The 60,948-nt window shown below is 44.5% G+C and overlaps 1 protein-coding gene across 1 annotated transcript; it reads left to right on the forward strand.

The window, feature by feature from the left end:
- The first annotated feature begins 8,627 nt into the window (after positions 1 to 8,627).
- On the forward strand, positions 8,628 to 58,881 carry LOC135908462 (probable peptidyl-tRNA hydrolase 2). The gene is made up of 6 exons (XM_065440230.2): positions 8,628 to 8,730; positions 9,184 to 9,337; positions 15,468 to 15,557; positions 23,006 to 23,208; positions 43,812 to 43,926; positions 57,769 to 58,881. Exons 2-6 carry the CDS (start codon positions 9,206 to 9,208, stop codon positions 57,853 to 57,855), a joined length of 627 nt encoding a protein of 208 aa, XP_065296302.2. The 5' UTR covers positions 8,628 to 8,730; positions 9,184 to 9,205; the 3' UTR covers positions 57,856 to 58,881.
- Positions 58,882 to 60,948: the final 2,067 nt, after the last annotated feature.

Genomic DNA, 60,948 nt, shown 5'->3' on the forward strand with positions numbered 1-60,948 from the left:
ACGTTGGGCGCCAAATATAGGGGTATTACTCAGGCTCGCGCGTGCGCACCTGACCCTTCTCTGGATCGCACAGCGCCGGCGGAGCGGCAGTCGCTCCCTAGCACTTTCGCAGCAGCCCTAGCAGTCAGAGCTGTGACCCCTAACCCGCGGTTCGCAGTGAGTTGCGACCACGGCGGGTTCAGGCCAGTGGGGACAGGGTGAGTCTCGACCTAAGGTGTTTATTCACCTTAGAGTACAATGATTCCAACAGACAACAACAGCCACAACACACACAAATACAACACAAAACACAACCACAGCGGCGGAGCATTCCGCACGTCTGGGGTGAAACAAACCGCACAATGTGGGAACCACAAAAGAGGCTGATAAGGGTTCAGCTCACCCAAAATGGATCCGCGCTCTGGCCCTGGGGCGGTGAGTCGCACACAAAGGCCGGGCGCAACAGGGGGGACGGCGTGCGGCGGTCTCAGCGGCGGATTTGAGATGCGGCCTTTCGCAAGCTCTTCCACTGTGAGACCAAGATGCGTCGGGGGAATTGCGCTTCTCACCGAGCGGCGGAGAGGAGTCTCCCCGGTTCCAAGAAAGGGAAAGGAGGGAACGGGGTGCCTTGGCTGCAGCGTCGCGGCAGGGTTGCCAGGTCCAAAATGTTCAAAGTAGCCAAAAAATTTCGAAAAGTAGCCAGAAAAGTAGCCAACTTTGGCCACATAAAGAAATGTAGCCAAAAAAGTAGCCACGCTATGAAAAACGTTGCATTTTCATTTATTATGCAGCTCTGAAGACATTATCACAGCCAACACTTAAAGTTGCTTTTAGTAAATGTAGGAACATACAAAAATTATTATGAAACGTGTATAAATGACTACAGCTAAGAGCGCTTTGATCAGCATGTAATATGACTAGAATATTATCACAAATCAGAATCACAGTGTAAATGAATCAATCTTGGCGCACATTTCTCGAAGAAGGTCAAAGCTCAAGGCATCCTCGAGCGATCGCTTTCGCGATTATTTACGTGCGATTTTGCATCTTGGCATCGGACGCGTTGCAGGCCGTTTGTTACGCTCTGCAAAGTGAGATGCCGAGTCGCGCGAAATCTCGCAAAAGTGATCGTATTCCAGAATACAGCTGTATAATTTCAAGCTGGGAACACATAAATGGACCGACTACGCCAAGAGCGCGCCGGCCAGACCGACCGCTGACATGATGGTAGCATGTTTACGTTTATCCCGTGACCAGCTGTCCAAGTGTTCGATTTTGCAAACTTCGGGCAGCTTCGGATTGTCTTAGGTTCCCACCTCACGTTGCCTTCCCATCAGGACCGGCACTAGCTGGCTGCCGTCCGGCTGCCAGCGGGCTGCCAGAACTCCGAAAATCGAAGAAGCCCTATGTGTGGAAGGTGGAAGGCCGGACGCAGAACGTCAATGCGAAGATGGAACACGCTGTGACGTCACCAGTGCGAAACCCTTTGCATGAAATGAAAGCGCCAGAGTCAGATTGACAATGATGATGGACCAGCTTCAAAGTATTTGAAGTGTCGTTGTTGCGGGTAGGCCTAAATATTTGCTAATGTTGTTGCATAATATGAGCTACACAAGTTTCTATCTAATTTTTACAATAATCAAGCTATTTCAAAAGTAGCCAAAAAAGTAGCCAAGTAGCCAATGCATTTTTTTTCCCCGCCAACAGCCTCAAAAAGTAGCCAATTTGGCGCAATGTAGCCAAATCTGGCAACCCTGCGTCGCGTTGAGGAGGCCTTGGGGCGCTAGTGAAGGGACAGGACTGGGAAAGGGTAAGAGAGAGCTGCAGTGAGCACATGTGGCTCAAGGGCACCGTAGGGAATGTTGAGACAATCCTGGGAGTTGTGTATCTGAAAACGGGGAATGGGTCGAAAGAGGAGAATGCAGAACATTTCAAATGTATGGCCAAGGACATCAGGGAGGTAGCTATGAAACGGGAGATAATCATCCTAGGGGACATGAATGCACATTTGGAATACTTTGACGGGGCGACAGATGCAACAGGGCAGATGTTAGTAGATTTTTGTGAGGCTCATGATTTTGTGATAGTTAATACTGAAATTAAATGTGATGGGAAAATAACATGGGAAAGAAATAACACCCACTCGACAATCGACTACTGCCTAATGTCCCACAAGCTGTATGAACGGTTGGGATGTATGGAAATTGATGAGGAAGGTACAAAAAGCCTGGGGAGTGATCACAAACGAATCAAAATCAGTTTTGGAAGGACAGTACCACTGGTAGAAACTAAAGAAAGGAAAGGTATGAGCAAATTGAATGACAGGCAGCTACAAGAAGTGGCGAAAAACATTGAAAGCATGGTATCCAAGCAACCACAAAGGGCATGGACATACGACGAGTTAATAGGTATTTTTAAACGAGAGCTAGAGAAGGGACAGATTAGGAAACTAGGAAGTAAGCAGGGTAAATATAAACCGAAAAGCTGGTGGGACCGAGAAGTTAAGGAAGCCGTAGAGCAACGCAAAGAAGCGTGCAGAAAACACAGAGCAGCGAAGAAAAGGGGAGCCACACCAGAAGAGGTGGAGACTAAATGGGAGGAATACCTTACAATGAAAAGAGAAGCAATGGCATTAATTCAAGCCAAGATAGCAAAAGTTGGGGTACAGTGGATGTTAGAGATACGAAAAAAAGACAGGAATGCCTCTAAGAAATTTTGGGAACACATTAGGCAACAGAATAAGAAGACAGAGGTGGTTCAGCACTCACTGACCACGCCAGATGGAACAAAGGTAGAGGGAGAGGAAGCTCAGGAATATATTAGGTTAACAATAGAGGCAGCATTTGCAGAGCCAGTGGGTAACGAAATGGAGAATAATGACAACAGCAGGACAGAATTAGAGGAGGAGTACAGAAGGATGACAAGTAAGGAATGGGACAGAATTGAACACAAGGTCCCAGTGGGAACAGCGACAGGACCTGACGGCATACCTATGAAATTGATAAGCATATTAGGCCAGAAAAGTAAACTAAAATTACGACAACTTATTGAACAAATAGTAGTAGGGGGAGATGTTCCACAGGACTGGAAAACAAGCAGAATGTTATTAGTTTACAAAGGTAAGGGAAGCAAGGACAACATTAAATCCTACAGGCCAATAACTATCACATCAGTCATATACAGAGTAGCAATGCAGATGGCGAAGGAGAGAATGGAGGAATGGGCAGAACGAGAAGAGATCTTGGGAGAACTGCAGAATGGATTTAGAAGGAACAGAAGGCTAGATGATAATTTATTTGTTATAACACAGTGCATAGAGATAGCGACAGCCAGGCAGAAACCACTATGGATAGCCTTTTTAGACATTAGAGGAGCTTATGATAATGTAAACCGAGAAAAGTTATGGAGCCAGTTGAGGGAATATGGTCTAGAGAGAAAGATGATAGAGTTCCTACAACAAGTTTATACAGATAATGAGGTAGAGATAACATGGGAGGAGGAAACTACAAAGCCAGCTAAAATAAGAAGTGGTCTCAGACAGGGCTGTCCATTGTCACCTCTGCTTTTTATGATCTACATGAGCCAAATGGAAAAGAGACTAGAACAGAGCACAATAGGAACCGACATAAGCTATATGCTGGAAGGGCAGAAGGTAGTTCAAGTACTAGCCGGACTGATGTATGCAGATGATATAGTACTGCTTGCTGACACCCGAGAAGGACTACAGGAACTAATGAGCATATGTGGAGAGGAGGGAGAAAAATTGGGACTCCAATTCAGTAGAGAGAAGTCTGGGGTAATAGTATACAATGCAGAAAGGGGGGAGCCATTGGAAATACAAAGCACTAAGATTGATCATGTTCAAAAATACAAGTATTTGGGCATATGGCTAAACGAGGGCAAAAAGTACTTGGAAGAACAGGAAAAAATCATGATTGAAAAAGTGAAAAGGAACTCGGCTGTAATGAAACACAAGGCACTTTGGAACTATAATAGGTACGAGGTGGTTAGGGGCGTATGGAAAGGGGTTATGGTACCTGGCCTCACATTCGGAAATTCAGTACTGTGCATGAAATCGGAAGTTCAGGCATGCATGGAAACGAGACAGAGAAGTGTAGGCAGGTTGGCCTTAGGAGCACACGGGAACACCCCTAATGAGGGAGTGCAGGGGGACATGGGATGGACGTCATTTGAAGGTAGAGAGGCAATAAGTAAAATAAAATTTGAACAGAGACTCTCAGCACTGGAGGAAAAAAGGTGGGCAGGAAAAGTGTACAAATATCTGTACATGAAAAGTTTGAACACAAAGTGGACACTCCGAACGAGGAAGCTGAGGAATAGATACCTACAGCCGAGGGAGGGGATCCAAAGTGGTTCTAGTGTGGGAAAGGAGGTGAAGGAGACGGAAAGAAAAATGTGGGAAGAAAGAATGCTCGGAAAGCCATCGCTATCAATGTATAGGTCACAAAAACAGGAGATTAAGAGAGAGCTCTTATTTGATAACTCGCGGGGCAGCTCACTATTATTCGAGGCTAGGACGGGGGTTTTGAGGACGAAAACATACAGGGATAAATTTGAAGACGTGGACCTTCGGTGCGCAGCTTGCGGAGCAGAAATGGAGACCACTGAACATATAGTGCTGAGATGCACAGCCCTTCGCCCGACCCAGGCAGAGGGAACAGAGGCAGATATGGAAGGGGCATTAGGTTTTCCCGGGGAACGAGGGCAAATAGATGAGAAAAGAGTGGCAGTAACGAAGGGGAGGCTAGAGGATTGGTGGAGGAAGTCAAGGGATAGATAATAACATAAATCGGGGACAAAATGTTTCCTCTACTGTTTTAGATAGTTATCTTGGGGGGGGGAGGGGAGTAAAAACTAGGTTGGGAAAAAAAGAATAATAATAAAATAGGAGGGGGGGGGACAAAAGGCTAGGTGGCGCCAGCCGCCGCCCGTTACAAAGGGTATAGCCGCCATCCATCCATCCATCCATCCAGCGAAGAGCAGCGGGAGCGGCGAAGGTGCCCTCTCCCCGCTACCCTCCGCGAGCGAGCACGTGATTATCGCATGATAACCGCGTGGCCGCTCCGGAGATATCGGGATGCGCGTGCGATACCCACAGTAGTATATGTAAGTGACTGTTGTATTACGTTTGCCGCTCTCTAGTTAGACTGCGTCATCAGATGTCACTAGTTTGCTCTTGAGTCCAGAGGAACGAGACGGTCAGTATGACGGTGCCTTCCACGGCATGCCGCAAGCGAAAGCACGCGAATGCCAACCCATCAGTGCTTTTACACTGCTACTGTGCGATCAGCTGTTGGAAATACAACTGGGTGAATGCTAACGCACTGATTCATTCATGCTGCAAAATGTGGAACGTTAGAGGGAAGTCGTGTGCTGGCTGTAAAAATAGGGACTGAAATATTAAGGAGTGGAATGGAATACGTGTGGCCAAGCTAACGGACCGCAGTTACACAAGGGCAGACTGTGTTATCGGCCAGTCGCGATGCAAAACCTTTGTCTGGGATAAAAAAAAAAATCACTCATCCACCAGCTTTGTATCGCTAAGCTCCAAAGAGGGGACTTCAACCCCGTAACGTCATCAAGAGTTAGATTTCCACTCGCTAGACAGTGACAACGGGAGTAGCGCCGCTTAAGTTTCTCGCACGTTATGTACACACATCCACCCCAACTCACACTCAAATTTAAGCCCACTCTATAGGCCACGTCTCAAGAATAAGTGAATGGGGGCATTCTTGAATCAATGTGCACAAACATGGGTAACACCTTCATTACACGTCTAATTCGAAGCTGCACGTTTCGTGACGGTTCACAGAGTGAGTGACTAGCGATATAGTACGTCTTAATTTGCTACAGGCTACTTCAAAGTGCAGAACATCTGCGAACGTTCCAAGCCTTGTGCGCAGCAAGAACAAATCTACCGCAACACTGAGCACACCCACGAGCGATTATAGACAGAAAATAAACGATCAGATAGTGGCCGCACCGCGAAGAGCGCTTACTGAGTCAAAAACATGAGAAGACGCTGCTTCAGAATTATTCCAGCAAAACGTTTTGTTGGGCTAGTTGGTGCATTACTGAAGTACTATAGCGCCAAACAGACGACACGGGAAGAAGAGACACAGACGAGCGCTTACTAACAACTGATGCTTTAATGACGGAAGCACACAATATATATACACAAATCTGGCGGCGCAACTCGCGCATTGTCAAAACATCACATGGTAAAAGGGCAAAAGGCGATAGAACGATTGTGAATGTGACGTTCGTGAAGATGACACGTGGTGTACAGGGCCAAATGACTATAAGTGATAATGGTTACATGATACACAAACACTGGCGTAAGGGAGTACCCCCTAAAAACTGTGAATGTGACGTTCGTGTCATCTTCACGAACGTCACATTCACAATCGTTCTATCGCCTTTTGCCCTTTTACCATGTGATGTTTTGACAATGCGCCAGATTTGTGTATATATATTGTGTGCTTCCGTCATTAAAGCATCAGTTGTTAGTAAGCGCTCGTCTGTGTCTCTTCTTCCCGTGTCGTCTGTTTGGCGCTATAGTACTTCAGAATGATTGGCAAGTAACGAACGAATAGCAAAAGACATTGATCCTGATTTAATTCAGAATCAGAAAGTTTGGCGAGCTTGGAATGCATTTCTGGCCCCAATTGTTATGCAAACACCTTTTTACACATTGCTCGCACCCTTTGGACAAGCTGTAATGTGCTCCGAAAACGTGTACATGTTCTCTGAAGATCTGGCCAAAGCTCCGCGTCGTCCACTGTTAGGAATGGCCGTACGGGGTGACAACGTGCCAGCTATTTCAGCCCGCTGCACGTGTTCCAATCTAACCGGACGGGGCGCACTTCAGAGAACTGCGAATAACCGGCAGCCACGTGGTGCGGGGTCAGCTCAGGGGAGTTCTCGAGGGGAGGTGATTGGCGGAACCTCCCGATGCGCTTTTCGAGACAACAGACAATGTGCTACCCGGCGTGCCACCCGGGATTGAGTAGAGTTCTACGAAGCCTCTCTGACGTCGGCTCCGGACCTTTACACCAGTGTGTGTGTGCGGCACATGTATGTGAGCCCTCCTCCACCTCCAAAAGGGCGGGTCATCTTCGGTGACGTCGAACGGTGACGTCGAACGATGACTGGACGAACGTTTCCGTCCGCTTGAAATCAAGGGGTGACCAAGTGCTTATAAGCAGCGATTGTCGGCTGTAAGTGCGTGCTCGTTGTGTGCTCGTTGTCGTGCTCGAGATGTACTAGTGAGCTAAGTGTTTGTTGTCGTGCTCGAAATGTACTCGTGAGCTGTGTGCTCGTAAGCTGTTTGCTGTATGTTAGTCTTGCGGGCTCCATATGGGAGTCGCGCTAGACTGTCGATGTATGTCTTGTCTAAGATGTAAATAATGTAAATAAATCCTGCTCTCCTAAGTCCCGACGAAGAGTCAAGCTCCTTCCTACAGCTACGACTGCCAAATCTTACATCTGAATGGCAGCGGTGAGATCAGCCTACAGCTCGCAGATCGTCCGAAAACTCTAACAAATGGTAGCAGCGGTGAGATCGACCGCTCCAATCCCAATACCACCTATAGACCTGCGGTATCCGCCGAAACAGACGTTTGCTCAGCTGTACCAGGGAGTATGCACATCCAATTGTTTACGGACGCACTAAGATTCTCTGCTAACACCCACACGCACAAAAAGATCGTTAGAACACAGCTTTCCGAATTTCAAAAGCATATACAGGGTGCCCCACGTAACTTGAGCCAAACATTAAAAATATGCAAATGCCACGTATCTTGACAGAACTAAGGTAATGTTGCTTGTCGTTGCTTGGAGATACTCAGATTATGTTTCTTTTCCATTCGGCCTAATTATTAGTGATAAGTCTTAATAATTCATCATAATTAATTAATCAATATATTAAATATAATTAGATGAAAAGTGCCAATGAGAAAATTGTAGAGCAACATGAAAAACTCCCGATACAGCTTTCTGTTGCCCGATACGTGCTACGCAAAAGTATTTTTCCGAGCGTGAAAGAAACCGGCGAATACGCACAAAGTGCCTCGAGCGCCCAGTCGCGCGGCAATTTTGCATATATTCTTGTAACGCTCTCAAACGCTTGCAAAACATTTTTTTTAAATAAAGACTGCCAGTCACCTACACAATTTAAGCAATAATCGTACATCGTGCATAACAAAATTGCCCCCTCCTCCCCATGCAAATTGAATCTGGGTGCATCACGCCGGTAGTTCACGCTTGAGTCTGGACACCGGTAATGTATGCGTATAACGTTTCTCCAGTGCTTCTAGTCGCTCTAACAGCTTCGCTGTAATAAAAGCTACTACGTGCATTAAATTGGCGAAATTGCACTGCACCAATGTTACCGATGCAGACCACAGACAGGCGTGGTCAGGTTGTCGTCTGCTTTGCATTATAAGCAGAGATCTAAACGCGAAGCCGCAGTTTCTTATTTTGCTCTCAAATGAACTTCCGCTTGATTTAACTACATAATAATTAAAACAAAACGTAATTTTAGTTTTAAAAGATTATGTTTCAATTTTGTGGAAAATAACATTTTTGCAAACCTAAGTTTGTGACTGCATTTCACTTAGTTTGGCAGATGCACCAAGAGAACACTTCACTAATCTGCTAACACTGGAAATGCGCTGTCGCAGCGGACTTGTGCGCTTCGGGCGGGAACCGTTGCGCTAAACCGGCTAGGTATGTAATCGGTGTGGTTTTTCTGCAGCTGTGTCTAGTATTTCATAAATTTATAGCAAATTTGCCTAGTGCATTTGAATCAGGTTTCCCACGTAAGTGTGGCTGGCAGTCGTACTCTCTCGCTCATTCACGGATGTCAGTCGTGCGCGAGTTGAGGCGTGCAGTGCGATGACGGGTAGTTGAACTTGGATGAACCGGTCGGGGCACGTCGAACCAGAGATGCGTTATTTCGCGCTTTGCTCTCCAAAATTATGCGCTGTAATGCTAAAATTTCAGCCGAGAAACTGGAGCGCATTTTACTTTAAATGATGTTGAACGTTCAACGAGAATTGCTTGGTTAATTAATAAATAATCACTTCTTGAATTCATGAAAGCATCGATGCACGTTTTCCATCTTGGTGACACATCTTCATCTTGTTTAACTGGAGCGCGCGCGTATCTGTTTATTTGTAGTTCTAGATAACTAGCGCGCACGATGGAGGATGAGAGGCAAGCCGGTGACGGGGAAGAAAACCCCATGTCTCCCAAGCCTACGAAGTGGACGCCCAACCAGCACCACTTGAAAATCCTCCTCGGGATGGGAATTAACCGCAACGCTGCCATAAAGGTGAGCTGACGTGAGACTCAATCTGTGCAACAGACATATATTCTTCCAGTGGTGTGTTTTATTAAATTAGGCTCCGCCCCTTTATCAATGTGAAACCGCCCAAATTAATTTAGCATAGAAGCCCCACATGTGTCGTTAAGTGTTCAAAAATGACAGCGAGACAGGAGGGTACTAGCCCATGTGCTCGACCTTTCACACTCCTTAGGAGAGCGCCCGCTGTTACCCGAATTATTATTACAGCGAAGCTGTAGGCTCCTAGTTGGTCGCAGTGGCGTAGCCAGAAATTTCGTTCAGGGGGGCTCACTTTGCAGCTCGGCCTCCTCCTTATAGAAATTGTCGAGGGATCAAATACATTAAACATTAATAATAACTGCGTTGCCATTGCCAGAGATGCTGCGAACGAATTCTTGAACGCTACGCACTGTCAAGGCAAATAAAATATGTAATTTTCATAAAACAATATGCTTGTATGTCTCAAACATTGTGCCTGAAATAACTGAAATCAATGCTTCCATGTTTTCTGCATATTTAATAAGTAAAGCAAATATCACACGAACTTTAGAACTATATAAGTTTGAAACCCGCAAAGCAGTGCATGCCACTGATATGAAAAATGTAAAGGCCACGAAATGAACAAGTTGAGCAGAAGTATTCTAATAAAACTTTGTTAGCCTCCCTGCCTATCTCTCATTCGCATCACTCTGTCATTCAAGAACCTTGTTTGCATTTTTGTACATATGCAGCAACCAGGGAAATATGTCCTTTGTTAGAATGTATTGCGTAGAAGCAGCTGTCACCGGTCGTGTATTTTGAATAATGGCTCCGAAATTCTGAAAAGTCGCTAGAGAGAGCAACATATAAAAAGCCGGAGTTCTGCAAAATATATGAGGGCGAGTCAAATGAAAGTGAGGCAATGCGAATATATGCACTTTATAATAAAATTAATATAATATAGTACTTCATTTAAAAGTAGTCTCCATGAACATTTAGGCATTTGTCCCACTGACTAACGAGTCGCGTGATTCCCGTCTCATAAAACTCCTTGGGTTGCTGCTTCAAAAAGTCCGTAACTGACTCTTTCACGTCACCGTCTGACACAAACCTGGTTCCCTTGAGCTGTTTCTTCAAATGCTTCAAAATGTGGAAGTCACAAGGTGACAGATCTGGGTGGTGGTGGTGGTGGTATGGTGGATGTTGCAGTGTTTTCCACTTGAACTTTGCCAGTTTTGTATTAACCATATCAGCGACGCGGGGACGGGCATTGTCGTGGAGCAAGATGACCCCATTCCTCAGTTTTCCTACATTGTTTGTTCTTGATTGTGACACGCAGCTGATCTGACGTTTCACAATATTGGAAACGATTGGTAGTTTCTCCAGGTTTAGCAAATTTGGTCAATAATGACCCCTGATGTTCGAAGAAGAAAGTCAGCAGCTTCCCGGCAGGAATGACGGCGTTTGCTTTTCTTGGCAATCTTTCCTCTGTAAGCTTTGCCATTATGTTTCAGGCTCATAGTAGTGGCACTACGATTCGTCCCCGGTCACAGTTGCAGACAAAAAGTCGTCCCCCTCATCATGATACCGGACTAGATGAGTCAAGGCAGCGCCAAACATCTGTCTTCTGGCGGTGGTTCAAAATCTTGGGCATTTATTGCACACACAAGAGCCGATAACTGAGATGTTCATGAAATATGGTGTGACCCGAACCGTGACTGATGTTCACACGCCCTGCCAATTCATCTATGCTTATCCTCCGTTCTTGTCTAATCAACCTTTGCAGTTGTGTTGAGGGTGATTGCACGGTGGCTTTGGCCCGGTCTGGGATCATCCTTGCAAGTTTCACGTCCTTCTTTGAACCGTTTGCTCCAACGCTACAGTATCCAATGAAATGCAGTGTTCAACGTAAACGGCAGCCATACAGCAACTAAATTCTTTTTAGGAAACACCTTCAGCTGTCAAAGATCTCATGACACCACACTGTTGAACTTTTGGAATGTGCATTATGTCACGCAACCATGTTCAACCCAGTGTATGAGAGCATTAAAGAACATTTATCCTCACACCTGCCTGTCACTTTTGTATATGAGAGATGCCTGTGTGCTATGTGCATGCCTCGCAGACAATGAACCGAACCATTATTGCACGGGGTGGGTTGGCTCACTTTCATTTGACTCGCCCTCGTGCATTAGAAATGCGAAGATACAGCTTGATAAAGGGCAAAAAAGTGTCACTGGAAACAAAGTTCAGTGCACATAAACACAAAACCTCGCAACAAGATATTTAAATATACATATAAGTCTCCAATAAACCTACGTATCTAAAAAAGTCGCTATATATGATGCGTCAAACAATGCAAATAAACATGTTGCGCAACCACAGATAAACAGATCACAGCCCCACCTCCCTCCACTCCATCCGATGTATCGCGTGCGACGGAAGGCGGTGCGCTTCCTCTCTACTTTTCTTCCTTGCGCACAAAAGACAGCCACCATCGCCGACTCACCCATGCCACCCCCACCCACCCCCTTTCACTCGCACATACAGCATGCTGCGAGCGGTCATGATGTTACCACCCTTGGACTTTATATGAAACATGACGGCGACGGCAGGAATCTGCCTGGGGGGTTCGTATAATTGCTATCGCAATAATATAATAAGAATATCCGGCAACTGAAGCATCCCGTGGCCCATTACTTCATGCAAAATAAGAAGTAACAAAATCGAACTTTCACCGTGCGACAATTTGCTGCGCCACAACAATGTCTTTTTCTTTTCTTTTTTTTGTGCTGCGGGGGGCACCAAAATGAAATAATGGAAGGGAAAGCATGTTGGCTGCACTCGAATGCCTACTTTGGGCACCTAGTGGGTCTACCGAAGGAATATCAAAGAAAACGTGAGACCCTTGGTCCACAAAGAACCATACTCATTCTGCTCGGTATCCTACACCGACGAGACAAGGCTTCCCAAAGAAGTTGTGCTCAAGCGAATGCGTTGCAATCTGTCGAGTCTCCACAGTGATGACGGCGAGCAACCATTGTTTCTTTTTCTGCTCTGCTAGCTAGAAAGTGTCCAAAACTCTGATTGGCGAAAATCCACTCGGCCAGAGAAAAACGAACGCGCACCGAAGTGCACCGCGCATTGGTCGGGGCAACAAAAGAAAAACGCATGTGCTCTGGCTGGCTCTGGCAGCCTGTGCGTAGGAGAACAACAAATTTGAAGAAGCTCAATGTGTGCTCGCGACTAAAAGTCAATAAAAAAATAAAGAACATAGTTGCTTTTGCTGGCATCAGTGTCTTGACATGGTTGCTTTGGCGAAGTTGAAAAAAAAAAACAGCACAAATGAACCACCACAACGCTTTGTCTCATTGGACCACACTGCTTGCTTTGTCAACTTGTCTGATAGTGTGTTGATTTGGATTGTCTCGTTGTATAGTTCGATGTAGGAATTTAGAAAAGTCAATGCACCTTTAGCGTCAGATGTTTATAACAGCAATAAACCCGCAAAATTCTGCGATTCAAAATCTAAAGCACGACTTTTGAAATGTCAGTGCACTTTCCGCATCAAAAGTTTGCAAGAACTTTATACACGTAAATTTTCAGAATTGAAATCCAAGCGCTCCCTAGATTCCGCCGCCTCCGCGAGATGCCGCGACCAGCCCGCTCGCCATCAAAATGCCTTTAAGACTTTGTGCTCGGATGGAGCTCCTTGCGTTAGGATATGTGACTCCCGGTGCATGGGCGTTGCCGCAAAATCCAGTGCGATTTCGCAATGTTCGTGCTAAGATGTATTTTCGAGCGTGAAAAGGACATTCTAGACAAAATCGAGCATGATTTTCAGTGCCAGGGTTTGTTTTGGTCGGCGGCGCATGACAGCACGAAAAAATTTCGGGGGTGGCTGAAGCCCCGTAAGCTGGGAATGCAAGTCAATATATTATTATTATTATTATTATTATCAATTTTGTAGTGTTTGTTATTCAAAAAGGCGTGCATACTTTGCTTACCCAATACATTTAATTTCCCTGTATGCAACAAGTTGGTGTGCTCACTTCCGTGTACTGTGAGATTGAAAAAAATATCATAACGCTAAATTTCTCTTACTGCTCACACTCACAATCAAAAAGTAGAACACCACACGTGAAAGAAGTATATAAATATTGGTCATATAATTAATGTAATAGTATATGTACATTCGATTGGTCACTTGCGAACGCTCTAGAGTGCTCTTGCTGTGCGGTTTACATTTGCCTGGTCGAAGTCAAGCGCTCGGGACTCATTCATCTGGTCCATACAGAGCACGATGCTCCAGCTTGGAGCACTCGGAGGCACTCCCACTTTCAATCCAGGAGTGTGACAGAGACCTAGCAGAAACTCAATTACGTGGCTGCTCCAATTGCTCTGGGAACAGTTAGCGCATTCCGCTGGTGCAGGCTTCCTCTGGCTCCAATATCGAGAGGTCTCCACAACGCTGCAAACTAAGTTCAAGCATAGTAGGAACCAATCGAATGTGCCATAAGTCTCGCATAAATGTATCAGCAAAATATTACATTTTCATTACATGGAAGGCATCACAGGTCTCAACTTTTCAACTGCAAAATGAGCAGAGCAAGACGTTATTTAATCTATTGGCCACAGCCACTGCTTGCGCTCCCAACCAAAACATAGTTACGTCGTGTGCTGGAAAGCACAATGGTGCACAAATAATACGTAATTTGACGTGAGTTATAGTTGTAATGTATGAAATGGCAATTCCTTAAAAAGTGTCGGAGATGGAAATCAGCTGCCCTGCGAAATTCACGGAGTGAGACTTGTATGACCACACTACTTGGGTAGCTTCGAGAGTTTTGCCTGCTAATGATGAAACAGAGTTCAGTTTTCATTGTGAAGGTATCGTCACGCACTGCAGAACAAAATAACATTTTGCCATGCAGTGTACAAGGAAGGCTACGCAAAAATAAGTGGAATGCCGGTGCCTTTTGTCTGAAGTCAGGGGTGTGATGTATCTGAAAACATGGGCTATACCGCACCTCACCAATTCTGTGCTGTGCAGTGAGCGTTGCATCAGCCAGCCAGTGACTGGAGGCCACTGCACGTTTCGAGAAGAGAGGAAGTGAGCACACAGTACATTGTGCACTGATGATTCTTCTGAAAAGCATCTGCTCAGTCAGTATCACATGGAGGGTGATCAAGGACGGCCAGTGGAGGAGCCCTTTTTCTAGTCCTCTATTCTAGTTGGCTGACGCTGCCTGTAGCATTTTCAGTACTGCACAGAGTTGGGGAGATGGAGTTGTAGCCTCAGTGTTTCTACAGCAGGCTTCAATTCTGTGATCGCAACACGTGTGAATGAATGTTTTTTTTTTTCTTTTTTTTTCTTTTTTTGCTGATTATGGCACATCCTCATGTCTACCACTGCGGTGAATCTTGGCATTAGTATGTTTTTGTCCCAAATCCTGTGTTCTCACAAGTGGCCAACAGTCATCGCCAAAACACCAATTCTCTAATTACGGTGGACGGTCAATAAATGTGTCAAGTTTACACAACTTTATTCCTAGGCGCTCAACACTCCATTGCAAGGGAGGTAAGGTACTAGTATGTTGCTTTGTGCATTTTCTAATGAGTCATCGTAATTACAGATTGATTCAATCTCTATTTATTGTGCATTCAGTTGTGTTTTGTTGTTTGTATAGAAAGAATTTAAACACCATCTTGAAGTGTATGCACAAAATAATTATTGGCTGCAGGCATTAAGAGAAAGGAAAAGTCATTATTTCACCATTACTGCCAGAGCACAGCACATCGAACGTCCAATCAAGCATGGTAGTGGCTTTAGCAAAGTGATTGTTTGTAGCAATATGCAGCATGTGGAAGAGAAATTGATACAGATTGAGTATGCGAAGGGTTCAATTCTTCTGAAGCTGAATGCCCGTTGCCGTTTCTTTGCCACTACTGGCCATAACTGACAAAACCAGATTGCATGCAGGAAGGAGTAAACCGCACCATTAACAGTATAGGCTGTTGCCTGTGAAGTGCGTCATTTTTTGCAAGATGACTTGTGATATGGGAAACAAAGATGATGCAACATTTTCATGCTTTTACACGACTATTCTTTGTTCATATGTTTACGTTCTGTTTGCAGGCACTCTACTACACCGGAAACCAAGGCCCTGACTTTGCTGCTCAGTGGATTTTCGAGAACAATGACGAGGACATTGATGGTCCTCTCGATGTGAGTGAAGCACATGGTTTCTATGGAAACATGCATTTGACAACTGTACTTCATTGTGCAAACATGTCTCTTGAGTTCAGTTTTACAGATGCTTACTGCTAAATGCTCCTTTTTTTCTCGAAAAGGTACCTAAGGCATACTTTGTCAACAAATGCTCTTCTCAGCTGTCTATCTTTGAGAACACTTGTGGTAGCGTACTGATACCAAGAGTTCTGATGGCCTAACTTCAGCTGTTTGAAGGGAAATGCTGCTTCGTGTTCTCAATGGTGCTGTTCCTGGTTGCTTATGGTCATTCTCCATGTTCCTATAAGCACACAGCCTCCAAACAGGGTGACAGGTTTCAACTATTGCTTCTGGTGACTGGTTTGTGCAATTATGAAATTGCTCATTGTGTACACAATGTTTTAGAACTTCTTCACATTCAGGTGGCTCAGATTGGTTATATTTATTAGGGTGCAAAGCTTTTCCACAAAATTCATAATGTATAATATAACCATAACCAGCATGTATAACCATAGCATGTAACCATAATATGCCGTCTGGCTAACTGTGCAGTAAAGAAAAGAAGAAAAAAAGAAAGGAAGAAAATAAAAACAGTGATTCCCTCTAACTTATGCTCTTTGAAGTGGGGAGGTCAGAGGGGAGCTTATGAAATTCGTCATTGAAAATTTAACAGTTGTGTCTAAATAGTGCTCATCTGCTGTCCATTTAAACACAAGGCTTTGTCACCATCGTCATTCATCAGTTCCTTTTCAAAAACTAACCAGCTCTGATGTCGTCAAAATGGGGCACAATGGAAGTCAGCCCTTTTAATTCCAGACACTCAATACTAAAAAAAAAAAAAATGTCGCCTTGTAAAGTCACCTTATATTTTACCCTGACAGGACGTACAAAAATGATAAAATTATCCAGTGGGTCGAGCTAAACAAGAGGCAGAAAAAGCAAAAAAAAACATCACAGCTTCATAGCACGGTATTTGCCATATTCTAACAGGCTTCCAAGTTGAACATGCAACCATATGTGTTTGAGGCAGAAAGCTGATGTAGAAATGACGTTATCCTAGACAAAGTAAGAAGCTAATGTTCATCCAACTTTTTTAGCAAGAAAAATGTAGCATGGCTCCAATAAGAAAACTATAAAACCAGCTAAATGTTTACCTTTGCAGAATGGAAATTTGCGCGTAATGTCCCTTGTCTTTCATCTCAGACACTTCCATCACTTTGTATGAGTCACAGCATGTCATGATACTCCATACTGCCCCATTGTGTATTTGACATTCTGCCATTATAAAACAATTCCACTACAATCGCAAACGGAATGGTGGCAGCAGCTGGACTAACCACTTCGCTGGCTTGTGCTGTTACACGTGCAGTTACCAGACCGTCAAAAACATGTGACATGACTTTGTTGCCACTAGCTTGGCATGTTAAATAACTTTTTTTAATGACCTTTCAGAATCAAACACTGAAATCAGCACATCGTCATCATGTTACACGAGAGCGTATTCTGTCGCCATCTTATGACAGCATTGGTGACGATGCTGTCTAGGTTGGCTGTGACAGAAAACTCTTGCAAATGTGGCTTTTTTTTTGTATCTGATTGCATTGTAAAGTCCCTTTTCATACCAAATGAAAAAAAAAGGTTATACATTAGAATTAGTTTAACAATTAATCTTTCGCCGTGAGCTACCGTTACCACTTGAAAATTTGCCTACTGCAGACTGAAAATAGGGGTTATGGCAGAAGGTGGTTGTTCAATGCATTATGTCCTCCATCGCCGCCAAGACAGACGCTGCACCCATTAAGATAATGATTGGCGTCAGAGGCATTTTTGCCAAGCAGTCAAGTTGAAATTATCAGTTGCAGGCCAATTTTAGGATCTAAATACCAAATTTCGATCCATAGAAATCTATAAGTTCCAGCCAGGACCTTCAGTAACCTTGTCGAAGCATTCACTTCAGCAGGACCCATTGTTCAACCTCTGTTGATGACTCAGTAGATGACACATAGGTCTGCTTGATGTATCGTCAATCCTCCACTCAACCTATGTCGCATTCTGCTCATTGCTCTTAACATCTGGGAAGCATCTTGCTACTTGCAACATGTTTTGTTCTACTCATGAGCCAGCCTTCTTTTTAAAAGGGCCCTGAGCCACTTTTGTCGAATAGGAGAACTGCATTTGAAGTGAAAATAGGCTATTTCAGAAATACTTTGCCATAAAAAGTACTTCAATGCGTTTAGTAGAAGCAGAGTTATTGGCAGTCAAACACGGCCTCCGCTGTGCTCCCTTTCCATCTTCAATGCCTTGCACTGAAAAGGCTACAGAGTAGTCGGGCGTGCCCACAACGCTCCACCTTCTATATGTCACTATGACGTGTTCAAATTTCATTTTGGATGTTAATGTAGACACCACGACTTCCGATTTTGGTGCTTACGACGCGTTAAACGTAAGCCAAACATGGTTGTACTCAGCGAGCTGCAGTGCACTTAGCTAGTGAACTTGTGGTGGCACCCCCAGGGGGGGTGGGGGCTGTATCTACGCTACATAGCAGACCACAAGTACCAATAGCAGCCATGTATTCGAATTTGCTTTATCGCCAAATAAAGCGTCCAGAAAAGAATGAGGAGCAGGCTTCTGTTGAAAAGAGAACGTTTGAGAGAAATGTTTACTCGCGCTCTGCTTTCAACCTCCATGCACTGCATACCAAAGCAAAACTTGGCTGAGATGTTCACAGCAGCGTATGCTGCCCACAGCTTATGTTATTTCACCAAGCCCAAAGGGTGTTTCATGGCCTCCTTAATAGACCCCTTACCAGGCCTCATTGCTAATTTTGGTTATACAGTTGACTTCCATTAAATGAAGCCTGACAGGCCTGGTGAAATCGACTGAATTATCCAGTGGGTTGAATTAAACAGAATGCAGAAAAAGCATAAAAACACATCGCTGATTCATTTGGTTTCGTTTGCCCAATTTTGACATGCGCCCAAATCCCATGCGCTCCCACTTTCCCATGTCGAAAGTAGAAAACTAACATAGAAACAACATGAAAGCTCCCAGAGTATCAGATCACCAGCGCATCACCAGAAACAACATGAAAGCTCCCAGATCACCAGCGCATCACTACAAGGCTGTACGATAATCGAGGCTGAAGAAGCGGCCGTCGCTCTAGCGGCAGCGGAAGGATATCGTTCTAAACGGTCCTTAACAATCCTTACAGACTCGCAAACAGCGTGCCGCAACTACCTACGCGGCAGAATAGGGCACGGAGCGCTCCGCATACTCCGCTCCGGAGACCACATAACACAACGACAAACAAAAGAAGAACCAATTAGGCATACAATAGTATGGACGCCGGGACACACGGGAGTCGCAGGGAACCAAGAGGCGGACAGGATAGCTCGAGGGCACACTTATTACCGAGCATCCCACGTAGGCGACCTCGAGGAGACCGAACCTGTACCCCAAGACTATTCGGCGATACTAAATTACTACAAGGGCTGCAGAAAGCGGTATCCACCACCGCACAGCTCCCTTAGCAGAGAGGACTCTGTCGCGTGGAGGCAGCTACAAACGGGCTCTTACCCGAACCTACACGTACTCAGCAAAATTTATCCGACACAATACAATGACAAATGCCCCTGGTGCCACGAAACACCCACGCTGTATCACATAACGTGGGCATGCCAGAAGATAGACGTGGCACCCGTTATACCAAACCCGAGTGCGGAACAATGGGAGGGAGTGCTCTCCAGCGATCGCCAGGTCGACCAAGAAGGTCTGATTCGGCGAGCACAACTGGCAGCAGCATCCAGCGGAGCCCTGGACTAAGGGCAACCGACCGTTGTGTTAGAAGATGGACGATTCCATCTGAAGACCGCAGAATACCAGCGAATCTAGAGCTGATAAAGTTTTTCACTCACTCACACTCCCAGAGTATAAATTTATTGTGCACCAAATTTTTTAGAGCAAGAAAAATGGACAAGTGTCTAACATGTGTTGCACAATGGCAGCTGGTTTTCTAACATTAGCTTTACCGCAAAACAGCAGTGTTAAGCATTGCAAATGCGGTTTGGTTTCATGTGCAATCCACACAGGCAATTATCGACCAGACATACTGTGAAAAAAAGATGTGTATTAGAATCGGGTAAATACCGTAGTTGGACGTTAGGAGCTACCGTTATAGCTTGAACATCTTCCCATGACACAGCCAAAGTAGGCATTTTTGATGGTAGATTTTTTTCGACGTTTGTTCACTGTCCCCTTAGCTTTTCCGAGACAAGCTGCCACTAAAGGGGTCGCTATCGAGGTCACCACAGGGGTCGGGCATGGGCATGCTGATTGGCCCCTATGGTGGCCAGTCAGCATGCCCATGCCTGAGTGGGCAAGTTCAAACGATCCAGCAGACATAAATTTTTGGATTGAAATAATGAAAGCTTGTGCCCATGGAAACGCATGGGCACCGACCAGGACCTCTGGTCGGGAATAAATTAACTGAGAAATCAAACTAACCAAAGTCGTATTGACGGAAGTCTACTGTATACATTGGAACTTGTAGAGCGCAGTCCTAGGGGCGTTTCACTGCAAGAATCTTTCAAATGGGTTCATTAGTGGACGAAATAAAAGAAATTGAAATGTTACATTGACAGGCTGCTTGCAGGCATGCTTCACTGCCAATGTAGACGCTCTCCTCCTCTGCCTCGACTGTCATCCACACGCAACTTCCCTGCTTTCTTTCATGCGGAAGCTGAGGGACCATGTCACGTTTATGTTACACCTGCCTTTCTTTTTCTTTCCTTTTCGTGCTGCGCGGCACACTTGCCATTAGATGATTTACCAAGGTCCTGTGCCATATTCGGCGATGCTGCAGACAGTGCGTTTTTGTACATAGAGGCATTTGTGCATGTGATCTTGTCTGTCTAGCTGGCAGGGGGGTTTCCTCGAGAGGAAGGGTGTGCAGTTGCTTCATGCAGTCACATGATCTATGCACCACACTTGTCTGTTTACAACGCACAAACTATGTGAACGGGGACCTTCAAAGAAAACTGGAAGCATGTTGTAGGTGTTGATAGTCATAGCTTGTAGACTTTTCCAAAAGCATATTTATGGAAGTAGTAGCACCCTCGGTGCACTGCACCATTGTGTGACTCTGCATAGGTGGGTGAATGAAGTTTGAGTGCCTTAGGTGCAGTTGTGCATCAAGTTGCCTGAAGTGTTTTGCGTATAGTGCGTACAAGTGGAAAAGATGAAAGTGCACAGCATGGCCATGGCGCATAGCTGAGTGAAGTGAAAGACCAATGCAACACACTTTCCCAGATAGTTTCTTGTATTTTGCCATATCACTTGGTAAAGCACCCTGATCGTGCTGTACACTTTGATGATGTTCTTATTCTTGGAAGCATAATCCACATTCGAATTCATTCAGTTGTACCTTCAGTCATACATCGACGCAACGCATTGCAGAAAGGCCATTGCATATAACTTTGTCCTGTTGCCTTCTTGGAACGCGCTCCAAAACTGCAGAATCACAATCTGCTTTAAAAAAAGAAACACGACTCTTAACGCACAGCTTTTTTTCTTCAAAGATAGCTCTGAAGATCACTTGCACTTTAATATCAGATATGAAGTCATAACTGCATTTGCGACGTTGGCAGCAGCTTACCTTCAGGGCCATCCGACACAGCATCATCGCCGTCACAAGATGGCAGCAGAGCACATTTTTCTTGAAGGTTGCTGTGGGTTCATTTTGTGCTCGACTGTGATCACTTTCGGAGATATTACTTTCGTGAGATTTTGTGCAACTTGGCACCGGATGTTTAGGCATATACGGTAGCCAGTGTTTCTCGTATTGTGCCAAGCTAACTGTGCAGAATGCCAGGAAGGGTCTCCAAGTCTTAATTCCAGAGGCACGTAAAATCTGAAAGTGATAGTAGTGATACTGCCACTTTGTGTACTTGATATGTGCGGCCAGTGAAGCGCAAATGACGACAACAATGCACTGCTTTCATTATGAAAGCTCATTAAAACAAATAAAAGTTTCCACTCTGTGAAGATAAATTCTACATGTCTTGTTTCTTTTCTTATCATCAAGGTTGGGCATATTATATTTTTCTTTTATAAATTGGGTGCATTTTACATATGGGAGCATTTTTATTTTCCTGCTTTAAGACTGCAAAAATTGGGTGTGCATTAGATTCGAGGCAGCGTTACAATTGTGGAAATATGGTAGGCTAGACAAGCAGTGTAATTTACCTGCCGAACTAAAATTGTCGCACGATTACAACAGGGTATGCGGCAGGTTGGTGCACATAAAAGACCTACTGTCCTAACACAACAAATTTGCGCCTGAGAATTACAATATTTACTCGACTCCAGCACTATTTGTTTTTAGAATTTACTAAAATGTGAAACGCAGTTTAGAATCAAGTGCAAAACCAAACTGCAATCGGTGGTGTCCAAATCCCATCTCTCCATTTCGACTCCCACCTTCCAATCTCAAATGCTGTACTGCTGCTGCCAGAAGTTCCTATGAGTGCTGGAAGTTTGTTATTCTTGAACACCACCTTTACTTGATGTTCAAGAAGTGATACCCAGTCCACTGCATCTCAGATGTAATAAAATATTTTTTTTCAAGTGACATCAAATCGCTATTTCTCTCTTACCAAGAAACTTCAGTGAAGAAACAATCAAAAGTATTGTATTTAGCATTTTTCCGGAATATGAAAATCAGGGTATGCATTACAATCAGGGGTCTTTTCATATTCTGTAAAGGGGCACTAAAGGCAAATATTAAGTCAAGCTTAAGTAATAGGTTAATGGTTGAGATTGCTTAACGCTTCACTATTATAGAGTACAGAGCTTTAGTAATTGAGAAATCGTGATTAATACAGGATACTGTTTGAGACTCCACTATTGCAAGTACTAGCCGGATGACGTTGTGACTCCTCATTACAATTCTGTCACTAGTACTCAACCACTTGTAATAAAAAAATCATTGCATTGCATTATTAGGCAGAAGAAATGCTGCTTGTCCATTTGTATTCTTTTTGTAGAAAAAAACTCTGACGATGACGCGGGCGGTCAAAAGGTTTAGATTTCACTAGCCTCTATGCCATCTATGCTTTCACGTTTCAGTATTTTCATTATCGTGTAGCCATGTCACGACTCCCCGCTCAAGGGTAGGCAATTTGAATTGTGCTAGAGGTATGTGGACTCTTCATTTTTTTTTTCTTAGGCTAAGTCTCTTTCTCGACACAAAACGAGCACTGCGAGATTTCTGGAATTGTGTTTTAACAGTCCATGTTGATTTGATATTTGCCTTCAACCCTGTTATGCAGCAGTAAAATAAAGTGAATATGCCGCTGCCTCCTACGGTCTCATTGAAAATGGGTTACGAGCTGACCTCTCCTTTGTTATACAAAACAGCTCATCTTATGCTCCTTTCCTTTCAGCTCGAGGCCTCAGATGAAAGCGACACAGAAGACGAGGATGCTCCTGAAACGTACAAGATGGTGTTTGCTGTCAACACTGAGCTTGAGATGAGCACAGGAAAAATTGCCGCCCAGGTGGGACATGCTGTCCTTGGCTTGTACAGGCTGCTTCTGCAAGACGAGACGAAGTATGGCAACATGCTCCTGCTGTGGGAGGAATACGGGTGAGCGATATCACTATAGCAGTAGAACACTCCCTAGAAGGCACGTAACAACTTATTAACGTAACATATTGTTACGCGTGAGGAAAACGAAGACCAGTGAACGTGCTTGCGGTCCCTGAGTGGAAAAAGAGGAAGAGGACGACGCTGAGTTCATCAACCAGCTGGCCATGGGGCACCGTGGGGCCGTTTGGAGGGCCGTGAAAACTGAGGGCTGGCCATACCGCGTGGTCATACACTGGTTGCAAAACTGCGATATATGACCCGGGACACCGCAGGAGTAACACACCAGGAGAGGTTGAAACCTTGGTTGTTCGTTGATGAACCGGATATTATCGTTTTCCCTTGTGTAGTGGGTTAGTTCGCGGCGTGTGTCACGACGATACATCGGGCGGTGAGAAGGCGTCCGCTGAGCGCGTTGGTCATAGCATGTAGTCGGAGGGTGTGTTGTCATCCTCGACTGTGAGGCTATGTTGTACTCTACGGCCGCTGCGCTAACCATCGGTTGCCAAGGAGCCGAATGTGGCGCAGTCATAGCCTCATGTGACGTGTACACGCGATGGTGGTCAGCAGTTGAATGCAACATCTCTTCGCGGCAAGAAAGTTCCTCGTGGGCAATCTGTCGGATGGTCGAAGGAAGGTCGAGGCAAAGGCTCGTGTCCACACTGGCAACCGTCGTAACGTTTGCCAAACGACCAAACTTCGGCGTAATCTGGTGCATCTTGAGCGTTTCAAAAGTTCTGCAATGCCGAATGACGTCGGACACAGAACTGAGGCTCTCCTTTCCAATTAGAAAATTGTACACGTCCTCCGCCACTCCTTTCAGCAAATGTCCAACTTTATCGTCCGACATGCGAGCACTGACCACCTTACACAGCTTTAACACTTCGATATATGTTGTGCATGTCTCACCTGGTAGCTGTGCCCGCTGCGACAGTGTCTGCTCCGCACGCTTCTTTTTGGCGACTGAGTCCCCAAAGCAAGCCTTGAATTCATCAACAAAAAGCTCCCACGTCGTAAGTGCTTCCTCGTGGTTCTCGTACCACAGGTGAGCTGTGTGGTTGCGTCCCACCCTTTGGACTTGCTCACTCGTTTGTAGTGGACAAGCCACTCGTCGGCATCTTCCTCTGCTTTGCCTCCGAAGGTGGGTGGAACTCAGTAGTATGGTAGTGGACAGGCTAGGTGCTGCCCTCGGACCGGCTCTTTCTTCTGGCATGTCGAAGACGGTCACAGCTGGTGTGGTCGAAGACAGCTTCAACGAAGCTACAGCAGAGACGGTTCCATTGTTGTAAGCGCTACCCCGGCACTTCCACCACTTTGTTACGTGCGAAGGAGATCGTTTGTCACCCTTACGGATGAAGGGGGCCATTTACTTTAGGTCGCGAAGGTGAGCGTAAGAGTGAACAGCTGGTTGATGAACTCAGTGTCGTCCTCTTCCTCTTTTCCTACTTGGGACCGCAAGCACGTTTGCTGGTCTTTGTTTTCCTCTCGCGTAACACTATAACCAAAATTTACTGTCATGTGACCTGGCCACTTAACACTCAAAGCACCACCGAAATATGCTCTCCCGAATGGCTCTCCTGGAGGCATGCAATTACTTTGTTTACAGGCGGGCGCTCACAAACTGATGATACTGCCAGGCATGTGTATCTTTCTGTGAGGTGCATGAGGAGTGATAGAATCTAGTCTAGCGATCGAACATTTAATTACTGCATGTTTCTCATTTGCTTTGATTTTCTGATGGGTGTAGGCCACTTTGCGTGTGCTCACGTTGCATGTTTTGCTTTTACTATGGCCAAGCATCCCTGGAGACGTAGTCTTTAATGATCCACATCATTTTACTTTTATTCTTCTGCCCTACGTCATTGGTTTGTACATAGATCAGAGGCCACCGCACCGCTGTCATTTGTGGGATGGCACCCACGGCGCAACACAATAAATATAGATAAGGAAGTGGGACATTTCACTGTACGACCATAGTTGTGTCAAACCTATTTAAAACATAAAAATACGTTATGTAAATTAAACAACATTGTCACATTTTCTTATTGCAGATTTCAATTCCTCACAGCGCTTATTTCGAGAGAAAACAAGCATATGTTTTTTTAGGTGACACTAAAGTGACAAACATTTTCTTTTTATGTGTGCAATTTAATACATGGTTTATCGTAGAACACACGGATAAACTATCATAATTATTTTGTTTAATGTGATTTTGACGTCGCCACTTACCAAAATCACCATGACTTACTCGGGAGCATCCCCATTAGATTCAATGGCAGTTGGGCAAGGTAGCATGACATAATGGATCGAAGTGCACCGGTTTTGTGATATCTAGGAGGCGTTGGCCAAGCGTCTCCATGCGCTCACTTGCCCGCAAGGAGTTCATAACACCGATTGCACTTAACAAGCCGCAGCTGTCAGCGTTCGAGAATGACATTGCTATAACAGCTGCAAAGAGGGGCCATGGGCAACAAGCGATATGCAAGCTCCGACAAGGAATCGCTTCGGTGGCCCCAAAAGGGACTTTTTAAAAAATGCAAAAAGATTGCCGTGGCAGCCTGCCAGCTTGAAAAATCCAGAAGAAATGCTGGGGCGAGATCACCACAAGCATCTCACCGCCTGCATACTTCTCACTGGCTTGCACGGGAAAACACCATGTCCATCCTCCTTGGTTGTTTTACACAAAGCTAGCTGACATCCCAGATCTATAGCAGTGCACTTTCTTTTCACCGGCAACGTCGTGCATTGTCGATGATCAGCGGGCAGATCAGCCGTCTTCTGTTTCGTCATCGAGTCAAACATGGTGGAGAAACCACGTAGCCAGGGACGACTTCAATGCAACCAACAAAGACGAGCGCAAGCGGCTCAATCCGTTCACAAAACTGTGCAGAACGAGGGGCCAGTGAGCAATCTGGGAGCAGTGCAGTTGGCACAGTCCATTAGTGTTTGGAGGATAGCGCGGCATAGAACTATGGGCGAAGCCCATTCGTATTTGAAGGGGTGGAAGGGTGACGGGAGAGAGATGCATGAGGCTTGTGATGCGGAGAAGGCTGGAAAATGAGCACGCGGCAGCTGTTCGGGTGGTAGGCCATCATGCAGTGGCTCAAGTTTCTTTTCCTTTTTTTTCTTTTCAAGGATTTCACATTTCATTACCTTTTGGCACGGACACCCAGTAGCCAGACTTCATTGTTATAACTGATAATACAGCATGGGGGCATTGTAGTAAGGGGGTTATTTCACCATAGAAAACATACAAAAGTTGATAGTGCTGCAGCTTCCCATTGTTATAATCGATATTGGGGGCGAGCTCCACAACTGGATAAGCTAGCAGCACCGTCGGAGTGACGTGGCATAAGGGATCACGTGGACACAGTGGCCGCGTCGGCTGCTTCGGAAGTGCCGAAGCGAGCTGAAAACGAAAGTTTAAAGTCCCACCTGTGCTGCGGTTCTGATTAAAGGGTGAGGATTTACCGCCTTGAGTGTCTGCTTGACAACATTTTAAAGTACTATAATAGGTAGTGGCTGCTTTTGGAGGCGTGCAGCTTGGTAGGCTACTGCTCGGCGCCGCAGTGCCGGATGTACGCAACGGAGCCCGGTGTTAGCCTTTTTCACACGTAGCCGCAGGACAAGGAGCTGCATGAAGCTTGACTCGCAAAACTTAGAACCGGCAGACAGCCATCGGCTATAATGCAGGTGTGCAGCAAGTACAGATGCGAGGAAGATTTCTGCTACGGCACTGGGATTGCAAGATGTTCGGAGAGTAGCAGAAAACGTGCACTGAGACGCTCGCCCGCTGCCCAACTAATGTCATGATGGTTTGGTCTATGAACTTGATCCTAGATACTGGCATGTTCACTGGAATGAAAAGGGAGCAGTAAGTCGCACATTAAAAAGATGCATGGTATATGGTCATGTTTGTGTTATGAATTAATGCACTGGATTACGAAAAAGAAGCAGAGGGAAGTCGCACGCTGAGAAGACCAATAAACATACAGTGCAACGCAACTTGAAAAATAATATTGTAATGTCCCAGAATTTAGAAGACAAAAAAAGATTGAATCATCACAACGGCACATCAAGGTCGCCGTAGGCATCAAAGACTGCGTAATGAAATTATTTTTGAACAGTTCTGATAGCATCCATGCAACAGTGTTTACTTGTGTACTGTCAAATGCTCGTATGCTGCGGCATAAAGCTCACGGCACAGTGCGAAAACGCGCTCACAGCAAAAGCAAAGCATTGTGCGCGGACATGCATGCAGACTCGCAGTCGGTCACTGCGAACCCGTGCGATCGCTGCATTGAGGCCTTATTCTGTTATGCTCCATTTGGTTATGCAGACAGCCCACTATGAGAAGATATTTCTCTCAGCGTTCGCCTACCTTTCACGCAAGAAGCCGGTTCGGTTCGGGAGACTCCATCGTGGCGACCGCGCACAGTGGCGTTCACTGCATGTATTCGCTAAAGAGATTGCACCTGTAAACAATTCTGTGCTTTCAATTAGCCCAGGATTATTATATCGACAGATTATTATATCTGTTATTAGATTATTATATCTTCGTTTTGAGAATTCTCACAAAGATGTCCAGGAAAGCTGCCGCATGGTATCTTTATTGAGCTCCGTAAGCGAAACCTATGAGGAGCAAGCCACGTGATCCCTCATACTACGCAAGGGAGGCGCTTCCGACAGATGGCGACTCTGGAAGTCCTCATCCCCAATATTAAAACCGGTATCGTTATAGGAGGGTTCGACTGCTACCAGGCTGCTGTACTACAGCGGCGACGCCAGCATGATGTTTGAGTAGTAGTCAGTGCCAGCTTTCTTGCCACCAACACTGCCCAAAATAAACTCCCTTTCAGCACCGGACTTGCATACATATGAAGCAGTTCTGGCTTGTTTGATGCATATCAAGCAGTTGCAGCCCGCACAACACCTTTTGAATCTTGCATAGGTCATAATTGTTTAACCCTTTCAGGATCGATGGCGTAAATGTACAGTGCCGCGAACGAGTCCAAAATTGTCGATGCCGTATATTTACGATGCCATCTGTATGTTTAAAAAGCGCGCCAATTTCCTTACTTTTTCTTTCCTGGCATGTGCTGCCACTATGCAGGAATACAGGGAATTTTTTTCTCATGCCTCCTTTTCTCGGTTTTTGTTGCATGGTTTGTTTGCTGCAGCTCGTCAATATACTGCTACTCGCGCATTGGCACACGCGCAGGTGGGCGGCAGTTAGTTTGGGTTTCGTTCTGCGAGCGGTTTCGGCTTCTTGCACTCGCAAAACTGGTGGCTATCTTGTTACTAATTGCTCAAAAGGTGACCGCTTGTTTGTCACTCGTTTATTGTTCACAGGGGTGCGCATACGAAGGATGTGGCCACGCATGTGTTTCCCTTTTTTTTTTGGAGACTCGCGAGAACTAATTTGCTCTGGTTGGCAATAAGATGAAGGATTAGTGGAAGTTTATCACGCGTTTAGCTTTTTTGACGGGCACACAACCACACAGTTTTCTTGGTGTGCTCACCTACGCAGTTCGATTACGCTATGGATGTAAATATTTGTGTAAGAGCAAGAACATTTGAGACTTCCAAAATATTATCATGTGCACATTTTCTAGGCCTTGAAAACTATGTGTATAGCAATGCATGAGATTTTTAATTCTTATAAGTTTAGTTCCTTTTTTATTCTTGTTATTCATGAATAAAGAGTACATATATACCAATGCCAAATATTTTTTTTCTCACTTTAAGGTCACCCTAGAAAAATTACGGTAAACTTTTTTTCAAAGTGGGTCTCTCTGAAGAATTTAAATCTGCAATAACAAGAAATTTACGCTGGCCGGTCGCATATGGCAAGAAACTAGACTCTGAAAGGGTTAAAATAACCTAGAGCTAAATTTTGATGCTCTTAACAAAGTCGATAAGATCTGCAATTTACTTCATCATATAAAAATTTTGCTGCGGTATGTTTAACACTTTCCTGTCCGCGCCTATGCCCATCGACACTATGTTGTCGATGGTTTCAATGTAGATTTTCTCCCTTTCAGAGCACTTATGGACAGCTTGTGCCATCCAGTGCATAAAAGGACAACTATTTTTCAAGTTTTGCTTTTGTGTTTTCTTTTTTGGCCGCGGGAGGGATTTTTAAAACGCCTTTTAATCGCGCTTGACGAGCGCGCATAGTTTCGGATATGGCGTCGGCGTCGCGCGCAGCTGCTCTTCGGAAACGGCGAGTTTCGACGGATTCCGATGAGTCTGCATCAGAATGTTGCGATAGTGGTAGCAGCGGAGACTTGGGAGATGATTTTGACTCATCCGATTTCAGCACGGACGGTGAAAGTGCGTCAGGTAGCCCTGGAACATCGACAGGTATTCGCCGGTAAGTTCCGTTTTCCACTCCGAGCCATTTTATCGCGGCCGCGATCAGATCTAAAGACATGCAGCGTGTTCTAAAGGCTACGGTTCTTATCTGCAGGGTGTCAACGTCGTTTGGACAGGACCACTTGTCGGCGGCGGCACAAAGAGTGAAGTTTTGCGCAAGAAGACGGCCGGGAGTTGACCTCGGCATTGCGCTCCGCAGTGCCGCACGGCGCTTCGCAAGAGCCGTCGACTTCTTTGCGCTGTTCTTCAATGCGGAAATAATCACCGAGATATGCAACATGACTAATAAATATGCGTGGATGCATATTTTGGAGATGCAGTTATACATTGAGAGAGACGGATCTTGGAAAGAAGTGACTGCCGATGAGATGCAGAAGTTTATCGGACTTCTCATTTACATGGGTATTGTACAAGTGCAGCGCTTGTACAAGTGCAATGCTACTGGAACGCTACTGGAACGCGCGGAAATTATTTTCTGGTCTTCCGCCTTCGGTAATGCCAAGAAATCTATTCAAAGCGCTGCTTGCATTCCTGAGTGTGTCCGACCCTGAAAAGACAACAGCCGCATCCCATGGCAAGCTGCATCGCGTAGCTTCGCTGCTGAAGCACATCAACGCCTCAACCGCCCAATTTTTCCAACCTGATCGGAGCCTCTCCGTTGACGAGAGAATGGTAAAGTCCAAAGGCAGATCCGGAATTAGACAGTACATGTGGGACAAAGTTATCAAATGGGGATATAAATAGTGGGTTTTGGCGGACTCCAAATCTGGTTGACCGGGGTTGTTGGAGAAATATGGGAGAGGCCTTTGCCCTGCAGTGGGCGTAACCAGGCTGATGATGATGATGATGAAATCTGGTGACACTGTTCAGTTCAGTGTATACACAGGAAAGCGTGAAGCACCAAGCGCACGTGGGCTGGCATTCGATGTTGTGACGCGACTGGCAGAGGACTACCTAGATCAAGGCTACACAATTTATTTAGACAACTTTTACACGTCGACATCCTTGTTTGTACACTTGTTGGAGCGCAAGACGCTTGCTTGTGGCGCAATGCTCAAAGATCGTCTGGGCTTTCCAGCCAAGCTGAAGGACACCCAATGGGAAAACAAAGCAAAGAGAGAAGATGTTCCCTGGCTACGGGATCAGGACGTTCTATATTTACAATGGAAGGACAAGCGTGTTGTTCACATGATGTTGACAACCCACACAGCCCACAAATTCCTACTTGTGAAGTGCAGAAGGAAAGTGAACAATAAGTGGGAAGAAGTATCGGTGAAAAAGTCAATGCTGATTGACAAGTACAACGTGGGCATGCTTGGCGTCGGTAAATCGGACCAGCTGATGGGGACGTACAATGTTCTGATGAAGTGCGTGCGCTGGTGGAAAACGCTGTTTTTCTACAGTATAGATATTGCTGTTGTCAACAGCTTTATTCTATTTGATGAGCACCGTCGGCAGCATCCCGAAGTGCCTGAATTGTCAAGAGGTTCGCGCTTTGATCAGTTCACGTTCAGGCTAGAGCTGGTGGAGCAGCTCATAGGACTTGATGAGCAACAACATCCAGACCCCAAGGCTCCTCCTGCTGTTCCTGTTGCATGTGCCCTTAAGGATCAACAGCACAAGCCCCAGGAGCTACAAAGATACAGGAACTGCAAATTGTGCTATCAAGAACGGAAAGTGGAACAAAAAACGAACGTTTTCTGCGAGACGTGCTCCGCAAACTTGTGCTTCACCACATCACGCAACTGCTTTGTGCGGTGGCACGATAGCCACTAGGGGTAACATTTTCCTTTGTAAAAAAATAACTTGTACAGATAGAAAGGTCATATTTGCAGGAATGTTGTATACGGCCTGTTCCTCCAAAATGTATATTTTGAATTTTTTTTATGTTGTCTTGGTGCAAAGCAGCATCGACGTTCTTGCGGAGTTTTCTCGTTTTTGTTACAAATTTTTTATTAAGTAATGTCTTTTCAATAAATTGGTAATAAATGTTTGCTTTCGAATAATACCATTAGAAAGCACATTCCCTCTTCTACAATTTGATATTAAACATTTTAATATCAAACATTTGGTCTAGCAGCAAAAAAGTTGTTTACTAGACCACCCGAAAACTGCTTATTTTCCCGCGGACAGGAAAGTGTTAAGCAAAGTACAGTTGTCCACCTGTTTTGCTTTACGAGAATGTTGCGTAAAAAATTAAAGGGGACCCGAACTATGCAAGAACTAGGCAAAAAAACATATTCTGTGGATATAGCATGTGCTGCTGTGAACATAGCCAATTTTCGCACTCGTGCAGAACACATGGGGCTCACTAGCAGAGCACGAAGTTGCTTTTTTCTCAAACACTCTCTCTTCAACAAAAGCCTTTCCTCCGGTCTTTTTGGTACTGTCATATTTCGTCAAGTATAGCAGATTCCCCTTCAGGGCTACTATTGGCCAATAGCTGACATCAATCAAGATGTGTGAGCCCACCCGCCCACGTAGGAATGAAAGTTTGGCCACAATGCTTTTTTGGTTGTTGTAGCAATCAGCTCTTGTGAATTTCAATTTCAGTTAGGCTGGAACACTCAACTAGACTTGAACTACGCAAAACTTATGTCCAAGCCTTGCAACGAGTAGCGGTTAGCATCTATACAAGGCACACGCACCAGTGCGCGCTCACTCTTGATCGCTCCTGGTCGGCTTCGTATTCTGTGCTTCCACGCTTCATATTGAGCGCTGCAAAGTGTGCAATCTGGATTTACCTACTATTCGTGTAGGACAAAGCTAGTCCACACCACAAAGCACGGCCAGGGTGAAGCACACCGAGTGCTCACGCTCACTCCGGCCATGCCGTGCAGTTGCACATAGCCAGACGTAGCTGCGTCTGCTGTGTAATACACAAATACCACGGCCAGTGCTGGGTGTCACGACGAGTCCATTTGCCGTAACACCATAGGTGGGGTATCGCCACTCTATCGCCACTGGCACTCCTACAGAACGAAGGACATTCAGGGTGAAAGTTAAATGTTACACTAAAAGTATCTACGATCATACTACCTCAGTCTTTTTGAAAAAAAAATTTCGGTAATATATTCCATGGATGTACCATACTTGTTTAAACATATTTTGAGGCTTCATGAGAATGTGGTTCAGAGCTTAAAGGAATAATCAAGCTGTCCAAAATTTTTTTTTATTTAAAAGCTGGTGAGCACATTTATGGTTTGATGCCGCACCGATGAAGTCCTCTTCACTGCAGCCGTAAGACACATGGAAAACAGGGGGAAAAAAGAGAAAATGGGCCCAATGCACCATGGTGATTGGTGTAAGCAAAGCATTCGCATCCAATGCACACTGGTTTGCCATCATAACCATGGGCGTCGCCCAGACTAGTCGAAGCAGGCACGTACCCAAGGGGCCCAGGGGGCCCCCCTCCCCGCCCAGGCCACCACTTCTCACACACATTCCTAAAGCGCCGCCAAATCAATGTTGAGACTTGACAGCTATTCGGCGGTCAAAATTTTGTTGCCCTTTTTACTCATTTTGGATGGTGGTAGTTATCAGTGTCTCCTGGGATGTGAAGGCCAGCATCCTCATCCATTCGGTGCCCGCGCGATTAACTCGAGATGCATTCAGTTGTAACCATCTATTCAACAGTCATGCGCATCGTTGTTGCTTCGTTAGTTCAACCTTCGTCGTCTAGACTGATCCAGGCACCAGGAAAGGGAATCAGTTCTAGTCAGTCAGCTAGTCTGTATGCACGTGGAATGAGTTGCGACCAGAGGAAATGCTAATTGCGTTTAACTTTTCTTTTTGTTTCATTATTTCCTCGAATGACGGCTCGCCGCGACGCTGACAGATCCTCCGAACCATATACCCGTGTTATGGGTTAGATAATCTGCAAAATAAAATAATGTGAGACAGCGTCCATCATCAAACCCTGCAATAACCCTTAAACTCATAGGCAATATGACTGTTACCCGTTAACTTGTCTGGTTTTTCCCTAATCGTACAGCACTTATCGTGCAAAATTGGCAACTGGAAACAAGAGTCGCAAGGAGTTGAGAAATTACGCGATCTACTAAGGGAGAGGGCCGAGGCAACAGCCAAATAGGAAGGAAAAGCAAAAATTAACAAATTTAGCCATTGCTTATGAAAATACTTATGGATCAAGATCTCTTTATTTAAAAAGGAAACAGAGAAAACGCCGCCGGAAGTGGAGGACAATTCCGTGTGTTCTGAATGACACTTCTACAGTTATCATTTAAGCCACCTAACGTAGCCACTTCTCTGCTGTGCTTATGTAGGTGTTTTTTCTAACCTTCCACGGTGGGCGCAGTACGTCTAGAATCGCAGCTTCCTGCGTCATACACGGTTGTGCGCAATTGGCGGCCACGCATCGTTATGGAACTTCCCAAATAACAATATGGGTCGGTTGTGGCCCTTGTTAGAGAAGTAAACGAGGGATCCAAAATAACTGTGATTGTTCCGCAAATATATATTTCTGTATAATTCTTCCAGAGCTAATTCAAAAAACGCTACTGTAGTCGGATACACCGTAAGTCTGCCATGAAGCCCCGCCCACGCCCTCATAACCACCAGCCACTGTTCCACCGCGAGGCTGCAAATAATTCGTACTTAAAACTTCTGTTACTCAAATAAGGCGGTAACTAAAAAAAATTAAATTATTAGCGCGTGATTTTATACATTTTCCCTTGTCTATTATAGTGTAATGGCGAATGCTTAACTGTTCATTGAACTGAAATAACATACTTGCTTCGCTACAACTATTTGTTGTGAAGTTTCACTTCCGCTGGCAGTGAAGTTTCATCAGTAAAACGGGTCTAGCAGTGAAATTAACTGCATGGCAGACTTTTGAAGACTCCATACATTTTGTCCATGTCTTTTGCACACCTCATTGCTTCTGCAGATAAAAAGACTCTTCAAGAACATCAGACGCTCGAAGGTATCAAGCACGACGCCATTTTGAAAAGACGCACGACGACGATTTTGTTTGTTTCTGGTATTGGCTGGCGGAGTAACCTAACTCCGCGCGGTCCGTGCGCCTTTGTTGCCAGCTGCTGTTTTTTTTTTTTTAAGTTCTACTCTACTAACGTAATCCTTATTTTACACTTTTGCTTCTTTACTTGTTCTTGGCAGTGCTCTTTCTGCGCTTCTTTCCTGCGCGAGTCCATTTGACGTGGTTCTTCGTTTGCCAAGTAAAGGAGAGGTGTATCGAAGAGGCGTATGTTTAAAATACACTTTATTTCATGTCTCTTTTGTGGGTTCACGCGATCTTATGGCGAGTGGTGGGCGTTATTCACATTTGTACTAGTAAAAGTAATCCCCCCCCCCTAATTTGCATAGAAAAGTTACCTTGGGTTGCCCCCCCACCGAAAAAGAAATCCTGGGTATGTGCCTGAGTCCAACACTGAAGGCTATGCCTAAATGCTATGAAAAAATTGTTGCAGAAGCAGTGCACTCACCGAGTGAGTGGGTGAGTGAGTGGGTGGGTGGGTGGGTGGGTGAGTGAGTGAGTGAGTGAGTGAGTGAGTGAGTGAGTGAGTGAGTGAGTGAGTGAGTGAGTGAGTGAGTGAGTGAGTGAGTGAGTGAGTGAGTGAGCGAGTGAAACAACTTTATTTGGTCCGCAATAGACGCGAGTAAGCTCAACACCGGCTGGCTAAGCCCACTCAAGGACCATCCGAAAGCACTTTTATTTGCAGCAAAAGTAGTTCGTTAGTTGGAATCTTTCAATTGTTTTTGCTGGGAATTTGTCGTTTTCTTCAGCAAGTCAAGGATAGCTCCTTTAGACTTCAAGATCACGGAGAGCAAGTTCTGTGGTATACTGAAATGATTGAGACTGCTTGCAGGATATTAGTCTTATCCTCAGATGAGAGGGCGTTTTGTTTAATCCTTTTGTTTTTACCACTGCCCATGCTTATCTTTGCCACAGGAGGCAGACAGCATTGTCAACAACAAAAACGCCTATTGTATTTATTTGATTATAAGGCGAGGGTGCAGTTGGAGAAGCCAAGAAAAAGAAATTAATGGTACATTTGGCTGGTCTTTACCGCTCTCTGACTCATATTGCAACAATTTGGAGCATGCTTTTGATCGGAGCCAAACAAAGCATGACCAAGCCAAACATGCAGCTGCTCATAAGAGCAATCAGAGGTCGAACGAGGAAACACATCAGGGCGTCTGCTGTTCTAAAAAGCAAGGCGTATAGGCATAGCAGGTACCTTGCCAACGATGGAAGCTGCAAGAGCCACTTGAATGGAACTGTGTGGTGCCCCGGTACATATTAATGCTGAGAATTGTTCCCTTGCTGCCTCTGTGCATTCGTGGCCCAGTGCAGTGAAACTTTGGACTGCTGTGCTGGAGGAACCTGTGCGAGGTTCAATTCTGCCCAGCAGCACGGAAATTTTATAGAATCTTTTTAAAGGGCCCCTCACCAGGCCCCATAGCAAATTTGGGTCATATGTTGCAAGCTGTTACACGTCCTCTAGAGAGCGTTCTGCCACAAAACTTTTTCGAATCTGCTCAGTAATCTTTTTCAGGGTCAGTGACGTAAATATACGGCGCTGTCTGTACGTTTAAAAAGCGCGCCAATTTCCTAACTTTTTCTTTTCTGTGATGTCTTGCCACTATGTGACTGTCACATGTGACAATGGTTTGTGACTATGTGACTATGGTTTGGGTTTGGTTCCGCAGGCGGTTTCGGCTTCTTGCACTTGCAAAACTGATGGCTATGTCGTTACTAATTGCTCAAAGGGCAACTGCTTGTTTCTCACTCATTTAGTGCTCACAGGGGTGCGCATAGGAAAGATGCCACCGGGCATGCATTTCCGTTGCTTTTTTCTTTTTTTGGTGACTCACGAAAACTACCATGTTTACTCAAATCTAAGCCGATGTTTTTTTCGAGAAAACGATGTGCGGAAATTGGGGGGGTCGGCTTAGATTCAAGTACCATGGTTTGACCGCTAAAGGCCCAGGTGCGCTAGCGGCATGATGGCTCCCCATGCACCGATCTCAGGCTGCCGTGTGCAGGTGAGGAGAGGAGACGGCGGAGGAGAGAGTAGATGGCGGTACTTTTCTTATATAGGGAATTTAGCCGGCAAGGGTTGATTGTGTCACGTGATTACGGCGCCGGCGATTGCCATGCACTTTGACACCCCCTTCTCTCTTCCTCCCGCGTGGCGCGGGCACGAAGTTGGCAGTTTTCTGAAAGCGATCGTTCAGTGCAATCGTGTTGGTTGAGTTTTAGAAGTGTCGCGCCTTAACCACGTGCTCACTAAACACCTGCGCCACCTGTGCTTGAAAAGCGATGGCACCAACCAAGCAATGCCACTACAGTGCGACCTTTAAGCGAAAGGGCGTTTTTCATGTGAAGAAAACTTCGAACCTGCAAGCGCAGCGCGAGTATGGCGTGCACGAAAAGAATGTGCGACGATGGCACATCCCACTTGGCATCCACTGGACCAAAAACGGGCCGACACCATGAGGTGGAAGAAGTTGTCGCCTATTTTATCACGGAACAAAGGGAAGCAGGAATGCCCGTGATGACAGAGATTATCCAGGCGAAAGCCAGGGAAGTTGCCAACGTAAAGGGTGTCGCATGAGGCAATTTTAAAGCAAGCAGGGGCTGTGCAACACGCTTTATGAAACGGTTCGGGTTCAGTCTGAGACGATGGACCTCTGTGTATCAGAAGCTGCCCGCTTACTTCGAGGAGAAGCTTGTCAAGTTTCAGTGCCACGTGATGGACAAACAGTGGGGAAAGGGCCACCAACTGAGGCAAATTGCAAACGCCGATCAGACGCTGGTGTTCTTCGACATGCCAATGGCACACATGGTGAACAAAAAGGGTGCGAAGGAAGTCAAACTTAAGACAGCAGGTTACAAAAAGCAGCGAACGCCAGTAATGTTGTGCTGCACCGCTGATAGACGAAAACTTCCCCCCGTACATAATATTCAAGCGCAAGACTTTACCAGCAGGCGACAAGTTCCCCAGAAATGCTGTGCGTGTTCACGCCAAAATTGGATGTCCAGCGGCTTGCTAGAGGACTGGGTGAAAACGGTTTGGGAGCGCCGTCCAGGGGCCACGTCGTGCAAGCAGCCACTTCTAGTCCTCGATTGCTACCGCAGCCATCTTACTGACAGCGTGAAGACCACGCTTTCTCGTGCTGGGACAGACATTGTCATAATCCCTGGTGGCATGACTAGCCAACTCCAACTGCTTGACGTCGCCATTAATAAGCCCTTTAAAGATAGGCTTCGCAAGCACTATACTGACTGGCTTTCATTGGAAGAACATCGGCTCACCCCAACCAGGCGCATCATGTGTGCTTCGCTTGGCCAGCTGGCGAACTGGATTGCCGCGGCATGGAATGGAATTCCAGATGAAACAATCATTAGAGCTTTCAAAAAGTATTTCAACTGCCATGGACAGAAACGAGGATGATGCCATCTGGGATAAGCTCAGCAACAAAGAGGACAGGGATGTTGCGGACGATGATGACGACGACTACAAATAAACTTTATTCGTACATGCCTACGGAGTGTGCGCTTACACAATAAAAATGCTGGGTTTTCTGCCGATGAAACAGTTTTTTTCATTCGGCTTACATTTAAGGTAAGTTGTGGTTTTTTTTTGTTGTTGTTGTTGTCTGGCTTCGGACATTAGAGGGGTCGGCTTAGAATCGGAGTCGGCCTAGATTCGAGTAAATACGGTAATTCCCTCTGGTTGGCGATAAGATAAGACAAAGCGCCAGCATGTCCTAGATGTACGAAACGTAGGACTCCATGGGAAATTGGGTACGGGAGGCCAGTTCCTGCTTTGCGGCAATTTTACGGCTGGCTGGTTTGCCAAACAACTCTGTTAACTTCTATTTGCATTCGTCCCAGCTGGTCAGCTCCTCTTCATGGTTTTTGAACCACACCTTTGTTATGCCTCTTAAGTAGAACAACAGGTTTGCCAGCATAAGGGCAGGGTCCCATCTGTTGATTCCATTCACACGTTCTTACATAACCACCCACTCTTCAACGTCGGCGCCATCAGTCCCGCAGAAAGTTCCAGGATCCTTAGGTTGCACAACCACAACCGAAGGGAACAGCGATGTAGTGGGCGATGGTGACGTTGAAGGTGGCAACGGCGTTGATCCCGAGTGCTCACAGTCATTCATGGTGAAGACAGCGATGCGACGTCCACTGCGGAGCTCCATTTCCAGCCGTGGTACCCCGCACCTCCCACGAATATGTTACGGGGATGTTGGGAGTATAAGACTATATACAATGTATATACAAGCAGAGTCAGTGGGGTTAAAATGGCTGACTAGTAACAACCCATAGTACCCAGCGTTTTACGATCTTCGTCTTCCTCTCTCTTCTTTTATGCTTCCGTAACAATATGATGTGCCTATATATGTGCACCCCAAGTGCCTTTACTTGGCACCTTACTCGCTAGCTTATAGCCTCTGAGGTCTGGCCGCACATCCTGGTTGCACTAACCAGCTAAATTGTTGCTGCAGCAAGGATGCTGCTCCTTATTGAATAATAAACACTAACGATTCAAATGGTGCATTCAAATTCAAACTCCTATTCGTATTCATACACAAAAAGGAACTGCAGTTAAAGCTCGATATAACAAAGTCAGTAAAATAGGCAATTTGCTTTGTTATGTCGAAATTTTGTTCTATTGAAATTCGACCTTTTATACAGATAAGTACAGCTGCCGATCGATTTTCTTGCTACAAATAGAGCCGCAGAATTTTTGTAATTATTGGGCAATCGAAAAAAGCAAATTTGAATGAGAAAACAATTAATTTTGATGAATATGGGAGTTGGCACTGAATGATACGGTTTCATGCCACGTACATCAACGATATCTTCTTGGTGGTGTGAATTAAGCAAAGCCAGCCACGCTCTCACGTCCACTCCGCCCCTGAGGCCAATATTATCGCCCGCACTGGGACGATGCTATCAGGAAAAGCGCCAGCAGCGGGCAGCGAATGCTTCGTTTGCCTCTCGCTATAACGGGTGACCGAAACCTCCAATACTACATGCATGGTAGGGCTGCTTACATGGTGCCACGCCATCTCGGCACACCCACTCTTTGCATACGCAGCAGATTACCTCTAAAGCAGGGTCCGCGGCTACGCATGCGTTCAGCCCGCGCTTACAGCCATGCGCAGCCACGGTCGAGACGTGCACCAACTTACCCCTTCCAATCCCCACCCCCGTCCACTCGCACGCACTTGATCGCATTACTGAGAGCTCGCTCCCCTCCCCCTCGTTCCCTTTGCTCATGGTGGAAGGTGTGAAGCCATCATCTTTCTTCTCACACCCTCGCACACTTTCACTCGTACCTAAAGCGCACAGTGCGCGGGGCGCGGTAGGACCTTATCGCACTTGGACTTCGCACAGAACATGATGCACACAGTATGCGGGGCGCGGTAGGACCTTATCGCACTTGCACTTCGCACAGAACATGATGCGGCTCCACTTTGGTGGTCACTCTTGTTGCAACTGTGGGGTGTGACTTGAGAGGTACATTTGCAAACAGCAGCTTGTAATTCATTTCATTTGACCATCTGCGTCTGCGGAAGTGTCCATTTATTGTCTCGCCATTCCTTTACAGCGGCAGTGAGATTTTGTTATATTGAAATTGCATACAAACACACTTCCTTATATTGCAGTTCTAATTACATGGTGTTCTATGGACAAGAGGTTATAAAAAGTTAAATACTTCGTCATATTGAGAATTTCGTTATATTGAAGTTCGTTATATCGAGGTTTCACTGTAATCGATATTTTTGAATAGTATTCGAAACTAACCAAATATTTTGCAACAACCAAATGTTAGTCTGGTTACTGATCTTTGTCTGCTAGACAAAGCATCGCAAATCATCGGAAGTGCAACCACAAAAGCTTTTGAAGCAATGCAGAAAGAACATGGGTAATGCAAGCTGTGCTTTTGGTTTCGCAGCAGAGCCCTATATGGCAGCCTGTGATATTTGTTTACAGTCTGACATTTGGGGCTTTTGGCAGTCTAGTCATGTTCTATCTATTATGCTACAGCCGGTGATGCTTTCGTTGCAGCAAGCTCTTTAAATTTGTCTATGTTATACCACTTGTTCAGCAGGTGTAATGTGAAACATTTTATGCCTCATTCTTGCACTTTGCGGCAGGTAGGTAAGTTCCTGCCCTGCTTCGCTTTAAGAAAAAGAAAATAATGCGTTACCGATGTTGGAATCGAACCTCTGCCATCAAGCTCAGCAGCCAGGTGCTCTAACCATTAGGCCATAATTGCGCACATGCTTCCTTCATTCCAAAGCCAGCTAGCTTTTTGAAACACTCAGGAGCGTACACCCCATGCCACTTTGTCGTCTTTCCTTGTGACAGCTCACAATTTGAGGCACCATGTTAGACTGCACTAGCTCCTGGACCAGTCTACTTTGCCCACTACTTTTCTCATAGCAGCTTATGCTACATAGAAACTGTGCAACTTTGTATAGACCTCATGGTCGCCCAGGTTAACGAAGTTTTAATGTCTCTTCACCTAAGTACCAATGCCATTGCTGTTTTAACATACACCGCATGAAATAGCCATATGTATGTATGATTGTAGAGCACGTAGTCGCTCATGATATCACAATCCGTGTTTCTCTTGCTTACACTCATTCGCTACCTTTGTAGAGCGCAACAATCGCCCTGTCATAGACTGGCATAGAAGTTATGCCGTTGGCGCGACGAGGTTGTCTGCAAGGCGGTTGCTGTCATGCTGATGTCACACACATGCAGGTTTGCGGCATACAGAAACTACTCAAGTTGCAGGTACAAACACATTAGTCTGCTTGGTATCATTTTAGAGTCCCAAAATATGCAGGATAGCCAGGTACCTTCAAAATGCTTTGTATAACATAGATTTACACAGTGCATGAAATCCACACAATTTCTTTCTTTCTTTCTTTTTTTAACTTCTGATCTTCTTTCTGCAACCCTTTATTTACCCTTTTTGAAAAGAAGCTAGTCGTACAGCAGCCATCATTCCTTGGAAAGCTTACTTGCTACCAGAAGTTATTGAAAAAGCTGTTCGTGCAGTTTTTCTTTTTTTTTTTCATGACAGTTAGGGATCTCTTGTTGAAAACTGACCTTTTGTCCCTGAAAGTTCACTGTCTTTTTCGCACGTCTCAGAAGAGGTGTGGTTCCTAATTATACAGAGATAAATGTTCCTGGTGTAGATATGTGCATCTGCATTTGGCGATGCAATATTCTACTCAGTATTCGATATTCGCTATTAAATTCGTATTTAAAAAAGCTTATATTTGCTCTTGTATATATATATATATATATAGGGCTCTTCCCCAAGTGCTGGGCAGCACCTACCAAAGGAAAGATGGGGGTATGTAATTATTTTTGACCAGGAGAAAAGTTCCATGCCTAGCAAGACGCAAAGAAACCTCTTTCATTTGTTAGTTATTTTTTTCTTTTGAGTATGGAGAATTGGAGACGTGTAGCATACATGTGGGAGGAGCTTTGCCCACATTCTTGACTTAATACAGTTTATGAAAGAATGACATTGGGCACACTGATAAGAACAGTCGATTCTGTTAATTTCACCTTGGCAGGAATGATGAGATTTATCTATTGATCTGGCAAGTCGAATAAGAGGCAGGAAAAGAACATCCAAACGTACTACCCCTTCATTTGGCAGTAGTATTTACCTAATATGGGGGAGCAGGCTCCCTAAATCTAATGCATGCCCTGTTTTTTTATGGATTCGGGGTAAAATACAATGTTACGATAACAAAACAAGCAAAACATGTCTTTGATTTTGGCGATAAAAAAGGTGAAACTTGTAGAGTTTATCTTCACAGAATGGAAATTTATTTACACTTTCATCATCAGCAATCTCGGGCAGCTATTTATCGCTGTTTATGGACGAACCGCAACATGCTGCTCTCCTTCTAGTCTATCGTGCTTGGCATTCTGCATTTCTCGAACCATTTCTTGTGCTAGAAATGGGTGACATGACACTGTCGCCACTAACTTAGTGCATGTTATAACTTGTCTTCAGAATGAACGTTTGTAATTTAATTTTTTTGCTAGAGCTAAATTTTACAAGTCGTTGGTAGCAGTGTCTTTTAAGTGCCACGTCATTGCCATCCTACACTTCTGCTGACATCTTGTAATGAAAATTGTCATGATGCAGCTTTTACTGTAGGCTGTAGGAAATGCATAGGGGTTTAGGTTTCATATTGACTTGTAACACGTAGGCAATTTCCAGACCAATTTTCCTTTAAAAAGTACAATTGAGAAAATTGGTAAATCTGTAATCATTTTTTTGAGCTGCCGTTCTTGTTTCAAAATCTGCTGAATGCAGTCCGAAAATCCACATTTTCAACTGGGGATAACAAGTCTTGGCCGCACATTCACTGCTCGCTAGTACCACCAAGACAGGCGCTGCAAACATTGAAGTGGCGATTGGGTACTTGGGGTCAAGCGTAGGCACGCTGACCAGTTGAGTGCAAATTATCTGACGAGGGCGAATTCCAGGATCAAAATAGTGAGTTCTGGCCCACAGAAATGTATGGGCACTGGCTGGGACTTTTGGTTGGGATCAAATTAACCGAAAAATTGAATTAACAGGAGTCGAATTATTGAAAATCCACTGTAGTGGTAATATGGATGTAAGCCAGCGATGCCGTTAATGGTAGAATCAAACAAGCAGCCCTAAAGTAGACACTTCTGGGCAATTGGGCAATATTCATGTGTTTGGAACAAGTCAGGTAGATCTGTTTGAGACTGGGATTCATCGCGTGATTTGTCTTGGTTGCATTTGTGTTGCCCCATCGTAACAGGGTGCGTGGACTCCGGTTAAGTCATTCTATGCTGACTGCATGCTGCATGAAATGACTTCTGATTCTTGTTCATATAATAAATTATGTGCATTTATGGATTTATTGGTCCAAGGTAAATTAGCCGAGCAGCATAACATGTATGAGCTACAGCCTGGCTCTTTTTCCTCATTGTTGGTCTTTGGCTTTTACAGAAGTTTAGTAGAGCTACGAAACACCTCAGTGTTATTTCTGCATTTGCGTGCACACAGTGCTGTGCATATTGTTCAACCAAATGTGGTAGTCCTATCACAATCAGTCGAAGTGCGGTTCAGATGTCATCCCTGTGTACATGTCTCAAGGTGTCATCCTCTTATAAGCTCTCTCCTGGTGATCTTTCTCATTTCCAGAGAGACCAAAATAGCCCTGCGTGCCAATTCCACCCAGCATCTGTTGGATTTGGACAAAAAAGCGACAGAGCTTGGCCTGCCTACGTACCTTGTCCAGGACGCCGGAAGGACACAGGTATTGGTTTTGCTTGTGGTGTGTGTGCATTTTGCCGCACATAAATTAAGCTTAGCTTCCAAGAGAAGTGTTTGTTGTGTGAGTACAGAGCTACTGAATGCTTTTTGACACAGATATTGTTCATACAGGAGCCATAAATGCCACTACTATTTTGGACTGAAGCTTTACAGAACAGATTTTTCTCCCAGATGAGAAGGGAATATCTTACAAAAATTGACCTGACTTAGTCATGCAGTTTCTCTTAAAAGTCATGTCACCAGGCCTTCTATGAAAATTTTAGCTTTGCCTGGGAGCCTTTCATCGCAGGAATTTTTAAAAAGGTTTCTGTTAGAGATGGAACGAATAGATAGAAACAAACAAAATGTTGTGAGGCCGTGATGCAAGGAGATAAGTAAGCACCCTGCATAGAGGCTCTTTCTTGTTTCCGTGACTAATGCCCGCAGGCGACATTCCTCTTCTGCCTCCTCCGATGTCAGAGTCAAAGGCCCACGTGTCATTTGATTCACATGACGTCCACCTACATTTTTTTGCCTCTTCCCTCTCGGTTTTAAAATTCGTCGGTTTGTTGTGGAGTAAAAGGGACTGATCCTGGAAATGGTATAATCAAAACCTGTATCTGCAATCAAAGGTGACGACTTGGGGGGCTGATTCTGATAGAAGCACACAATGTGTGTTCTCGCAAGTGTGTTGGTGTGGTTTGTGATGCGGGACAATCCTGTGGGCAATGCAAGCAGAGGCGTGGGTGTGCCAATCTTGATAATGCGTTGCATCGCAGTCGCTCAGGCGTGGTGTGTTCATCAAGCTTCCATGCAAACGCTTTCTTTGTGCGTCTTGCTGAGCGCATGTAGGGCCGGTTCTCCTACGCAGCTTAGCTGTGGAGGGGGAGTACACAAAAACAGCTACGACTTTTGTGTGAAGTTTTGAGAGCGAGTGTTTGAACAGTAGTTCTGGTTTGTACATCATTAATGGGTGATTCGACGAGGGATCAAAATGGGTTCGAAAATGTATCCTTTAGTTTCCTTTGAATATCTTATATTCAGTGCGCATATCACTCGGTAGCACGAAAGTGAAGTTTGTTTCTTGAGTAACTGAATAATTTAGGAGAAAAAAATACTGCAGTTCTTCAGTGTGGAGTTGTCATCTTCATGCACCAGGCATTCTCGCAAATTCACAACAATATAAAGTACAAAATATGACTACAAAAATTTTTTTAAATATAAAACGTGTACATAAAGAACAGCAAGCTAGCATTGTACAATACGATACACACCATATTTGTTTCAGTTTACTGGTGCAGACACCTTTATTTAGAATTTGTACTGGTCATTCTGAGATTTCTATTGCTACAGCTACATGCGACACAGACTGTCTCCTGGATTGACCCACTTTGCTATGCCACTCGCTCGCCAGGGTTGATTACCATGATGGCATGGCAATGACTGTACGAAGACAATGCAGGGACAACTGTGGAATGATGAAGCAGGAATGTCGTCGATGGAATGACGAAGGTGGTATGATGACGACAACATGAGGACAATGGGATGACATTTCTGAAACAGTTGACTTTGGTATAATGACGACAGTGTACCGATGACAGCATGAGAACAATGGCATGATAAGAAATGTTTCATGAACATCGGATGATGAAGTCGGTACAACTGCGGTGGCATCCTGACGACGGTATGACAACGAATGCATGACAACACCTGTTGACGACAACACACTAACGGGGGCATGATTACGATGGAATGATGTCGATGGAACAACAAAAACTTGGCAACATCACGACAATTGGATGAAATTTATGAAATGATGACAATGGTACAATGGCAATGTGCTGATGGCATGACGAGAGTCTGATGACAATGACGGAAAAACCATGACGGCATCAAGACCACAAACACATACGTAGTGGATAAAGCTAGCAGACAACTTGGGTCATTGGGTCAGAATGAGAGGCTAGATAGACAGACTCAAAAGTGCCTGAAGTAGGCAGAGAATGCTAATTGCATGAAAAAGTAGGGGTGTGCAAATGCTATTAGCTTTTTAATTAGATGTTCATTTACTCAAATGATTCAATACAACTTTCAAATGGCTAAAACTGTCCATGCCGTTGAATCTGCATGGAACATATTTTTGGATATAACTGATCATTCTTCTTAAATCTTCTGCCTCTATCATTCATGCAACAAATTTCATTTTTATCGGACCTGGCTGTAACAGAGTATCGGCTACAACGGACAAATTGCCTAGATTGTGTAAATACAACATACTTTGCTGCGGCGACGCATGCATGCAGCAGTGTACGGCATGCACTATTTCTGGCCACAATCGAAATGTGAGAAAATGCTCATTTTCTTTAAGAATGAACGCACTAGCGTCAGGCTTTCCGCAATGGTGTGCACGTTCAACGCCCTGCTGGCTGACGAAAGGTCTTTCTGGTCAACCATGCAAGCAGCTCAGTGCCACCAAAGTGCCGAAGGTTCCGCTAGGCCTAACTCGCAAAGTGAAGCCGTGGCAGATGACGCTTCAAAAAAAGCTGCCAATGATTGCAAAACTTTATTTCTCTTTGCATCAGTTCTCACAAGAAAGAACATATAGACTGCTATTTTCTGCATCCATACTGCGAAGAGCGCAATTCGATCGAACCGTTTCGCGTGAAGTGCAGCAGCGGCTGGTTGTAAAGCCCCTCAGTGATTAAAAACAGCGCCAACTCCGCCGCCCCCCCCCCCCCCCCTCCTTGGTGCTCGTTTTTCACTCTTTGGCACCTCTGCCTCCACGGTGGTGCCACCAACACTGCTTCAAAGTAGGATACTGTCTCAAGTAATTTTGTGTTTGTAGAGTGGTAATTGGAGTTGAGTACTTGCAATTTATTTCATCTTTCTCAGCAGTTACATTCTTAATGTTTACTGCAACATCAAGAAATCAAAAAGTGTGTGTTCCCCTGTGCGGAATATGGGCTTACCATTGCACGAAGTATTGGCTGAAAGGAGCCGCGGCATGCTAGACTATGCGTGTGCGTGCGCCAATTTTCTCTAATCTGGTTGTGGTCGAACGAAGTTTGAAGTGCTCAGTGCGCATAGAAAATCTTTGCAAACACAGCTGTCGTGGTACACCCACGCTTCCAGTTGTGACTCCTCTTGTGCTCGTGTGGTGTGTGTGTGATAGTGCACTTGTTTTTAGTACAAGTCTACGCATTAATTTGCTTTTCTACGTCCCAGCACATTCAGTGCCATTGACACAACCGAGATTACATGTGACTGCTGTGACATAAGCGTCAGAACAGAACACAATAGAAAAAGTGCAGTGCTCAAAAGATTGTCGGGAAGGTTCGTGCACAGTGCCGAAGAGATGCTCTACATTTAATATCACGTATTAAGGACAAGTACCCAGGACCGTGGAAGTAGCGTGGGCCTGGTGGTCTGGAGCTTAGAACAGTAGTTGTAGGATCGCACCGCTGGCACCTGCATTTACAAACTGCATCCAGGTGTTCAGGATCGTGCTGCTGACCCCACTTTGCAGCAGCTCATGAGTCCCGAGGGGGCCAGGCAGAAGACACAGTGGCGACGTAACGAGTAACAACGAACATTTAATTACATTGTTACAGAGCCATCAGCTCTATAAGCTTCTTGTCAGAGAGCGACACACACTCTAGCTTGCACAAGTCTGCTGAAGGCTGAAGTCCCTTGGTGGAGGTGTCTTTATATAGAGTGGAACACCCTCACTCAAGAGAACCTTGATAAGGACGAGTAACGACATTTTTCTCAACAACTTGCAGTTTATGAATGCACTGTGCAAATACGCTTAAATGTTTATGTACATATCAAAGACAGAATTCATTAGGGAAAACGCCTGTGTCTGCATGGGATGAGCTTAACTTGCCCGTCTTGACAGGATCATAGTTAGCTAATTCTTTTTTTTTTCTGCTTCTAGTAATTGCTACACTAGTGGTGAGCGAACTGTGGCATATGGTACAGTACAAAATCACATTGTATTACATAAATTACAACTTGAAACTTCCAGTCTGTATCAAAGAACGAGTTGTCCTGTAGAAGCCAGCAAGTGACATTTTGTTGAGTTTTCTGCACTTTTTTTAAATAAAAGAAGTGGAGGACATTAATTCTTCTGAACCATGAACAAAGACAGTTTGTGCTAAACACCGCGGCAATATTTCTTATATTGGTTTCACGCACACTTCTGATTGCAATCGGCACTGATCCTGATCGAAATTCTCTACTGCGATTGTCTCTCTCTCACATTTTATGCAAAGGAGCCAATCACGACCGAGAAATTCGATCCGGATCAGGCTTGATCGCAATCAAAAGTGTGCCGTGCGGCACCCGTATTACACAGCTGCGTGGGGTGCAGTGTGTAACGCTTAAGTGCTCATAAAAAAGTTGAAACAAAGCGTATAGTGCCCTGGAAATTATTTCCAGAAATTGAAGAGCGTTTTACTCTGCTTGGAGGTGGCAGACATACACTGAACCATGGCATGCAACGAAAGCACATTTCCTGTGCCGTTTACAGTCATTGCCATACATTGAGAAGGTGACAGCATTCATTAGTGACCCTGTTTTATTCTGCATTATTCTTAGAAGAAGCCGTGCTGATGGACTAGTTGGTCTTCCCATTTTTTTGTTCTCAGGGACACGATCTTTTTTGTGCTCCTTGTGTACAGGCATATGCATTTTACAGTTTGTCTAGTAAGAGTAGCGAGCTGACCAAACGGCCAAAGTGGGAGCTTCAGCAGAAATGGTGACTCTGCGTTACCCCTGAAACAACGTCTCGGGGGCGGAACACAACTGGCACGGCCAATAAGTGGAAGCATCTCTGCTGAGGTGTCTGTGCAGTTACCAGCCTGTGCTTATTATCTATCCCCATTCTCGCACAAAACTCAGCGCACAAGTCGAAACAATGTTCTCGAGGGTGGCGGTGACTGAAAGGTTAATATTTTGAAGAATACTTATGTATTGAGCACCTGTTTGCACCCTGTATGCTTGAACTGTTTCGTGCAGACCGTTACTATATATATCTTTTTTTTTTGTTCAGGTTGCGTTCAGGTTCAGGCACATGCTAGGAATATCAGTTCAGGTTCAGGTTCAGTTACAGCTAGAATTCCGATTTGGGTGCAGTTATTGGTTTGGGCTCGAGTCCATACCCTCATTATGGCGAATTAATATGATGAATTAATTTTAATTCCCCTTGAAGTTCTATAGAAGCCCTTGAATTTAAAATCTTATTTAACTTAGCTAAAATCTTCTTTTGAGTGGATATGATGAACTAATTGGCTGAGGATTTCTATAGAGATTTAGACAGTACCAGTGGCACCCACGACGATAATGGAAGAGAAAATAGTCTAGAGGAACTCGAAATCCCAAAGGTAACGCCGGAAGAAGTAAAAAAAGCCTTAGGAGATATGCAAAGGGGGAAGGCAGCTGGGGAGGATCAGGTAACAGCAGATTTGCTGAAGGATGGTGGGCAGATTGTTCTAGAGAAACTGGCCACCCTGTATACGCAATGCCTCATGACCTCGAGCATACCGGAATCTTGGAAGAACGCTAACATAATCCTAATCCATAAGAAAGGGGACGCCAAAGACTTGAAAAATTATAGACCGATCAGCTTACTGTCCGTTGCCTACAAACTATTCACTAAGGTAATTGCAAATAGAATCAGGAACACCTTAGACTTCTGTCAAGCAAAGGACCAGGCAGGATTCCGTAAAGGCTACTCGACAATAGATCATATTCACACTATCAATCAGGTGATAGAGAAATGTGCGGAATATAACCAACCCTTATATATAGCTTTCATTGATTACGAGAAAGCGTTTGATTCTGTCGAAACCTCAGCAGTCATGGAGGCATTACGAAATCAGGGTGTAGAGGAGCCGTATGTAACAATACTGAAAGATATCTATAGCGGCTCCACAGCCACCGTAGTCCTCCATAAAGAAAGCAACAAAATCCCAATAAAGAAAGGCATCAGACAGGGAGATACGATCTCTCCAATGCTATTCACCGCGTGTTTACAGGAGGTATTCAGAGACCTGGATTGGGAAGAATTGGGGATCAAAGTTAATGGAGAATACCTTAGTAACTTGCGATTCGCTGATGATATTGCCTTGCTTAGTAACTCAGGGGACCAATTGCAATGCATGCTCACTGACCTGGAGAGGCAAAGCAAAAGAGTGGGTTTAAAAATTAATCTGCAGAAAACTAAAGTAATGTTTAACAGTCTCGGAAGAGAACAACAATTTACAATAGGCAGCGAGGCACTGGAAGTAGTAAGGGAATACATCTACTTAGGGCAGGTAGTGACGGCAGATCCGGATCATGAGACAGAAATAATCAGAAGAATAAGAATGGGCTGGGGTGCGTTTGGCAGGCATTCTCAGATCATGAACAGCAGGTTGCCATTATCCCTCAAGAGGAAAGTGTATAATAGCTGCGTCTTACCAGTACTCACCTACGGGGCAGAAACGTGGAGGCTTACGAAAAGGGTTCTACTCAAATAGAGGACGACGCAACAAGCTATGGAAAGAAGAATGATAGGTGTAACGTTAAGGGATAAGAAAAGAGCAGATTGGGTGAGGGAACAAACGCGAGTAAATGACATATTAGTTGAAATCAAGAAAAAGAAATGGGCATGGGCAGGACATGTAATGAGGAGGGAGGATAACCGATGGTCATTAAGGGTTATGGACTGAATCCCAAGGGAAGGGAAGCGTAGCAGGGGGCGACAGAAAGTTAGGTGGGCGGATGAGATTAAGAAGTTTGCAGGGACGGCATGGCCACAATTAGTACATGACCGGGGTTGTTGGAGAAGTATGGGAGAGGCCTTTGCCCTGCAGTGGGCGTAACCAGGCTGATGATGATGATGATGATGAACTAATTTTATACAGTCGAACTGACTTATGATGATACCAGTTTAGCAATATATCGGTTATAACAATGAGAAGCTGCTGCACTGTCAACTTTTGTATGTTTTGCATGGGGAAGTAGCCCGCTTACTACAATGGCCCAATGCCACATTATCGGTTATAACGATGAAGTCTGGCTGCTCGGCGTCCGAGCCGAAAAGTAGTGAAATGCAAAATCCTTGAAAAGAAAATAAGAAAACAGGAAATTCAAGCCACTGCACAATGGCCCACTGCTCGAACGACCGCTGCGCGCTCATTTTCCAGCCTTCGCGCGCCTCTCTCCTATCACCCTTCCACCCCTCCGAACACAAATGGGCTGCGCCCATATCTCTACGCCGCACCACCCTCCGAAACACGAATGGACCGCGCCAACTGCGCTGCTCGCATCTTGCTCACTGACTCCTGATTCAGCGCAGTTCTGCAAACAGTGTAATCGCCCGTGTTTGTCTTTGTTGGTTGCATTAAAATCGTTCCTGGCCACGTGGTTTCTCAGCCTCTTTTGACTCGCCGTCGAAATGGAAAATGATTGACCCGCCCACTGATAATCGGCAATGCATGATGTTGCTGGTGAAAAGAAAGCGCACGGCTATAGATTCGAAAACTAAGTGCTTCTTACCAATGAGGTGATCGCCGCGAACGTGCTTGCATCGGAAAGCAATGGCGACGACGGCAGCGATGACGCGGCAGAGCAGGCTGCCTCAACGTTGTCCTCACAGGAGGCCCGGCAGATGATTCAGTCCCTCTGAGGCTTCGTTTTTGCGAGGAACCTTCCGCTGCACTACGTGGAGCACCTGGATACCTTGGAGAAGGATGTCGGCAAGGATGACGGACATAGGGTTTTCTCATGCAATGCAGTGCGACGTACCTGGCGAAACGCTTGTGGCGATCTCGCCTCAGCGTTTCTTCTGGATTTCTCAAGCTGGAAGGCTACCGCGGCAACCTCCTCGCATTCTTTAAAAGACCCCTCTTATGCCCACCAAAGCACTGCCTTGGCGGTGCTCGCATATCGTTTCCCACCCGTGATCCCTCTTTGCAGTTATGGCAGCGTTTTTAACGCCGACAGCTGGGGCTTGTTACACATAATCGGAGTGCCCAGGAAGCAGTTAAACGAGTGAGTGCAATCAGCAGCCGGATGGAGTAAGGTGGTGCGGAGGGGCACTGGCCTCCCCGCCATTATGGTTAGCTAAGACCAGCTCTGCCATCTCCCTAGTTTGATGTTTTCATGCAACCCGGTTTTAACAATTATCGGTTATAACAATGGAATTTTCGTGGTATTTGAATATTGTTATAAGTGGGTTGGACTGTACTCCATTTTATACATAGCAGGCAATGCTGCAGAAGCCAGAGTAACTTTTCAACTACCTGCATTGGCGACCAAAAATTTCCGCATGCCAGGTGACAGCAAGAAATAGCAGGGTGTCTACCAACCGGGAAAACGGGGAAAACCGGGAATTCTCAGCGATTTTGAGTAGTCTGGAAAAACTCAGGGAAAACTCAGGAAATTTGTGCCTCTATCAGGGAAAATTAGCTGTAAGTTTATTGAAAGGGTCTAAAGTCGCGGTAATGCTGGCTCGAGTACTGACAGGAATCGTAATGAATTGTCTTTGACACCCTGTCGTCGGCTGGAGGAGTTGCGAGTGTACAGTCAACGACCGACTTCCCGGATTCCCGATAATTTGGACGGCTTTGCGGCACCGCCACCACGTATTGCGTAGAGTCAATGTATCAGAACGTCTGAAATTTTCGGACGTAAGAACTCTTCGCCGTCCGACTTTCCGGACGTTTTGCCGTGACCGCAGATACGAAAAGGCAATAATCAAAGCCACGACTGCTGCCATTTGATTACCTCGCTGCCTCGAACCGGCGCTCTCGCACACAGATCCGCTGGCAGCCGTAGCCACTACTGCGGCAACGTTAGGCCTAACTGCTTCGACGTTCGCTATGAAGCTTCTTGCCGTTGGGCGCCGTGTTTTTTTATTGAAAGAACTCGCTGCTGTCAGCAATGGTACGGACTCTTTGTGGTCCTCGCGATATGCTTAGAAGCTTGGAAAGCACGGTGCGTTGCATCATGCCGGTTCCCGTAAGTCAGCTTCGCCTCGATACAGAAATGTTGGTGAAGCATGCGCAAAAGTTTTGCAGTGAAGCATAACAAGCGTGGGAAGGGGCTACTGCAATGGGACACATTATGTATTCCTTAATTATACACACATGCACCCGGTATTTCCTGTCACAGTACGAGCACAGATATGCCTAATACGTGTACCTACAGGTCTTCAGAGCATTTTCGGACGTGGTTTGAGCCCCTAAGGGCAGTAAACGACATGCATTTATTTTTTCCCACTCGCCGATTTTTCGGACGTTTCACGGCCCCTAGGGAGTTCGAAAAATCGGACGTGGACTGTGCAACTGACCAAGAAGATTCTTCGAATTGTCCGTGGGGCGAACAAGTGGCGGAAGGAGGACAAGAACAGAAAGGACCTACGCATTGAGGAATGAACAGGAAAGAAAGCGTGCCTCCGCCGTTTTGAGCTCAAAAAACGAAGTGTTGGCTGATGCTGAGATGCAGGTGTCCCTGATTGAAACCAACATAAACTCTTTAAAATAGTGAAACACAGCACCTAGGCGTCGTGCCTGGGCTGTGAGTATGTCAGGACAGTTGAGATTGATTTACGAGCTGTTGAGAGAGAATCTCAATTGTGACAAAGTTCGCGCTTCATACCACTGAGCTTGCTATCAGTTGATAGAAATAGTTCATATTCGAAAATATTTGCTTGTGTATGCATCTCCTTTTTATTCATATTTGAGAATATCCGACTCCATTTGCATTTTTTTTTTCGAAGGCATTTTATCTGCTGTGCATTTTTTAACCCCTCCCCTCTATTCTCTTTTTGAATAACATAAACACTACTCTTAGTATTCGAATTGGATGAAATAGTTTTTTTTTAATATTTGTTTTATATGCTTATTAGAGAGTGACAGCATCGGGCGATATGGTTTCAGGCCGTCTTGACATAAAACATAGTTCTACATCACTCAGGGAATTGTGCAAAGGCACCCAGGGAAAACCTGAAAAACTCAGGGAACTTGGAAATCTCAACTTGGTAGACACCCTGAATAGGAATGGGCTGTGTAATCTGGTGCAATGTTGACTTAATATTGGGAGTGTTTGAGTAGTGAAATTTCTTAATTGAAATTTTCTAATTGAATTGAATATTAATGTCCAAAATAATTATCACCAAATATTGAATAAAATGTCAAATATTTTCTCATTTCTAAATCAATATAAATATTAAGTTTGCATGGAGTCCCAGTTGTTAAAAGTGGGTAAATAACAAATGCACCTAATACTGTTCACAAATGTACATCCGGACAACTGAGGAGCTTGTAAATAATAAAGAACTGCTTTAAATTATCTGAAGCACCATGGTAATTGCAGTAATGAAATAAAGGAGCAACATGTTATCAGATGCACATAGTGGTCACTGAAAGAGAGAAGTGGTGATGCTACAGTATCGCACATTGTTTTACAGAAATGCAAACATGATGAGACTGGCCAGATAATTAATCAGAAAAAAATTGATACATATGCTACCTAAAAGCAAGCCGTTCTTATTGAATGACTAAATTATTGAGCAGAAGTTAACTGCCCAGTGTGCTTGCTCAGGAGTGGATGCCCCTGCTCAACAACCGCTGCTATCCTACAGTAGAATCATTTGGAACAGTCCTCGCATCCATCGTTCGGTCTCCCTCGAGACTCTAAAAAAGCGTTTTTTAGTTTTTGTATATTCGCAGTAAACAAATATTCAACAGCTTACAGTAGTGAATTCTCGAATCAAATATGAATAGAATAGCTGGGACTACTCGATCCGTATTCGAAATTTCGAATATTTGTACACCCCTGCTTAAATACGAGTATATTAGTCATAATATCTGATGCGAGTACCGTGAGAAAACATGGCAGACGTGAACCTATGAACCACGGAAAGCCTAAGTGGAGTGACACGTTAGCATAATTACATTCATTGCTTGCATTCACGACCAAAACGTGCATATACTGCAAGCTCAAAGCGTATAAACAATACATTATTTGACCAAATATTAATTCTATAAGATATTGTTCTGATATCTCCAAAGGTTAGTTGGTAAAAGGTGTACAGATTAAAGTGAGTTCACTGAGAATTGCATGGATTGATCGTACGAGAACTATACTTACGTAGCGACTTATGTTGTGAACATGGCAACCTTGCAAACACTACACTTATGTGCTTCATTTTCTTTATTGGAGTGCCAGGCGAAATGTCTCGGCTTCACTTTAGTACTGCATTCAAAAATTAGAGAATATGTGAAAGCGAACTGAGCGGGAGCATGGCAGAAACAAATTATTTTGCAGTTTTCTAAAATATAAAGTCACACAGCGCCCACCGTTGACTCTCATTGAAAACTTCCTTCCGCAAATGCTACGCTGCTGATGCTGAACTTGAAGAAGACACTGTGTTGGAGTTTCTTCGCAAGCATCATGCCTGAGTTCTCCCAGTGACAGCAGATATTATTCATTGCAAAGGCAGTTGAGCTTGCTTGTAAGAGCGCACTTGATAAAATAAAAAGCTAAAAGTGTTGCATGTGCAAAATCAGCTGATAGAATTTTGTAATCAGACTTTGGCAGAAGAATGGCTGCCCACTGGGATAAATTGGCAACATGGAAGAGAGGCTTCGCCTGTTGCAGCTGTCTGCAGATATGGCTTAAAGAGCTAAAGCTGCTGTCAATGGGAGGCGTTCGTGTTAAGGACTAGGCTGCGAGCACTAAATGTGAATGGCTGACAGTAACCCACGGACGCCTATGGACTGGCTGCAGTGATAATCAGGTCTGCAGCCTAGGTGCCCAGCATTTATCGCTCACTGCTCAATGACAGTGTTGCACGTTCCTTCAGAAGTTGCTGCCCTATAAATGCCCGGGACGTCACCGACAATGAGGCGCTGTGGAATATCAAAAGCGATTAGCAGCAGCCACTCAGATGAGAATCTCAACCTCCCAGAGAGATCACACGTGCAGTTTCTGTCTCTGGCCATTTCATCTCTGAATGGGCAAATTGAATAAAGTAGGTTTTGTAGTTAACTGTCTTGCATTTTTTTTTAACATTCAAGGCAAGGGGTCACCCTATATTTCAATTTACGTGGTAATGTCCAATTGAGTCATGCTCGTCTCTTTGCTTTCCAAGTTTGGTGTAGTAGTCAGTTTTCACTTGTACATTTCGTGGTGCATGCACTGCTGGAAACAATATACCAAATGTTGTGCAAGAACTTCAAGGGCATCTACCTTTCTTACGAAGCAATTTGTTCGCAGATGAGGTTTCAGCGGATTCGGCATTAATGGTGGCCTAGGCATTGGGGGCTCTAGTTCCGATTCGATTCCTTCGGGTTGTGTCGGCAATGCGGTGACCTGGCAATGTCACAGTTTAGCTAACCTCACACTGTGTGTACTTTCTCTATCACTGAAACACTAAGCATAGCATGCATCAGTGCGTAGCATCCACTGTCAAATAACCTTATGCACACCAAATTGTTATTTAACGAATTATTGTCTTGCAAAGTATATCTCTATGTATCCTGTGTCTCTGCAGTGGCTGTCTTGAAATGTTAAAAAATGGGGGATTCATAACAGAATCATAAGTATTGCTTTCCAAGACTTGTAGCAATTGTGGCTGTCAGGATTTGTGTGATGATTGCCAATGTGATAATTCACAAGTTTCACTAATTAACAGATTTACATTAACGGACATGTTGCAGTTGCTGAATTGAAATCTGTCTGTGCTCAAAGCATAATCTTTTGTAAAAAACTTATTGCCTTGCACTAGTTTCAAGAGATAAGTACTCAAAATCAGTCATTGCTGTCCTAGTTAAAGGGGCCCTGAAACACTTTTCTAAGCAGTCATAGAAAGGCCTCACCTTTAAAGGACATCCTCTCTCGAATCCCATTCCTTCAAATCGTTAACTGTAAGTGGAGTTATCTCACCGATACCTGGCTTTAGTTCTCTCCCTTTTCATCGTCGCTAGCATACTGGATGCTACACAACTACGAGCGCAAAGTCCCGGCCAAATATTTTCTTGCAGTGGCAAACAGTAACCTAGAACTTACTTTTGTGGAAGTTTGTTAGTCATCGTATTAGCAATTTCAGAATAGTGGCTAGCCGGGCTTGTTGGTGTGACCACGTTCTTTTGCAAATAGCACAAATAACGGGACACAGAAAGAGGCACACGACACAGGCATAATCTTAAGAATAATATTAATATAATATTAGCAGTCATTGTGCAACTTCTATTGTCTGCCACTGCTATGAACAGGGTTTGTAGTGGTCCTTGAAACTCTTGAAAATTCCTTGAATGTGAAACTGCTACTTCCAAAGCCTTGAAAGCCTGCTTCACAAAGTGCTTGAAAATTCTTTAGTTTATTTTTCAGCTAGGCCTAGTGAATTTTATTTGTGTATTTGACTCTGACGTTTATGGATACTAAGAGTCAATCCAATCCAATTAACATCTTTTTTGGTAGGGAGCCATCTTGTTTATGAAGCGTGGTGATGGTTCATGTTCAAAAGGCTTAGTGAGAATCTCTTTGCAATAAAATTAATGTTTACTCGTTTTTTAAGACACTATTTCACTTTCAGGCCATCAGGCATCATAGTGCTTTAATCGTTTAGAATGCTTTCTCAGGGCCTTGAAAACCCCTGAAATTTTTGTTTTGTTGCTATTATGAACTCTGTGCAAAGCTTGCTTCATCAAAAGCACTGTGTTTAATAATATGAAATATAGTCGCGGGAATATGCTACATGTTTAATTCATTCAGTGGTACATTCCATAGGCATAACGTTTTTTTTTTTTTATGAACGAGGTTTCTGTGTGTTAACGTTTGTCATTCTTCTTTTCAGATTCCTGCAGGATCAACGACGGTTGTAGGGATAATGGGACGGAATGACCTCGTCGACCAGGTCACTGGAGGTCTGCGGCTACTGTGAAAGGCTGTGCTGTTGCGATTATACAGTGCATGCAAAGCTAAGCAGCAGCCTTGTGATAAGCAAATGTCCCCATTCCATCCTGCTAATCGCCTCCATTGAAGCCAAAAAAGCCGCTGAAACACTCCCCGCCCACCTCTTGTTTGTATTTATATGCGAGTTTTCTCAGGACACTTTGTGTGGCTGGCGGGAGCAGTCCTTTTATACGCTTCAATCTAGGCATCAATTTGCAGCCCTTAAGTGGTATTTTTGAGCGATTGCTTTTGGGGGGCAATCACTTTCAGAAACATTTGCGTGATTCGACAGCAGACGTGTTAAATATTCAGTTGACAGCAATTAGACACTGTGTCAAAATCGCTCTCTTCGCGCCAGGAACACTGCTGGTCGTGTATTTCGCACATCCGGTGCTTAGTAGCGTGAAATCTCACGAAAGTGATTGCTCAAGGATACTTGCCCTGCTTCTTACCAATCGAGTGATTTGTGAATGTCACAGTTTATGTGGCCCATGGTTTGGTTGGTGTTGCCGAGGACATTAGAACTTGTAACCCTGGCATTTAGTGCAGAAGCTTAATGGTGCACTTCCTTTATTCTTTATTTTTTTCAATCACTTGTGCTTTATAGTGATGTGAGTTATCACAAATTCGTATATAATTATTTGACGCAATTTTTCACGTTAAGCGTTGTGAAGAAACCCCGTGCGGGAACATTGTGCTTTACTTATTTAGTGTGGATAACGAGCATAATATGTTGTCAGCGGGTAAATAATTTTTCGGAGAGATCCGTAATAATCTTGTAATAAAGTGCTTTACGTAGCATTTTAAAGCGAACAACTAAGTTGAATTACATTGTTCTAATCTGCGTCGTTTTAAAACACGCACTAAAGAGTACTATAGTGTATTTATTGTATTTAATTTGTTGTCAACATGAGCAGGAGAACATGAGCATTGATGGTGCAATCATTTGTATTCCTCTAAGTAGTTTGGTGCTAGTTAAACGTTTCATGGTTTATTAAAGAAATTACCTGCAAGACATCTGTATTTTCTTTCAAACGCATTCTTATGACTGAAAGTGGAGAGAAGCATTTGTCTGTGGTAGTTGCCAAAGCTCTTAATTTAGTTGGTCTCGTAGGAGCACAGCTTTGCAACATCCTAACGCATTTCCTCAAACTCTCCTGAATTTACCATAGAGTTTACGAAGTTGGGCTTTTTCTACGATTTTACAAATGTTTTGTCATGCATTACGAAAAATTCACAAAAAGGATGTATCCCACCGTACCCTTGACATGTTTTTTTGATGGTGAAAGGACACCCGAGGGATATTTGTTTTCATCCAGCTTACTCAGACAAGTTTTCTGAAACAGGCAAAGTTGCTAGAAAAAGTCACTGTGATCTGAAAACAATGTGTGACTTGGCAGTCTTTGCCATTCCAAATTGCTGTTGGTTGTGTGCAATGGGTAAAGCTAAATCACAGAAACTGTGTACTCAGGGAAAGCTAAAAAAATATAGAATTGTACTCTTTCACCCTCTAAAATTCACATTTGTTAAAACTGTGTTGAAGAAAAACTTAGCTTACAATAACTTTTCTTAACTATATCACCTAGTTGGCCTTTATCTAGTTGGCCCTATTTATCTTTAACCAATTGCACCGAAGAGGATGCTGGCAAAGGCTGACATTCACATGCTAAAATGCTCAGTGCCTATTGTGGCTTAATGTTGCAGAGTCACCGCTCTACATATAATGGTCAGTAATAACTTGTAGTTGATTGGCTATGGAGTGGCTTCCTGCAGGCTTACTTTTGAGCTAATTTAAAGCTTGGGAAGATAGTGTAGCAATCAACAACGCCCTATTACTTGCATGGATGTTGCTTGCACACCTTGGTTCTTACATGTTCACCTTTTTTTATCATGCTGGCTAGTCTACAACCTTTTTCTTGTTGCTAAGACAACATACTATTCCACTTACACTGTGTGCGATATGTTTTGTTTAAATGTTGTTTTGAAAACTGTGCCCGCTTTGGCTATGGACACACATTTTTGAAATTGTAGATGGTTTGTGCATGTGAAAGGATGACACTTGGCAAGTTTAAAGTTTGGGGGGTGGGAAAATCATCGTTAAAATTAAAATTGGCCTCCAAATGCTGTACATGACTTCGACATTACTGTGCCATCGAGAAAAATTAGGTGATACTGAGTAACTATACGGTTAGGTATGATGATGTTGCTTATAAAAAATAAACATGCTGCGTGCTTTTCTCCTTGCTGAGCTCACGTGTGGAAACCGCAGTGAACGCAGAAAGAGAACAAGTCCATGTATTATGACGCCATGATGCATCCACGTCATGGTTACCGAAATCAAACATGCTTTATTTTATTTATTTAGTGTAGAAATGGGTATTTCAGTAAGTTGTGTACCGCACTCTGATTCTTTTATGTATTTTGTTAGTTTGGAGGGCTTAGATTATAAGTTATTGCAAAAGAAAAAAAAATGTAATACCTGTGTCGCACAGGCACCCACGAATTCCTTTAGGATAAGGGAGCGCAAGGCTTCTTAAGGGAGTTCAACCTCAAGGAAGTTGTGGTCGTGTCAGGTAGCCAATAAGGAGTTTTTAAATATAGCCCCCAGAGGCGCATTCAGTGGTGTTGTTTTTGTACAACTACAAGAATGTAACTTCTAATTATGATCGTAGCTATTATAATTAATGCTCCACTTATAAAAAATATTATTCAGTATACTTGATGCAGAAAACATACACGTCCTTAAAAATGCAAGTGAGCTTGCTAAACAAAGCAGTGCTGACAGCAACACTAGCCACCCTGTACTTATCTGTGTTTTCCTTTGCGGCGTGACGAGTTGGCTCTGTGTTCTGCTCCCTGAACAGCTTCAAGCTGTACTAAAATGCAACATTTCATGCACAGTGATCTTCTGAGCTTTCCTTTTATATTGTCTACTGCGCTGGTGTAAGTCATAAGTGACCACACCTACCACTGCGCGACTAGCATAACAAAGGCCACGTTTACATGAAACCAACGTGAGAGGGTCAAGTCAGAAATTGTGCTGACTGGGTGTAAACGTGCTGTGAGCACGTTTACACGAACT

The sequence above is a fragment of the Dermacentor albipictus genome, chromosome 3 (assembly GCF_038994185.2).
Source record: "Dermacentor albipictus isolate Rhodes 1998 colony chromosome 3, USDA_Dalb.pri_finalv2, whole genome shotgun sequence".
Lineage (NCBI taxonomy): Eukaryota > Metazoa > Arthropoda > Arachnida > Ixodida > Ixodidae > Dermacentor > Dermacentor albipictus.

Excerpts from the sequence above, each read along its gene's own strand:
- LOC135908462 (XM_065440230.2), top strand. The coding sequence starts at position 9,206 with ATGGAGGATGAGAGGCAAGCCGGTGACGGGGAAGAAAACCCCATGTCT. Across the intron at positions 9,338-15,467 it reads ACCGCAACGCTGCCATAAAG|GCACTCTACTACACCGGAAA; the intron begins GTGAGCTGACGT and ends TTCTGTTTGCAG. Across the intron at positions 43,927-57,768 it reads AGGACGCCGGAAGGACACAG|ATTCCTGCAGGATCAACGAC; the intron begins GTATTGGTTTTG and ends TCTTCTTTTCAG.